A 72,089-nucleotide genomic window follows, 5' to 3' on the forward strand; every position below is an offset into this window, starting at 1 on the left:
CTAAATATGAAGGACTCATCGGGCGAATCGCTCTGGAACTGAAATTGGAATACTCACTGACATTTCCCCTATCTGAAAGTCTTCTAAACGCCGGAAAAATGGCTAAGTCCAACAAAAAATTTTTTTTCAACTTTTTTCAATTTAACCCCCGTGGGATATATCTTCTACCCACACACATTTGGAACTCTCCTGGGGTACCCTCACACATATTATTCCCTCATTTAGTGGATATTTTCACAAAAAAGTGAAATATTCAAAATTCTGAAAATTGGCTGAAAACGACTAAATATGAAGGACTCATCGGGCGAATCGCTCTGGAACTGAAATCGGAACGCTCACTGACATTTCCCCTATCTGAAAGTCTGATAAACGCTGAAAAAATGACTAAGTCCAACAAAAAAAAATTTTTCACCTTTTTTTAATTTTACCCCCGTGGCATATATATTCTACCCACACACATTTGGAACTCTCCTGGGGTACCCTCACGCATATTATTCCCTCATTTAGTGGATATTTTTACAAAAAAGTGAAATTTTCAAAATTCTGAAAATTGGCTGAAAACGACTAAATATGAAGGACTCATCGGGCGAATCGCTCTGGAACTGAAATCGGAACGCTCACTAACATTTACCCTATCTGAAAGTCTGATAAAAGCTGAAAAAATGACTAAGTCCAAAAAAAAATATTTTTCACCTATTTTCAATTTTACCCCCGTGGGATATATATTCTACCCACACACATTTGGAACTCTCCTGGGGTACCCTCACACATATTATTCCCTCATTTAGTGGATATTTTCACAAAAAAGTGAAATATTCAAAATTCTGAAAATTGGCTGAAAACGACTAAATATGAAGGACTCATCGGGCGAATCGCTCTGGAACTGAAATTGGAATACTCACTGACATTTCCCATATCTGAAAGTCTTCTAAACGCCAGAAAAATGACTAAGTCCAACAAAAAATTTTTTTCAACTTTTTTCAATTTTACTCCCGTGGGATATATATTCTACCCACACACATTTGGAACTCTCCTGGGGTACCCTCACACATATTATTCCCTCATTTAGTGGATATTTTCACAAAAAAGTGAAATTTTCAAAATTCTGAAAATTGGCTGAAAATGACTAAATATGAAGGACTCATCGGGTGAATCACTCTGGAACTGAAATTGGAATGCTCACTGACATTTCCCCTATCTGAAAGTCTGATAAACGCCGGAAAAATGACTAAGTCAAAAAAAAATTTTTTTCATCTTTTTTCAATTTTACCCCCGTGGGATATATATTCTACCCACACACATTTGGAACTCTCCTGGGGTACCCTCACACATATTATTCCCTCATTTAGTGGATATTTTCACAAAAAAGTGAAATTTTCAAAATTCTGAAAATTGGCTGAAAACGACTAAATATGAAGAACTCATCGGGCGAATCGCTCTGGAACTGAAATCGAAATGCTCTCTGACATTTCCCCTATCTGAAAGTCTGATAAACGCCGGAAAAATGACTAAGTCTAAAAAAAATTTTTTTTAAACTTTTTTCAATTTTACCCCCGTGGGATATATATTCTACCCACACACATTGGGAACTCTCCTGGGGTACCCTCACACATATTATTCCCTCATTTAGTGGATGTTTTCACAAAAAAGTGAAATTTTCAAAAATTCTGAAAATTGGCTGAAAACGACTAAATATGAAGGACTCAACGGGCGAATCGCTCTGGAACTGACATTTCCCCTATCTGAAAGTCTGATAAACGCCGGAAAAATGACTAAGTCCAAAAAAAAAAAATTTTCACCTTTATTCAATTTTACCAGCGTGGGATATATTTTCTACCCACACACATTTGGAACTCTCCTGGGGTACCCTCACACATATTATTCCCTCATTTAGTGGATATTTTCACAAAAAAGTGAAATTTTCAAAATTCTGAAAATTGGCTGAAAACGACTAAATATGAAGGACTCATCGGGCGAATAACTCTGGAACTGAAATTGGAATGCTCACTGACATTTCCCCTATCTGAAAGTCTGATAAACGCCGGAAAAATGACTAAGTCAAAAAAAAATTTTTTTCATCTTTTTTCAATTTTACCCCCGTGGGATATATTTTCTACCCACACACATTTGGAACTCTCCTGGGGTACCCTCACACATATTATTCCATCATTTAGTGGATATTTTCACAAAAAAGTGAAATTTTCAAAAATTCTGAAAATTGTCTGAAAACGACTAAATATGAAGAACTCATCGGGCGAATCGCTCTGGAACTGAAATCGAAATGCTCACTGACATTTCCCCTATCTGAAAGTCTGATAAACGCCGGAAAAATGACTAAGTCTAAAAAAAATTTTTTTCATCTTTTTTCAATTTTACCCCCGTGGGATATATATTCTACCCACACACATTTGGAACTCTCCTGGGGTACAATAAACACATATTATTCCCTCATTTAGTGGATATTTTCACAAAAAAGTGAAATTTTCAAAAATTCTGAAAATTGTCTGAAAACGACTAAATATGAAGGACTCATCGGGCGAATAGCTCTGGAACTGAAATCGGAACGCTCACTGACATTTCCCCTATCTGAAAGTCTGATAAACGCTGAAAAAATGACTAAGTCAAAAAAAAATTTTTTTTCACCTTTTTTCAATTTTACCCCCGTGGGATATATTTTCCACCCACACACATTTGGAACTCTCCTGGGGTACCCTCACACATATTATTCCATCATTTAGTGGATATTTTCACAAAAAAGTGAAATTTTCAAAAATTCTGAAAATTGGCTGAAAACGACTAAATATGAAGAACTCATCGGGCGAATCGCTCTGGAACTGAAATCGAAATGCTCACTGACATTTCCCCTATCTGAAAGTCTGATAAACGCCGGAAAAATGACTAAGTCTAAAAAAAATTTTTTTTAAACTTTTTTCAATTTTTCCCCCGTGGGATATATATTCTACCCACACACATTTGGAACTCTCCTGGGGTACCCTCACACATATTATTCCCTCATTTAGTGGATATTTTTACAAAAAAGTGAAATTTTCAAAATTCTGAAAATTGGCTGAAAACGACTAAATATGAAGGACTCATCGGGCGAATCGCTCTGGAACTGAAATTGGAATACTCACTGACATTTCCCATATCTGAAAGTCTTCTAAACGCCGGAAAAATGGCTAAGTCCAACAAAAATTTTTTTTAAACTTTTTTCAATTTTACCCCCGTGGGATATATATTCTACCCACACACATTTGGAACTCTCCTGGGGTACCCTCACACATATTATTCCCTCATTTAGTGGATGTTTTCACAAAAAAGTGAAATTTTTGAAAAATTCTGAAAATTGGCTGAAAACGACTAAATATGAAGGACTCAACGGGCGAATCGCTCTGGAACTGACATTTCCCCTATCTGAAAGTCTGATAAACGCCGGAAAAATGACTAAGTCCAAAAAAAAAAAATTTTCACCTTTATTCAATTTTACCAGCGTGGGATATATTTTCTACCCACACACATTTGGAACTCTCCTGGGGTACCCTCACACATATTATTCCCTCATTTAGTGGATATTTTCACAAAAAAGTGATATTTTCAAAATTCTGAAAATTGGCTGAAAACGACTAAATATGAAGGACTCATCGGGCGAATAACTCTGGAACTGAAATTGGAATGCTCACTGACATTTCCCCTATCTGAAAGTCTGATAAACGCCGGAAAAATGACTAAGTCAAAAAAAAATTTTTTTCATCTTTTTTCAATTTTACCCCCGTGGGATATATTTTCTACCCACACACATTTGGAACTCTCCTGGGGTACCCTCACACATATTATTCCATCATTTAGTGGATATTTTCACAAAAAAGTGAAATTTTCAAAAATTCTGAAAATTGTCTGAAAACGACTAAATATGAAGAACTCATCGGGCGAATCGCTCTGGAACTGAAATCGAAATGCTCACTGACATTTCCCCTATCTGAAAGTCTGATAAACGCCGGAAAAATGACTAAGTCTAAAAAAAATTTTTTTCATCTTTTTTCAATTTTACCCCCGTGGGATATATATTCTACCCACACACATTTGGAACTCTCCTGGGGTACCCTCACACATATTATTCCCTCATTTAGTGGATATTTTCACAAAAAAGTGAAATTTTCAAAATTCTGAAAATTGGCTGAAAACGACTTAATATGAAGGACTCATCGGGCGAATAACTCTGGAACTGAAATTGGAATGCTCACTGACATTTCCCCTATCTGAAAGTCTGATAAACGCCGGAAAAATGACTAAGTCAAAAAAAAATTTTTTTCATCTTTTTTCAATTTTACCCCCGTGGGATATATTTTCTACCCACACACATTTGGAACTCTCCTGGGGTACCCTCACACATATTATTCCATCATTTAGTGGATATTTTCACAAAAAAGTGAAATTTTCAAAAATTCTGAAAATTGTCTGAAAACGACTAAATATAAAGAACTCATCGGGCGAATCGCTCTGGAACTGAAATCGAAATGCTCACTGACATTTCCCCTATCTGAAAGTCTGATAAACGCCGGAAAAATGACTAAGTCTAAAAAAAATTTTTTTTAAACTTTTTTCAATTTTACCCCAGTGGGATATATATTCTACCCACACACATTTGGAACTCTCCTGGGGTACCCTCACACATATTATTCCCTCATTTAGTGGATATTTTTACAAAAAAGTGAAATTTTCAAAATTCTGAAAATTGGCTGAAAACGACTAAATATGAAGGACTCATCGGGCGAATCGCTCTGGAACTGAAATTGCAATACTCACTGACATTTCCCATATCTGAAAGTCTTCTAAACGCCGGAAAAATGGCTAAGTCCAACAAAAAATTTTTTTAACCTTTTTTCAATTTTACCCCCGTGGGATATATATTCTACCCACACACATTTGGAACTCTCCTGGGGTACCCTCACACATATTATTCCCTCATTTAGTGGATGTTTTCACAAAAAAGTGAAATTTTCAAAAATTCTGAAAATTGACTGAAAACGACTAAATATGAAGGACTCAACGGGCGAATCGCTCTGGAACTGACATTTCCCCTATCTGAAAGTCTGATAAACGCCGGAAAAATGACTAAGTCCAAAAAAAATAAATTTTCACCTTTATTCAATTTTACCAGCGTGGGATATATTTTCTACCCACACACATTTGGAACTCTCCTGGGGTACCCTCACACATATTATTCCCTCATTTAGTGGATATTTTTACAAAAAAGTGAAATTTTCAAAAATTCTGAAAATTGGCTGAAAACGACTAAATATGAAGGACTCAACGGGCGAATCGCTCTGGAACTGACATTTCCCCTATCTGAAAGTCTGATAAACGCCGGAAAAATGACTAAGTCAAAAAAAAATTTTTTTCATCTTTGTTCAATTTTACCCCCGTGGGATATATATTCTACCCACACACATTTGGAACTTTCCTGGGGTACCCTCACACATATTATTCCCTCATTTAGTGGATATTTTCACAAAAAAGTGAAATTTTCAAAATTCTGAAAATTGGCTGAAAACGACTAAATATGAAGGACTCATCGGGCGAATCACTCTGGAACTGAAATTGGAATGCTCACTGACATTTCCCCTATCTGAAAGTCTGATAAACGCCGGAAAAATGACTAAGTCAAAAAAAAATTTTTTTCATCTTTTTTCAATTTTACCCCCGTGGGATATATATTCTACCCACACACATTTGGAACTCTCCTGGGGTACCCTCACACATATTATTCCATCATTTAGTGGATATTTTCACAAAAAAGTGAAATTTTCAAAAATTCTGAAAATTGGCTGAAAACGACTAAATATGAAGAACTCATCGGGCGAATCGCTCTGGAACTGAAATCGAAATGCTCACTGACATTTCCCCTATCTGAAAGTCTGATAAACGCCGGAAAAATGACTAAGTCTAAAAAAAATTTTTTTAAAACTTTTTTCAATTTTACCCCCGTGGGATATATATTCTACCCACACACATTTGGAACTCTCCTGGGGTACCCTCACACATATTATTCCCTCATTTAGTGGATATTTTTACAAAAAAGTCAAATTTTCAAAAATTCAGAAAATTGGCTGAAAACGACGAAATATGAAGGACTCATCGGGCGAATCGCTCTGGAACTGAAATTGGAATACTCACTGACATTTCCCCTATCTGAAAGTCTGATAAAAGCTGAAAAATTGACTAAGTCCAAAAAAAAAAAATTTTCACCTTTTTTCAATTTTACCCCCGTGGGATATATTTTCTACCCACACACATTTGGAACTCTCATGGGGTACCCTCACACATATTATTCCCTCATTTAGTGGATATTTTCACAAAAAAGTGAAATTTTCAAAAATTCAGAAAATTGGCTGAAAACGACTAAATGTGAAGGACTCATCGGGCGAATCGCTCTGGAACTGAAATTTGAACGCTCACTGACATTTCCCCTATCTGAAAGTCTGATAAACGCCGGAAAAATGACTAAGTCTAAAAAAAATTTTTTAAACTTTTTTCAATTTTACCCCCGTGGGATATATTCTACCCACACACATTTGGAACTCTCCTGGGGTACCCTCACACATATTATTCCCTCATTTAGTGGATATTTTCACAAAAAAGTAAAATTTTCAAAAATTCAGAAAATTGGCTGAAAACGACTAAATATGAAGGACTCATCGGGCGAATCGCTCTGGAACTGAAATCGGAATGCTCACTGACATTTCCCCTATCTGAAAGTCTTCTAAACGCCGGAAAAATGGCTAAGTCCAACAAAAAATTTTTTTAAACTTTTTTCAATTTTACCCCCGTGGGATATATATTCTACCCACACACATTTGGAACTCTCCTGGGGTACCCTCACACATATTATTCCCTCATTTAGTGGATGTTTTCACAAAAAAGTGAAATTTTCAAAATTCTGAAAATTGGCTGAAAACGACTAAATATGAAGGACTCAACGGGCGAATCGCTCTGGAACTGAAATTGGAATACTCACTGACATTTCCCCTATCTGAAAGTCTTCTAAACGCCGGAAAAATGGCTAAGTCCAACAAAAAATTTTTTTCAACTTTTTTCAATTTTACCCCCGTGGGATATATATTCTACCCACACACATTTGGAACTCTCCTGGGGTACCCTCACACATATTATTCCCTCATTTAGTGGATATTTTTACAAAAAAGTGAAATTTTCAAAAATTCAGAAAATTGGCTGAAAACGACGAAATATGAAGGACTCATCGGGCGAATCGCTCTGGAACTGAAATTGGAATACTCACTGACATTTCCCCTATCTGAAAGTCTTCTAAACGCCGGAAAAATGGCTAAGTCCAACAAAAAATTTTTTTCAACTTTTTTCAATTTTACCCCCGTGGGATATATATTCTACCCACACACATTTGGAACTCTCCTGGGGTACCCTCACACATATTATTCCCTCATTTAGTGGATGTTTACACAAAAAAGTGAAATTTTCAAAAATTCTGAAAATTGGCTGAAAACGACTAAATATGAAGGACTCATCGGGCGAATCGCTCTGGAACTGAAATTGGAATACTCACTGACATTTCCCCTATCTGAAAGTCTGATAAACGCTGAAAAAATGACTAAGTCCAAAAAAAAAAATTTTTCACCTTTTTTCAATTTTACCCCCGTGGGATATATATTCTACCCACACACATTTGGAACTCTCCTGGGGTACCCTCACACATATTATTCCCTCATTTAGTGGATATTTTCACAAAAAAGTGAAATTTTCAAAAATTCAGAAAATTGGCTGAAAACGACTAAATATGAAGGACTCATCGCGCGAATCGCTCTGGAACTGAAATCGGAATGCTCACTGACATTTCCCCTATCTGAAAGTCTGATAAACGCTGAAAAATTGACTAAGTCCAAAAAAAAAAAATTTTCACCTTTTTTCAATTTTACCCCCGTGGGATATATTTTCTACCCACACACATTTGGAACTCTCCTGGGGTACCCTCACACATATTATTCCCTCATTTAGTGGATATTTTCACAAAAAAGTGAAATTTTCAAAAATTCAGAAAATTGGCTGAAAACGACTAAATGTGAAGGACTCATCGGGCGAATCGCTCTGGAACTGAAATTTGAACGCTCACTGACATTTCCCCTATCTGAAAGTCTGATAAACGCCGGAAAAATGACTAAGTCTAAAAAAAATTTTTTAAACTTTTTTCAATTTTACCCCCGTGGGATATATTCTACCCACACACATTTGGAACTCTCCTGGGGTACCCTCACACATATTATTCCCTCATTTAGTGGATATTTTCACAAAAAAGTAAAATTTTCAAAAATTCAGAAAATTGGCTGAAAACGACTAAATATGAAGGACTCATCGGGCGAATCGCTCTGGAACTGAAATCGGAATGCTCACTGACATTTCCCCTATCTGAAAGTCTTCTAAACGCCGGAAAAATGGCTAAGTCCAACAAAAAAATTTTTTAAACTTTTTTCAATTTTACCCCCGTGGGATATATATTCTACCCACACACATTTGGAACTCTCCTGGGGTACCCTCACACATATTATTCCCTCATTTAGTGGATGTTTTCACAAAAAAGTGAAATTTTCAAAATTCTGAAAATTGGCTGAAAACGACTAAATATGAAGGACTCAACGGGCGAATCGCTCTGGAACTTACATTTCCCCTATCTGAAAGTCTGATAAACGCCGGAAAAATGACTAAGTCCAAAAAAAAAAAATTTTCACCTTTATTCAATTTTACCAGCGTGGGATATATTTTCTACCCACACACATTTGGAACTCTCCTGGGGTACCCTCACACATATTATTCCCTCATTTAGTGGATATTTTTACAAAAAAGTGAAATTTTCAAAAATTCAGAAAATTGGCTGAAAACTACTAAATATGAAGGACTCATCGGGCGAATCACTCTGGAACTGAAATTGAAATGCTCACTGACATTTCCCCTATCTGAAAGTCTGATAAACGCTGAAAAAATGACTAAGTCCAAAAAAAAAAATTTTTTTTCACCTTTTTTCAATTTTACCCCCGTAGGATATATATTCTACCCACACACATTTGGAACTCTCCTGGGGTACAATAAACACATATTATTCCCTCATTTAGTGGATATTTTCACAAAAAAGTGAAATTTTCAAAAATTCTGAAAATTGGCTGTAAACGACTAAATATGAAGGACTCATCGGGCGAATCGCTCTGGACCTGAAATTGGAATACTCACTGACATTTCCCCTATCTGAAAGTCTTCTAAACGCCGGAAAAATGGCTAAGTCCAACATAAAAATTTTTTCAACTTTTTTCAATTTAACCCCCGTGGGATATATCTTCTACTCACACACATTTGGAACTCTCCTGGGGTACCCTCACACATATTATTCCCTCATTTAGTGGATATTTTCACAAAAAAGTGAAATTTTCAAAATTCTGAAAATTGGCTGAAAACGACTAAATATGAAGGACTCATCGGGCGAATCGCTCTGGAACTGAAATTGGAATACTCACTGACATTTCCCATATCTGAAAGTCTTCTAAACGCCAGAAAAATGACTAAGTCCAACAAAAAATTTTTTTCAACTTTTTTCAATTTTACCCCCGTGGGATATATATTCTACCCACACACATTTGGAACTCTCCTGGGGTACCCTCACACATATTATTCCCTCATTTAGTGGATATTTTCACAAAAAAGTGAAATTTTCAAAATTCTGAAAATTGGCTGAAAACGACTAAATATGAAGGACTCATCGGGCGAATCACTCTGGAACTGAAATTGGAATGCTCACTGACATTGCCCCTATCTGAAAGTCTGATAAACACTGAAAAAATGACTAAGTAAAAAAAAAATTTTTTTTCACCTTTTTTCAATTTTACCCCCGTGGGATATATTCTACCCACACACATTTGGAACTCTCCTGGGGTACCCTCACACATATTATTCCATCATTTAGTGGATATTTTCACAAAAAAGCGAAATTTTCAAAAATTCAGAAAATTGGCTGAAAACGACTAAATATGAAGGACTCATCGGGCGAATCACTCTGGAACTGAAATTGAAATGCTCACTGACATTTCCCCTATCTGAAAGTCTGATAAACGCTGAAAAAATGACTAGGTCCAAAAAAAATTTTTTTTCACCTTTTTTCAATTTTACCCCCGTAGGATATATATTCTACCCAAACACATTTGGAACTCTCCTGGGGTACAATAAACACATATCATTCCCTCATTTAGTGGATATTTTCACAAAAAAGTGAAATTTTCAAAAATTCTGAAAATTGGCTGAAAACGACTAAATATGAAGGACTCATCGGGCGAATCGCTCTGGAACTGAAATTGGAATACTCACTGACATTTCCCCTATCTGAAAGTCTTCTAAACGCCAGAAAAATGACTAAGTACAGCAAAAAAATTTTTTCAACTTTTTTCAATTTTACCCCCGTGGGATATATCTTCTACCCACACACATTTGGAACTCTCCTGGGGTACCCTCACACATATTATTCCCTCATTTAGTGGATATTTTCACAAAAAAGTGAAATTTTCAAAATTCTGAAAATTGGCTGAAAACGACTAAGTATGAAGGACACATCAGCAAATCGCTCTGGAACTGAAATCGGAACGCTCACTGACATTTCTCCTATCTGAAAGTCTGATAAACGCCGGAAAAATGACTAAGTCGAAAAAAAACAATTTTTTCAACTTTTTTCAATTTTACCCCCGTGGGATATATATTCTACCCACACACATTTGGAACTCTCCTGGGGTACCCTCACACATATTATTCCCTCATTTAGTGGATATTTTCACAAAAAAGTGAAATTTTCAAAAATTCAGAAAATTGGCTGAAAACGACTAAATATGAAGGACTCATCGGGCGAATCGCTCTGGAACTGAAATCGGAATGCTCACTGACATTTCCCCTATCTGAAAGTCTTCTAAACGCCGGAAAAATGGCTAAGTCCAACAAAAAATTTTTTTCAACTTTTTTCAATTTTACCCCCGTGGGAAATATATTCTACCCACACACATTTGGAACTCTCCTGGGGTACCCTCACACATATTATTCCCTCATTTAGTGGATGTTTTCACAAAAAAGTGAATTTTTCAAAAATTCTGAAAATTGGCTGAAAACGACTAAATATGAAGGACTCATCAGGCGAATCGCTCTGGAACTGAAATTGGAATACTCACTGACATTTCCCCTATCTGAAAGTCTTCTAAACGCCGGAAAAATGGCTAAGTCCAACAAAAAATTTTTTTCAACTTTTTTCAATTTTACCCCCGTGGGAAATATATTCTACCCACACACATTTGGTACTCTCCTGGGGTACCCTCACACATATTATTCCCTCATTTAGTGGATGTTTTCACAAAAAAGTGAATTTTTCAAAAATTCTGAAAATTGGCTGAAAACGACTAAATATGAAGGACTCATCAGGCGAATCGCTCTGGAACTGAAATTGGAATACTCACTGACATTTCCCCTATCTGAAAGTCTTCTAAACGCCGGAAAAATGGCTAAGTCCAACAAAAAATTTTTTTCAACTTTTTTCAATTTTACCCCCGTGGGATATATTCTACCCACACACATTTGGAACTCTCCTGGGGTACCCTCACACATATTATTCCCTCATTTAGTGGATGTTTTCACAAAAAAGTGAAATTTTCAAAAATTCCGAAAATTGGCTGAAAACGACTAAATATGAAGGACTCATCGGGCGAATCGCTCTGGAACTGAAATCGGAACGCTCACTGACATTTCCCCTATCTGAAAGTCTGATAAACGCTGAAAAAATGACTAAGTCCAAAAAAAAAAAATTTTCACCTTTTTTCAATTTTACCCCCGTGGGATATATTTTCTACCCAACCACATTTGGAACTCTCCTGGGGTACCCTCACACATATTATTCCCTCATTTAGTGGATATTTTTACAAAAAAGTGAAATTTTCAAAAATTCAGAAAATTGGCTGAAAACGACGAAATATGAAGGACTCATCGGGCGAATCGCTCTGGAACTGAAATTGGAATACTCACTGACATTTCCCCTATCTGAAAGTCTTCTAAACGCCGGAAAAATGGCTAAGTCCAACAAAAAATTTTTTTCAACTTTTTTCAATTTTACCCCCGTGGGATATATATTCTACCCACACACATTTGGAACTCTCCTGGGGTACCCTCACACATATTATTCCCTCATTTAGTGGATGTTTACACAAAAAAGTGAAATTTTCAAAAATTCTGAAAATTGGCTGAAAACGACTAAATATGAAGGACTCATCGCGCGAATCGCTCTGGAACTGAAATCGGAATGCTCACTGACATTTCCCCTATCTGAAAGTCTGATAAACGCTGAAAAATTGACTAAGTCCAAAAAAAAAAAATTTTCACCTTTTTTCAATTTTACCCCCGTGGGATATATTTTCTACCCACACACATTTGGAACTCTCCTGGGGTACCCTCACACATATTATTCCCTCATTTAGTGGATATTTTCACAAAAAAGTGAAATTTTCAAAAATTCAGAAAATTGGCTGAAAACGACTAAATGTGAAGGACTCATCGGGCGAATCGCTCTGGAACTGAAATTTGTACGCTCACTGACATTTCCCCTATCTGAAAGTCTGATAAACGCCGGAAAAATGACTAAGTCTAAAAAAAATTTTTTAAACTTTTTTCAATTTTACCCCCGTGGGATATATTCTACCCACACACATTTGGAACTCTCCTGGGGTACCCTCACACATATTATTCCCTCATTTAGTGGATATTTTCACAAAAAAGTAAAATTTTCAAAAATTCAGAAAATTGGCTGAAAACGACTAAATATGAAGGACTCATCGGGCGAATCGCTCTGGAACTGAAATCGGAATGCTCACTGACATTTCCCCTATCTGAAAGTCTTCTAAACGCCGGAAAAATGGCTAAGTCCAACAAAAAATTTTTTTCAACTTTTTTCAATTTTACCCCCGTGGGAAATATATTCTACCCACACACATTTGGAACTCTCCTGGGGTACCCTCACACATATTATTCCCTCATTTAGTGGATGTTTTCACAAAAAAGTGAATTTTTCAAAAATTCTGAAAATTGGCTGAAAACGACTAAATATGAAGGACTCATCGGGCGAATCGCTCTGGAACTGAATTTGGAATACTCACTGACATTTCCCCTATCTGAAAGTCTGATAAACGCTGAAAAAATGACTAAGTCCAAAAAAAAAAATTTTTCACCTTTTTTCAATTTTACCCCCGTGGGATATATATTCTACCCACACACATTTGGAACTCTCCTGGGGTACCCTCACACATATTATTCCCTCATTTAGTGGATATTTTCACAAAAAAGTGAAATTTTCAAAAATTCAGAAAATTGGCTGAAAACGACTAAATATGAAGGACTCATCGGGCGAATCGCTCTGGAACTGAAATCGGAATGCTCACTGACATTTCCCCTATCTGAAAGTCTGATAAACGCTGAAAAATTGACTAAGTCCAAAAAAAAAAATTTTCACCTTTTTTCAATTTTACCCCCGTGGGATATATTTTCTACCCACACACATTTGGAACTCTCCTGGGGTACCCTCACACATATTATTCCCTCATTTAGTGGATATTTTCACAAAAAAGTGAAATTTTCAAAAATTCAGAAAATTGGCTGAAAACGACTATATGTGAAGGACTCATCGGGCGAATCGCTCTGGAACTGAAATTTGAACGCTCACTGACATTTCCCCTATCTGAAAGTCTGATAAACGCTGAAAAATTGACTAAGTCCAAAAAAAAATAATTTTCACCTTTTTTCATTTTTACCCCCGTGGGATATATTTTCTACCCACACACATTTGGAACTCTCCTGGGGTACCCTCACACATATTATTCCCTCATTTAGTGGATATTTTTACAAAAAAGTGAAATTTTCAAAATTCTGAAAATTGGCTGAAAACGACTAAATATGAAGGACTCATCGGGCGAATCGCTCTGGAACTGAAATTGGAATACTCATTGACATTTCCCCTATCTGAAAGTCTTCTAAACGCCAGAAAAATGACTAAGTCCAACAAAAAATTTTTTTCAACTTTTTTTAATTTTACCCCGTGGGATATATATTCTATCCACACACATTTGGAACTCTCCTGGGGTACCCTCACACATATTATTCCCTCATTTAGTGGATATTTTCACAAAAAAGTGAAATTTTCAAAAATTCTGGAAATTGGCTGAAAACGACTAAATATGAAGGACTCATCGGGCGAATCACTCTGGAACTGAAATTGGAATGCTCACTGACATTTCCCCTATCTGAAAGTCTGATAAACGCTGAAAAAATGACTAAGTCCAAAAAAAAAAATTTTTCACCTTTTTTCAATTTTACCCCCGTGGGATATATCTTCTACCCACACACACTTGGAACTCTCCTGGGGTACCCTCACACATATTATTCCCTCATTTAGTGGATATTTTCACAAAAAAAGTGAAATTTTCAAAAATTCTGAAAATTGGCTGAAAACGACTAAATATGAAGGACTCATCGGGCGAATCGCTCTGGAACTTAAATTGGAACGCTCGCTGACATTTCCCCTATCTGAAAGTCTGATAAACGCCGGAAAAATGACTAAGTCTAAAAAAAAAAATTTTTTCAACTTTTTTCAATTTTACCCCCGTGGGATATATATTCTACCCACACACATTTGGAACTCTCCTGGGGTACCCTCACACATATTATTCCCTCATTTAGTGGATGTTTTCACAAAAAAGTGAAATTTTCAAAAATTCTGAAAATTGGCTGAAAACGACTAAATATGAAGGACTCATCGGGCGAATCGCTCTGGAACTGAAATCGGAACGCTCACTGACATTCCCCCTATCTGAAAGTCTGATAAACGCTGAAAAAATGACTAAGTCCAAAAAAGAAAAATTTTCACCTTTTTTCAATTTTACCCCCGTGGGATATATTTTCTACCCACACACATTTGGAACTCTCCTGGGGTACCCTCACACATATTATTCCCTCATTTAGTGGATATTTTTACAAAAAAGTGAAATTTTCAAAAATTCAGAAAATTGGCTGAAAACGACTAAATATGAAGGACTCATCGGGCGAATCGCTCTGGAACTGAAATTGGAATACTCATTGACATTTCCCCTATCTGAAAGTCTTCTAAACGCCAGAAAAATGACTAAGTCCAACAAAAAAATTTTTTCAACTTTTTTCAATTTTACCCCCGTGGGATATATATTCTACCCACACACATTTGGAACTCTCCTGGGGTACCCTCACACATATTATACCCTCATTTAGTGGATATTTTCACAAAAAAGTGAAATTTTCAAAAATTCTGAAAATTGGCTGAAAACGACTAAATATGAAGGACTCATCGGGCGAATCGCTCTGGAACTGAAATTGGAATACTCACTGACATTTCCCCTATCTGAAAGTTTTCTAAACGCCGGAAAAATGGCTAAGTCCAACAAAAAATTTTTTTCAACTTTTTTCAATTTTACCCCCGTGGGATATATATTCTACCCACACACATTTGGAACTCTCCTGGGGTACCCTCACACATATTATTCCCTCATTTAGTGGACATTTTCACAAAAAAGTGAAATTTTCAAAAATTCAGAAAATTGGCTGAAAATGACTAAATATGAAGGACTCTTCGGGCGAATCGCTCTGGAACTGAAATTGGAATGCTCACTGACATTTCCCCTATCTGAAAGTCTGATAAACGCTGAAAAAATGACTAAGTCCAAAAAAAAAAAATTTTTCACCTTTTTTCAATTTTACCCCCGTGGGATATATATTCTACCCACACACATTTGTAACTCTGCTGGGGTACCCTCACACATATTATTCCCTCATTTAGTGGATATTTTCACAAAAAAGTGAAATTTTCAAAAATTCAGAAAATTGGCTGAAAACGACTAAATATGAAGGACTCATCTGGCGAATCGTTCTGGAACTGAAATCGGAACGCTCACTGACATTTCCCCTATCTGAAAGTCTGATAAACGCCGGAAAAATGACTAAGTCTAAAAAAATTTTTTTAAACTTTTTTCAATTTTACCCCCGTGGGATATATTCTACCCACACACATTTGGAACTCTCCTGGGGTACCCTCACACATATTATTCCCTCATTTAGTGGATATTTTCACAAAAAAAGTGAAATTTTCAAAAATTCTGAAAATTGGCTTAAAACGACTAAATATGAAGGACTCATCGGGCGAATCGCTCTGGAACTGAAATCGGAACGCTCACTGACACTTCCCCTATCTGAAAGTCTGATAAACACCGGAAAAATGACTTAGTCCAACAAAAAAATTTTTTCAACTTTTTTCAATTTTACCCCCGTGGGATATATCTTCTACCCACACACATTTGGAACTCTCCTGGGGTACCCTCACACATATTATTCCCTCATTTAGTGGATATTTTCACAAAAAAGTGAAATTTTCAAAAATTCAGAAAATTGGCTGAAAACGACTAAATATGAAGGACTCATCGAGCGAATCGCTCTGGAACTGAAATTGGAATGCTCACTGACATTTCCCCTATCTGAAAGTCTGATAAACGCTGAAAAAATGACTAAGTCCAAAAAAAAAAATTTTTCACCTTTTTTCAATTTTACCCCCGTGGGATATATTCTACCCACACACATTTGGAACTCTCCTGGGGTACCCTCACACATATTATTCCCTCATTTAGTGGATATTTTCACAAAAAAAGTGAAATTTTCAAAAATTCTGAAAATTGGCTTAAAACGACTAAATATGAAGGACTCATCGGGCGAATCGCTCTGGAACTGAAATCAGAACGCTCACTGACACTTCCCCTATCTGAAAGTCTGATAAATGCCGGAAAAATGACTAAGTGAAAAAAAATTTTTTTCATCTTTTTTCAATTTTACCCCCGTGGGATATATATTCTACCCACACACATTTGGAACTCTCCTGGGGTACCCTCACACATATTATTCCCTCATTTAGTGGATATTTTCACAAAAAAGTGAAATTTTCAAAATTCTGAAAATTGGCTGAAAACCATTAAATATGAAGGACTCATCGGCGAATCGCTCTGGAACTGAAATCGGAATGCTCACTGACATTTCTCCTATCTGAAAGTCTGATAAACGCCGGAAAAATGACTAAGTCGAAAAAAAACAATTTTTTCAACTTTTTTGAATTTTACCCCCGTGGGATATATCTTCTACCCACACACATTTGGAACTCTCCTCGGGTACCCTCACACATATTATTCCCTCATTTAGTGGATATTTTCACAAAAAAGTGAAATTTTCAAAAATTCTGAAAATTGGCTGAAAACGACTAAATATGAAGGACTCATCGGGCGAATCGCTCTGGAACTGAAATCGGAATGCTCACTGACATTTCCCCTATTTGAAAGTCTGATAAACGCTGGAAAAATGACTAAGTCTAAAAAAAAAATTTTTTTCAACTTTTTTCAATTTTACCCCCGTGGGATATATATTCTACCCACACACATTTGGAACTCTCCTGGGGTACACTCACACATATTATTCCCTCATTTAGTAGATATTTTCACAAAAAAGTGAAATTTTCAAAAATTCTGAAAATTGGCTGAAAACGACTAAATATGAAGGACTCATCGGGCGAATCACTCTGGAACTGAAATCAGAACGCTCACTGACATTTCCCCTATCTGAAAGTCTGATAAACGCTGAAAAAATGACTAAGTCCAAAAAAAAAAAATTTTCACCTTTTTTCAATTTTACCCCCGTGGGATATATTTTCTACCCAACCACATTTGGAACTCTCCTGGGGTACCCTCACACATATTATTCCCTCATTTAGTGGATATTTTTACAAAAAAGTGAAATTTTCAAAAATTCAGAAAATTGGCTGAAAACGACGAAATATGAAGGACTCATCGGGCGAATCGCTCTGGAACTGAAATTGGAATACTCACTGACATTTCCCCTATCTGAAAGTCTTCTAAACGCCGGAAAAATGGCTAAGTCCAACAAAAAATTTTTTTCAACTTTTTTCAATTTTACCCCCGTGGGATATATATTCTACCCACACACTTTTGGAACTCTCCTAGGGTACCCTCACACATATTATTCCCTCATTTAGTGGATATTTTCACAAAAAAGTGAAATTTTCAAAAATTCAGAAAATTGGCTGAAAATGACTAAATATGAAGGACTCATCGGGCGAATCGCTCTGGAACTCTAATCGGAATGCTCACTGACAATTCCCCTATCTGAAAGTCTTCTAAACGCCGGAAAAATGGCTAAGTCCAACAAAAAATTTTTTTCAACTTTTTTCAATTTTACCCCCGTGGGAAATATATTCTACCCACACACATTTGGAACTCTCCTGGGGTACCCTCACACATATTATTCCCTCATTTAGTGGATGTTTTCACAAAAAAGTGAATTTTTCAAAAATTCTGAAAATTGGCTGAAAACGACTAAATATGAAGGACTCATCAGGCGAATCGCTCTGGAACTGAAATTGGAATACTCACTGACATTTCCCCTATCTGAAAGTCTGATAAACGCTGAAAAAATGACTAAGTCCAAAAAAAAAAAATTTTCACCTTATTTCAATTTTACCCCCGTGGGATATATATTCTACCCACACACATTTGGAACTCTCCTGGGGTACCCTCACACATATTATTCCCTCATTTAGTGGATGTTTACACAAAAAAGTGAAATTTTGAAAAATTCTGAAAATTGGCTGAAAACGACTAAATATGAAGGACTCACCGGGCGAATCGCTCTGGAACTGAAATTGGAATACTCACTGACATTTCCCCTATCTGAAAGTCTGATAAACGCTGAAAAAATGACTAAGTCCAAAAAAAAAAATTTTTCACCTTTTTTCAATTTTACCCCCGTGGGATATATATTCTACCCACACACATTTGGAACTCTCCTGGGGTACCCTCACACATATTATTCCCTCATTTAGTGGATATTTTCACAAAAAAGTGAAATTTTCAAAAATTCAGAAAATTGGCTGAAAACGGCTAAATATGAAAGACTCAGGCAAATCGCTCTGGAACTGAAATTGGAATGCTCACTGACATTTCCCCTATCTGAAAGTCTGATAAACGCTGAAAAAATGACTAAGTCCAAAAAAAAAAATTTTTCACCTTTTTTCAATTTTACCCCCGTGGGATATATTCTACCCACACACATTTGGAACTCTCCTGGGGTACCCTCACACATATTATTCCCTCATTTAGTGGATATTTTCACAAAAAAAGTGAAATTTTCAAAAATTCTGAAAATTGGCTTAAAACGACTAAATATGAAGGACTCATCGGGCGAATCGCTCTGGAACTGAAATCAGAACCCTCACTGACACTTCCCCTATCTGAAAGTCTGATAAATGCCGGAAAAATGACTAAGTGAAAAAAAATTTTTTTCATCTTTTTTCAATTTTACCCCCGTGGGATATATATTCTACCCACACACATTTGGAACTCTCCTGGGGTACCCTCACACATATTATTCCCTCATTTAGTGGATATTTTCACAAAAAAGTGAAATTTTCAAAATTCTGAAAATTGGCTGAAAACCATTAAATATGAAGGACTCATCGGCGAATCGCTCTGGAACTGAAATCGGAATGCTCACTGACATTTCTCCTATCTGAAAGTCTGATAAACGCCGGAAAAATGACTAAGTCGAAAAAAAACAATTTTTTCAACTTTTTTGAATTTTACCCCCGTGGGATATATCTTCTACCCACACACATTTGGAACTCTCCTCGGGTACCCTCACACATATTATTCCCTCATTTAGTGGATATTTTCACAAAAAAGTGAAATTTTCAAAAATTCTGAAAATTGGCTGAAAACGACTAAATATGAAGGACTCATCGGGCAAATCACTCTGGAACTGAAATCAGAACGCTCACTGACATTTCCCCTATCTGAAAGTCTGATAAACGCTGAAAAAATGACTAAGTAAAAAAAAAAAAAATTTTCACCTTTTTTCAATTTTACCCCCGTGGGATATATTTTCTACCCAACCACATTTGGAACTCTCCTGGGGTACCCTCACACATATTATTCCCTCATTTAGTGGATACTTTTACAAAAAAGTGAAATTTTCAAAAATTCAGAAAATTGGCTGAAAACGACGAAATATGAAGGACTCATCGGGCGAATCGCTCTGGAACTGAAATTGGAATCCTCACTGACATTTCCCCTATCTGAAAGTCTTCTAAACGCCGGAAAAATGGCTAAGTCCAACAAAAAATTTTTTTCAACTTTTTTCATTTTTACCCCCGTGGGATATATATTCTACCCACACACTTTTGGAACTCTCCTGGGGTACCCTCACACATATTATTCCCTCTTTTAGTGGATGTTTACACAAAAAAGTGAAATTTTCAAAAATTCTGAAAATTGGCTGAAAACGACTAAATATGAAGGACTCATCGGGCGAATCGCTCTGGAACTGAAATTGGAATACTCACTGACATTTCCCCTATCTGAAAGTCTGATAAACGCTGAAAAAATGACTAAGTCCAAAAAAAAAAAATTTTCACCTTTTTTCAATTTTACCCCCGTGGGATATATATTCTACCCACACACATTTGGAACTCTCCTGGGGTACCCTCACACATATTATTCCCTCATTTAGTGGATGTTTACACAAAAAAGTGAAATTTTGAAAAATTCTGAAAATTGGCTGAAAACGACTAAATATGAAGGACTCATCGGGCGAATCGCTCTGGAACTGAAATTGGAATACTCACTGACATTTCCCCTATCTGAAAGTCTGATAAACGCTGAAAAAATGACTAAGTCCAAAAAAAAAAATTTTTCACCTTTTTTCAATTTTACCCCCGTGGGATATATATTCTACCCACACACATTTGGAACTCTCCTGGGGTACCCTCACACATATTATTCCCTCATTTAGTGGATATTTTCACAAAAAAGTGAAATTTTTAAAAATTCAGAAAATTGGCTGAAAACGACTAAATGTGAAGGACTCATCGGGCGAATCGCTCTGGAACTGAAATTTGAACGCTCACTGACATTTCCCCTATCTGAAAGTCTGATAAACGCCGGAAAAATGACTAAGTCTAAAAAAAATTTTTTAAACTTTTTTCAATTTTACCCCCGTGGGATATATTCTACCCACACACATTTGGAACTCTCCTGGGGTACCCTCACACATATTATTCCCTCATTTAGTGGATATTTTCACAAAAAAGTGAAATTTTCAAAAATTCAGAAAATTGGCTGAAAACGACTAAATATGAAGGACTCATCGGGCGAATCGCTCTGGAACTCTAATCGGAATGCTCACTGACATTTCCCCTATCTGAAAGTCTTCTAAACGCCGGAAAAATGGCTAAGTCCAACAAAAAATTTTTTTCAACTTTTTTCAATTTTACCCCCGTGGGAAATATATTCTACCCACACACATTTGGAACTCTCCTGGGGTACCCTCACACATATTATTCCCTCATTTAGTGGATGTTTACACAAAAAAGTGAAATTTTGAAAAATTCTGAAAATTGGCTGAAAACGACTAAATATGAAGGACTCATCGGGCGAATCGCTCTGGAACTGAAATTGGAATACTCACTGACATTTCCCCTATCTGAAAGGCTGATAAACGCTGAAAAAATGACTAAGTCCAAAAAAAAATAATTTTCACCTTTTTTCATTTTTACCCCCGTGGGATATATTTTCTACCCACACACATTTGGAACTCTCCTGGGGTACCCTCACACATATTATTCCCTCATTTAGTGGATATTTTTACAAAAAAGTGAAATTTTCAAAATTCTGAAAATTGGCTGAAAACGACTAAATATGAAGGACTCATCGGGCGAATCGCTCTGGAACTCTAATCGGAATGCTCACTGACATTTCCCCTATCTGAAAGTCTTCTAAACGCCAGAAAAATGACTAAGTCCAACAAAAAATTTTTTTCAACTTTTTTCAATTTTACCCCCGTGGGATATATATTCTATCCACACACATTTGGAACTCTCCTGGGGTACCCTCACACATATTATTCCCTCATTTAGTGGATATTTTCACAAAAAAGTGAAATTTTCAAAAATTCTGGAAATTGGCTGAAAACGACTAAATATGAAGGACTCATCGGGCGAATCACTCTGGAACTGAAATTGGAATACTCACTGACATTTCCCCTATCTGAAAGTCTGATAAACGCTGAAAAATTGACTAAGTCCAAAAAAAAATAATTTTCACCTTTTTTCATTTTTACCCCCGTGGGATATATTTTCTACCCACACACATTTGGAACTCTCCTGGGGTACCCTCACACATATTATTCCCTCATTTAGTGGATATTTTTACAAAAAAGTGAAATTTTCAAAATTCTGAAAATTGTCTGAAAACGACTAAATATGAAGGACTCATCGGGCGAATCGCTCTGGAACTCTAATCGGAATGCTCACTGACATTTCCCCTATCTGAAAGTCTTCTAAACGCCAGAAAAATGACTAAGTCCAACAAAAAATTTTTTTCAACTTTTTTCAATTTTACCCCCGTGGGATATATATTCTATCCACACACATTTGGAACTCTCCTGGGGTACCGTCACACATATTATTCCCTCATTTAGTGGATATTTTCACAAAAAAGTGAAATTTTCAAAAATTCTGGAAATTGGCTGAAAACGACTAAATATGAAGGACTCATCGGGCGAATCACTCTGGAACTGAAATTGGAATGCTCACTGACATTTCCCCTATCTGAAAGTCTGATAAACGCTGAAAAAATGACTAAGTCCAAAAAAAAAAATTTTTCACCTTTTTTCAATTTTACCCCCGTGGGATATATCTTCTACCCACACACACTTGGAACTCTCCTGGGGTACCCTCACACATATTATTCCCTCATTTAGTGGATATTTTCACAAAAAAAGTGAAATTTTCAAAAATTCTGAAAATTGGCTGAAAACGACTAAATATGAAGGACTCATCGGGCGAATCGCTCTGGAACTTAAATTGGAACGCTCGCTGACATTTCCCCTATCTGAAAGTCTGATAAACGCCGGAAAAATGACTAAGTCTAAAAAAAAAATTTTTTTCAACTTTTTTCAATTTTACCCCCGTGGGATATATATTCTACCCACACACATTTGGAACTCTCCTGGGGTACCCTCACACATATTATTCCCTCATTTAGTGGATGTTTTCACAAAAAAGTGAAATTTTCAAAAATTCTGAAAATTGGCTGAAAACGACTAAATATGAAGGACTCATCGGGCGAATCGCTCTGGAACTGAAATCGGAACGCTCACTGACATTTCCCCTATCTGAAAGTCTGATAAACGCTGAAAAAATGACTAAGTCCAAAAAAGAAAAATTTTCACCTTTTTTCAATTTTACCCCCGTGGGATATATTTTCTACCCACACACATTTGGAACTCTCCTGGGGTACCCTCACACATATTATTCCCTCATTTAGTGGATATTTTTACAAAAAAGTGAAATTTTCAAAAATTCAGAAAATTGGCTGAAAACGACTAAATATGAAGGACTCATCGGGCGAATCGCTCTGGAACTGAAATTGGAATACTCATTGACATTTCCCCTATCTGAAAGTCTTCTAAACGCCAGAAAAATGACTAAGTCCAACAAAAAAATTTTTTCAACTTTTTTCAATTTTACCCCCCTGGGATATATATTCTACCCACACACATTTGGAACTCTCCTGGGGTACCCTCACACATATTATACCCTCATTTAGTGGATATTTTCACAAAAAAGTGAAATTTTCAAAAATTCAGAAAATTGGCTGAAAACGACTAAATATGAAGGACTCATCGGGCGAATCGCTCTGGAACTGAAATTGGAATACTCACTGACATTTCCCCTATCTGAAAGTTTTCTAAACGCCGGAAAAATGGCTAAGTCCAACAAAAAAATTTTTTCAACTTTTTTCAATTTTACCCCCGTGGGATATATATTCTACCCACACACATTTGGAACTCTCCTGGGGTACCCTCACACATATTATTCCCTCATTTAGTGGATATTTTCACAAAAAAGTGAAATTTTCAAAAATTCAGAAAATTGGCTGAAAATGACTAAATATGAAGGACTCTTCGGGCGAATCGCTCTGGAACTGAAATTGGAATGCTCACTGACATTTCCCCTATCTGAAAGTCTGATAAACGCTGAAAAAATGACTAAGTCCAAAAAAAAATAATTTTTCACCTTTTTTCAATTTTACCCCCGTGGGATATATATTCTACCCACACACATTTGTAACTCTGCTGGGGTACCCTCACACATATTATTCCCTCATTTAGTGGATATTTTCACAAAAAAGTGAAATTTTCAAAAATTCAGAAAATTGGCTGAAAACGACTAAATATGAAGGACTCATCTGGCGAATCGTTCTGGAACTGAAATCGGAACGCTCACTGACATTTCCCCTATCTGAAAGTCTGATAAACGCCGGAAAAATGACTAAGTCTAAATAAATTTTTTTAAACTTTTTTCAATTTTACCCCCGTGGGATATATTCTACCCACACACATTTGGAACTCTCCTGGGGTACCCTCACACATATTATTCCCTCATTTAGTGGATATTTTCACAAAAAAGTGAAATTTTCAAAAATTCAGAAAATTGGCTGAAAACGACTAAATATGAAGGACTCATCGAGCGAATCGCTCTGGAACTGAAATTGGAATGCTCACTGACATTTCCACTATCTGAAAGTCTGATAAACGCTGAAAAAATGACTAAGTCCAAAAAAAAAAATTTTTCACCTTTTTTCAATTTTACCCCCGTGGGATATATATTCTACCCACACACATTTGGAACTCTCCTGGGGTAGCCTCACACATATTATTCCATCATTTAGTGGATATTTTCACAAAAAAGTGAAATTTTCAAAAATTCAGAAAATTGGCTGAAAACGACTAAATATGAAGGACTCATCGGGCGAATCGCTCTGGAACTGAAATCGGAATGCTCACTGACATTTCCCCTATTTGAAAGTCTGATAAACGCCGGAAAAATGACTAAGTCTAAAAAAAAAATTTTTTTCAACTTTTTTCAATTTTACCCCCGTGGGATATATATTCTACCCACACACATTTGGAACTCTCCTGGGGTACACTCACACATATTATTCCCTCATTTAGTGGATATTTTCACAAAAAAGTGAAATTTTCAAAAATTCTGAAAATTGGCTGAAAACGACTAAATATGAAGGACTCATCGGGCGAATCGCTCTGGAACTGAAATCAGAACGCTCACTGACATTTCCCCTATCTGAAAGTCTGATAAACGCTGAAAAAATGACTAAGTCAAAAAAAATTTTTTCACCTTTTTTCAATTTTACCCCCGTGGGATATATATTCTACCCACACACATTTGGAACTCTCCTGGGGTACCCTCACACATATTATTCCCTCATTTAGTGGATATTTTCACAACAAAGTGAAATTTTCAAAATTCTGAAAATTGGCTGAAAACGACTAAATATGAAGGACTCATCGGGCGAATCGCTCTGGAACTGAAATCGGAATGCTCACTGACATTTCTCCTATCTGAAAGTCTGATAAACGCCGGAAAAATGACTAAGTCGAAAAAAAACAATTTTTTCAACTTTTTTCAATTTTACCCCCGTGGGATATATTCTACCCACACACATTTGGAACTCTCCTGGGGTACCCTCACACATATTATTCCCTCATTTAGTGGATATTTTCACAAAAAAAGTGAAATTTTCAAAAATTCTGAAAATTGGCTTAAAACGACTAAATATGAAGGACTCATCGGGCGAATCGCTCTGGAACTGAAATCGGAACGCTCACTGACACTTCCCCTATCTGAAAGTCTGATAAATGCCGGAAAAATTACTAAGTCAAAAAAAATTTTTTTTCATCTTTTTTCAATTTTACCCCCGTGGGATATATATTCTACCCACACACATTTGGAACTCTCCTCGGGTACCTTCACACATATTATTCCCTCATTTAGTGGATATTTTCACAAAAAAGTGAAATTTTCAAAAATTCAGAAAATTGGCTGAAAACGACTAAATATGAAGGACTCATCGGGCGAATCGCTCTGGAACTGAAATTGGAACGCTCACTGACATTTCCCCTATCTGAAAATCTGATAAACGCCGGAAAAATGACTAACTCTAAAAAAATTTTTTTAAACTTTTTTCAATTTTACCCCCGTGGGATATATTCTACCCACACACATTTGGAACTCTCCTGGGGTACCCTCACACATATTATTCCCTCATTTAGTGGATATTTTCACAAAAAAAGTGAAATTTTCAAACATTCTGAAAATTGGCTTAAAACGACTAAATATGAAGGACTCATCGGGCGAATCGCTCTGGAACTGAAATCGGAACGCTCGCTGACACTTCACCTATCTGAAAGTCTGATAAATGCCGGAAAAATGACTAAGTCAAAAAAAAAAATTTTCCATCTTTTTTCAATTTTACCCCCGTGGGATATATTCTACCCACACACATTTGGAACTCTCCTGGGGTACCCTCACACATATTATTCCCTCATTTAGTGGATATTTTCACAAAAAAGTGAAATTTTCAAAATTCTAAAAATTGGCTGAAAACGACTAAATATGAAGGACTCATCGGGCGAATCGCTCTGAAACTGAAATCGGAACGCTCACTGACACTTCCCCTATCTGAAAGTCTGATAAATGCCGGAAAAATGACTAAGTCAAAAAAAAAATTTTTTCATCTTTTTTCAATTTTACCCCCGTGGGATATATATTCTACCCACACACATTTGGAACTCTCCTGGGGTACCCTCACACATATTATTCCCTCATTTAGTGGATATTTTCACAAAAAAGTGAAATTTTCAAACATTCTGAAAATTGGCTTAAAACGACTAAATATGAAGGACTCATCGGGCGAATCGCTCTGGAACTGAAATCGGAACGCTCGCTGACACTTCACCTATCTGAAAGTCTGATAAATGCCGGAAAAATGACTAAGTCAAAAAAAAAATGTTTTCATCTTTTTTCAATTTTACCCCCGTGGGATATATATTCTACCCACACACATTTGGAACTCTCCTGGGGTACCCTCACACATATTATTCCCTCATTTAGTGGATATTTTCACAAAAAAGTGAAATTTTCAAAATTCTGAAAATTGGCCGAAAACGACTAAATATGAAGGACTCATCGGGCGAATCGCTCTGGAACTGAAATCGGAACGCTCACTGACACTTCCCCTATCTGAAAGTCTGATAAATGCCGGAAAAACGACTAAGTCAAAAAAAAAATTTTTTCATCTTTTTTCAATTTTACCCCCGTGGGATATATATTCTACCCACACACATTTGGAACTCTCCTGGGGTACCCTCACACATATTATTCCCTCATTTAGTGGATATTTTCACAAAAAAGTGAAACTTTCAAAATTCTGAAAATTGGCTGAAAACGACTAAATATGAAGGACTCATCGGGCGAATCGCTCTGGAACTGAAATCGGAATGCTCACTGACATTTCCCCTATCTGAAAGTCTGATAAACGCCGGAAAAATGACTTAGTCGAAAATAAAAATTTTTTTCAACTTTTTTCAATTTTACCCCCGTGGGATATATCTTCTACCCACACACATTTGGAACTCTCCTGGGGTACCCTCACACATATTATTCCCTCATTTAGTGGATATTTTCACAAAAAAGTGAAATTTTCAAAAATTCAGAAAATTGGCTGAAAACGACTAAATATGAAGGACTCATCGGGCGAATCGCTCTGGAACTGAAATTGGAATGCTCACTGACATTTCCCCTATCTGAAAGTCTGATAAACGCTGAAAAAATGACTAAGTCCAAAAAAAAAAATTTTTCACCTTTTTTCAATTTTACCCCCGTGGGGTATATATTCTACCCACACACATTTGGAACTCTCCTGGGGTACCCTCACACATATTATTCCCTCATTTAGTGGATATTTTCACAAAAAAGTGAAATTTTAAAAAATTCAGAAAATTGGCTGAAAACGGCTAAATATGAAGGACTCATCGGGCGAATTGCTCTGGAACTGAAATTGGAATGCTCACTGACATTTCCCCTATCTGAAAGTCTGATAAACGCTGAAAAAATGAGTAAGTCAAAAAAAAAATTTTTTCATCTTTTTTCAATTTTACCCCCGTGGGATATATCTTCTACCCACACACATTTGGAACTCTACTCGGGTACCCTCACACATATTATTCCCTCATTTAGTGGATATTTTCACAAAAAAGTGAAATTTTAAAAAATTCAGAAAATTGGCTGAAAACGACTAAATATGAAGGACTCATCGGGCGAATCGCTCTGGAACTGAAATTGGAACGCTCACTGACATTTCCCCTATCTGAAAGTCTGATAAACGCCGGAAAAATGATTAAGTCTAAAAAAATTTTTTTAAACTTTTTTCAATTTTACCCCCGTGGGATATATTCTACCCACACACATTTAGAACTCTCCTGGGGTACCCTCACACATATTATTCCCTCATTTAGTGGATATTTTCACAAAAAAAGTGAAATTTTCAAACATTCTGAAAATTGGCTTAAAACGACTAAATATGAAGGACTCATCGGGCGAATTGCTCTGGAACTGAAATCGGAACGCTCACTGACATTTCCCCTATCTGAAAGTCTGATAAACGCTGAAAAAATGACTAAGTCAAAAAAATTTTTTTCACCTTTTTTCAATTTTACCCCCGTGGGATATATATTCTACCCACACACATTTGGAACACTCCTGGGGTACCCTCACACATATTATTCCCTCATTTAGTGGATATTTTCACAAAAAAGTGAAATTTTCAAAATTCAGAAAATTGGCTGAAAACGACTAAATATGAAGGACTCATCGGGCGAATCGCTCTGGAACTGAAATTGGAACGCTCACTGACATTTCCCCTATCTGAAAGTCTGATAAACGCCGGAAAAATGACTAAGTCTAAAAAAATTTTTTTAAACTTTTTTCAATTTTACCCCCGTGGGATATATTCTACCCACACACATTTGGAACTCTCCTGGGGTACCCTCACACATATTATTCCCTCATTTAGTGGATATTTTCACAAAAAAAGTGAAATTTTCAAACATTCTGAAAATAGGCTTAAAACGACTAAATATGAAGGACTCATCGGGCGAATCGCTCTGGAACTGAAATCGGAACGCTCGCTGACACTTCCCCTATCTGAAAGTCTGATAAATGCCGGAAAAATGACTAAGTAAAAAAAAAAATTTTTTTAGCTTTTTTCAATTTTACCCCCGTGGGATATATATTCTACCCACACACATTTGGAACTCTCCTGGGGTACCCTCACACATATTATTCCCTCATTTAGTGGATATTTTCACAAAAAAGTGAAATTTTCAAAAATTCAGAAAATTGGCTGAAAACGACTAAATATGAAGGACTCATCGGGCGAATCGCTCTGGAACTGAAATCGGAACGCTCACTGACATTTCCCCTATCTGAAAGTCTGATAAACGCTGAAAAAATGACAAAGTCCAAAAAAAAAAATTTTTCACCTTTTTCAATTTTACCCACGTGGGATATATATTCTACCCACACACATTTGGAACTCTCCTGGGGTACCCTCACACATATTATTCCCTCATTTAGTGGATATTTTCACAAAAAAGTGAAATTTTCAAAACTTCAGAAAATTGGCTGAAAACGACTAAATATGAAGGACTCATCGGGCGAATCGCTCTGGAACTGAAATCGAAATGCTCACTGACATTTCCCCTATTTGAAAGTCTGATAAACGCCGGAAAAATGACTAAGTCTAAAAAAAAAATTTTTTTCAACTTTTTTCAATTTTACCCCCGTGGGATATATATTCTACCCACATACATTTGGAACTCTCCTGGGGTACACTCACACATATTATTCCCTCATTTAGTGGATATTTTCACAAAAAAGTGAAATTTTCAAAAATTCTGAAAATTGGCTGAAAACGACTAAATATGAAGGACTCATCGGGCGAATCGCTGTGGAACTGAAATCGGAACGCTCACTGACATTTCCCCTATCTGAAAGTCTGATAAACTCTGAAAAAATGACTAAGTCAAAAAATTTTTTTTCACCTTTTTTCAATTTTACCCCCGTGGGATATATATTCTACCCACACACATTTGGAACTCTCCTGGGGTACCCTCACACATATTATTCCCTCATTTAGTGGATATTTTCACTAAAAAGTGAAATTTTCAAAATTCTGAAAATTGGCTGAAAGCGACTAAATATGAAGGACTCATCGGCGAATCGCTCTGGAACTGAAATCGGAATGCTCACTGACATTTCTCCTATCTGAAAGTCTGATAAACGCCGGAAAAATGACTAAGTCGAAAAAAAACAATTTTTTCATCTTTTTTCAATTTTACCCCCGTGGGATATATATTCTACCCACACACATTTGGAACTCTCCTGGGGTACCCTCACACATATTATTCCCTCATTTAGTGGATATTTTCACAAAAAAGTGAAATTTTCAAACATTCTGAAAATTGGCTTAAAACGACTAAACATGAAGGACTCATCGGGCGAATCGCTCTGGAACTGAAATCGGAACGCTCGCTGACACTTCACCTATCTGAAAGTCTGATAAATGCCGGAAAAATGACTAAGTCAAAAAAAAAATTTTTCATTCTTTTTTCAATTTTACCCCCGTGGGATATATATTCTACCCACACACATTTGGAACTCTCCTGGGGTACCCTCACACATATTATTCCCTCATTTAGTGGATATTTTCACAAAAAAGTGAAATTTTCAAAATTCTGAAAATTGGCTGAAAATGACTAAATATGAAAGGACTCATCGGGCGAATCGCTCTGGAACTGAAATCGGAACGCTCACTGACACTTCCCCTATCTGAAAGTCTGATAAATGCCGGAAAAATGACTAAGTCAAAAAAAAAATTTTTTCATCTTTTTTCAATTTTACCCCCGTGGGATATATATTCTACCCACACACATTTGGAACTCTCCTGGGGTACCCTCACACATATTATTCCCTCATTTAGTGGATATTTTCACAAAAAAGTGAAATTTTCAAAATTCTGAAAATTGGCTGAAAACGACTAAATATGAAGGACTCATCGGGCGAATCGCTCTGGAACTGAAATCGGAATGCTCACTGACATTTCCCCTATCTGAAAGTCTGATAAACGCCGGAAAAATGACTTAGTCGAAAATAAAAAATTTTTTCAACTTTTTTCAATTTTACCCCCGTGGGATATATCTTCTACCCACACACATTTGGAACTCTCCTGGGGTACCCTCACACATATTATTCCCTCATTTAGTGGATATTTTCACAAAAAAGTGAAATTTTCAAAAATTCAGAAAATTGGCTGAAAACGACTAAATATGAAGGACTCATCGGGCGAATCGCTCTGGAACTGAAATTGGAACGCTCACTGACATTTCCCCTACCTGAAAGTCTGATAAACGCCGGAAAAATGATTAAGTCTAAAAAAATTTTTTTAAACTTTTTTCAATTTTACCCCCGTGGGATATATTCTACCCACACACATTTAGAACTCTCCTGGGGTACCCTCACACATATTATTCCCTCATTTAGTGGATATTTTCACAAAAAAAGTGAAATTTTCAAACATTCTGAAAATTGGCTTAAAACGACTAAATATGAAGGACTCATCGGGCGAATCGCTCTGGAACTGAAATCGGAACGCTCACTGACATTTCCCCTATCTGAAAGTCTGATAAACGCCGGAAAAATGACTAAGTCGAAAAAAAACAATTTTTTCATCTTTTTTCAATTTTACCCCCGTGGGATATACATTCTACCCACACACATTTGGAACTCTCCTGGGGTACCCTCACACATATTATTCCCTCATTTAGTGGATATTTTCACTAAAAAGTGAAATTTTCAAAATTCTGAAAATTGGCTGAAAGCGACTAAATATGAAGGACTCATCGGCGAATCGCTCTGGAACTGAAATCGGAATGCTCACTGACATTTCTCCTATCTGAAAGTCTGATAAACGCCGGAAAAATGACTAAGTCGAAAAAAAACAATTTTTTCATCTTTTTTCAATTTTACCCCCGTGGGATATATATTCTACCCACACACATTTGGAACTCTCCTGGGGTACCCTCACACATATTATTCCCTCATTTAGTGGATATTTTCACAAAAAAGTGAAATTTTCAAACATTCTGAAAATTGGCTTAAAACGACTAAACATGAAGGACTCATCGGGCGAATCGCTCTGGAACTGAAATCGGAACGCTCGCTGACACTTCACCTATCTGAAAGTCTGATAAATGCCGGAAAAATGACTAAGTCAAAAAAAAAATTTTTTCATCTTTTTTCAATTTTACCCCCGTGGGATATATATTCTACCCACACACATTTGGAACTCTCCTGGGGTACCCTCACACATATTATTCCCTCATTTAGTGGATATTTTCACAAAAAAGTGAAATTTTCAAAATTCTGAAAATTGGCTGAAAATGACTAAATATGAAAGGACTCACCGGGCGAATCGCTCTGGAACTGAAATCGGAACGCTCACTGACACTTCCCCTATCTGAAAGTCTGATAAATGCCGGAAAAATGACTAAGTCAAAAAAAAAATTTTTTCATCTTTTTTCAATTTTACCCCCGTGGGATATATATTCTACCCACACACATTTGGAACTCTCCTGGGGTACCCTCACACATATTATTCCCTCATTTAGTGGATATTTTCACAAAAAAGTGAAATTTTCAAAATTCTGAAAATTGGCTGAAAACGACTAAATATGAAGGACTCATCGGGCGAATCGCTCTGGAACTGAAATCGGAATGCTCACTGACATTTCCCCTATCTGAAAGTCTGATAAACGCCGGAAAAATGACTTAGTCGAAAATAAAAATTTTTTTCAACTTTTTTCAATTTTACCCCCGTGGGATATATCTTCTACCCACACACATTTGGAACTCTCCTGGGGTACCCTCACACATATTATTCCCTCATTTAGTGGATATTTTCACAAAAAAGTGAAATTTTCAAAAATTCAGAAAATTGGCTGAAAACGACTAAATATGAAGGACTCATCGGGCGAATCGCTCTGGAACTGAAATTGGAACGCTCACTGACATTTCCCCTATCTGAAAGTCTGATAAACGCCGGAAAAATGATTAAGTCTAAAAAAATTTTTTTAAACTTTTTTCAATTTTACCCCCGTGGGATATATTCTACCCACACACATTTAGAACTCTCCTGCGGTACCCTCACACATATTATTCCCTCATTTAGTGGATATTTTCACAAAAAAAGTGAAATTTTCAAACATTCTGAAAATTGGCTTAAAACGACTAAATATGAAGGACTCATCGGGCGAATCGCTCTGGAACTGAAATCGGAACGCTCACTGACATTTCCCCTATCTGAAAGTCTGATAAACGCTGAAAAAATGACTAAGTCAAAAAAATTTTTTTCACCTTTTTTCAATTTTACCCCCGTGGGATATATATTCTACCCACACACATTTGGAACACTCCTGGGGTACCCTCACACATATTATTCCCTCATTTAGTGGATATTTTCACAAAAAAGTGAAATTTTCAAAATTCAGAAAATTGGCTGAAAACGACTAAATATGAAGGACTCATCGGGCGAATCGCTCTGGAACTGAAATTGGAACGCTCATTGACATTTCCCCTATCTGAAAGTCTGATAAACGCCGGAAAAATGACTAAGTCTAAAAAAATTTTTTTAAACTTTTTTCAATTTTACCCCCGTGGGATATATTCTACCCACACACATTTGGAACTCTCCTGGGGTACCCTCACACATATTATTCCCTCATTTAGTGGATATTTTCACAAAAAAAGTGAAATTTTCAAACATTCTGAAAATAGGCTTAAAACGACTAAATATGAAGGACTCATCGGGCGAATCGCTCTGGAACTGAAATCGGAACGCTCACTGACACTTCCCCTATCTGAAAGTCTGATAAATGCCGGAAAAATGACTAAGTAAAAAAAAAATTTTTTTAGCTTTTTTCAATTTTACCCCCGTGGGATATATATTCTACCCACACACATTTGGAACTCTCCTGGGGTACCCTCACACATATTATTCCCTCATTTAGTGGATATTTTCACAAAAAAGTGAAATTTTCAAAAATTCAGAAAATTGGCTGAAAACGACTAAATATGAAGGACTCATCGGGCGAATCGCTCTGGAACTGAAATCGGAACGCTCACTGACATTTCCCCTATCTGAAAGTCTGATAAACGCTGAAAAAATGACAAAGTCCAAAAAAAAAAATTTTTCACCTTTTTCAATTTTACCCACGTGGGATATATATTCTACCCACACACATTTGGAACTCTCCTGGGGTACCCTCACACATATTATTCCCTCATTTAGTGGATATTTTCACAAAAAAGTGAAATTTTCAAAACTTCAGAAAATTGGCTGAAAACGACTAAATATGAAGGACTCATCGGGCGAATCGCTCTGGAACTGAAATCGAAATGCTCACTGACATTTCCCCTATTTGAAAGTCTGATAAACGCCGGAAAAATGACTAAGTCTAAAAAAAAAATTTTTTTCAACTTTTTTCAATTTTACCCCCGTGGGATATATATTCTATCCACATACATTTGGAACTCTCCTGGGGTACACTCACACATATTATTCCCTCATTTAGTGGATATTTTCACAAAAAAGTGAAATTTTCAAAAATTCTGAAAATTGGCTGAAAACGACTAAATATGAAGGACTCATCGGGCGAATCGCTGTGGAACTGAAATCGGAACGCTCACTGACATTTCCCCTATCTGAAAGTCTGATAAACTCTGAAAAAATGACTAAGTCAAAAAATTTTTTTTCACCTTTTTTCAATTTTACCCCCGTGGGATATATATTCTACCCACACACATTTGGAACTCTCCTGGGGTACCCTCACACATATTATTCCCTCATTTAGTGGATATTTTCACTAAAAAGTGAAATTTTCAAAATTCTGAAAATTGGCTGAAAGCGACTAAATATGAAGGACTCATCGGCGAATCGCTCTGGAACTGAAATCGGAATGCTCACTGACATTTCTCCTATCTGAAAGTCTGATAAACGCCGGAAAAATGACTAAGTCGAAAAAAAACAATTTTTTCAACTTTTTTCAATTTTACCCCCGTGGGATATATCTTCTACCCACACACATTTGGAAATCTCCTCGGGTACCCTCACACATATTATTCCCTCATTTAGTGGATATTTTCACAAAAAAGTGAAATTTTCAAAAATTCAGAAAATTGGCTGAAAACGACTAAATATGAAGGACTCATCGGGCGAATCGCTCTGGAACTGAAATCGGAACGCTCACTGACATTTCCCCTATTTGAAAGTCTGATAAACGCCGGAAAAATGACTAAGTCGAAAAAAAAAATTTTTTTCAACTTTTTTCAATTTTACCCCCGTGGGATATATATTCTACCCACACACATTTGGAACTCTCCTGGGGTACCCTCACTCATATTATTCCCTCATTTAGTGGATATTTTCACAAAAAAGTTAAATTTTCAAAAATTCTGAAAATTGGCTGAAAACGACTAAATATGAAGGACTCATCGGGCGAATCGCTCTGGAACTGAAATTGGAATGCTCACTGACATTTCCCCTATCTGAAAGTCTGATAAACGCTGAAAAAATGACTAAGTCCAAAAAAAAAAATTTTTCACCTTTTTTCAATTTTATCCCCGTGGGATATATTCTACCCACACACATTTGGAACTCTCCTGGGGTACCCTCACACATATTATTCCCTCATTTAGTGGATATTTTCACAAAAAAAGTGAAATTTTCAAAAATTCTGAAAATTGGCTTAAAACGACTAAATATGAAGGACTCATCGGGCGAATCGCTCTAGAACTGAAATCGGAACGCTCACTGACACTTCCCCTCTCTGAAAGTCTGAGAAATGCCGGAAAAATGACTAAGTCAAAAAAAAAATTTTTTCATCTTTTTTCAATTTTACCCCCGTGGGATATATATTCTACCCACACACATTTGGAACTCTCCTGGGGTACCCTCACACATATTATTCCCTCATTTAGTGGATATTTTCACAAAAAAGTGAAATTTTCAAAATTCTGAAAATTGGCTGAAAACCACTAAATATGAAGGACTCATCGGCGAATCGCTCTGGAACTGAAATCGGAATGCTCACTGACATTTCTCCTATCTGAAAGTCTGATAAACGCCGGAAAAATGACTAAGTCGACAAAAAACAATTTTTTCATCTTTTTTCAATTTTACCCCCGTGGGATATATCTTCTACCCACACACATTTGGTACTCTCCTCGGGTACCCTCACACATATTATTCCCTCATTTAGTGGATATTTTCACAAAAAAGTGAAATTTTCAAAATTCTGAAAATTGGCTGAAAACGACTAAATATGAAGGACTCATCGGGCGAATCGCTCTGGAACTGAAATCGGAACGCTCACTGACACTTCCCCTATCTGAAAGTCTGATAAATGCCGGAAAAATGACTAAGTAAAAAAAAAAATTGTTTTATCTTTTTTCAATTTTACCCCCGTGGGATATATATTCTACCCACACACATTTGGAACTCTCCTGGGGTACCCTCACACATATTATTCCCTCATTTAGTGGATATTTTCACAAAAAAGTGAAATTTTCAAAATTCTGAAAATTGGCTGAAAACGACTAAATATGAAGGACTCATCGGGCGAATCGCTCTGGAACTGAAATCGGAACGCTCACTGACATTTCCCCTATCTGAAAGTCTGATAAACGCTGAAAAAATGACTTAGTCCAAAAAAAAAAATTTTTCACCTTTTTCAATTTTACCCCCGTGGGATATATATTCTACCCACACACATTTGGAACTCTCCTGGGGTACCCTCACACATATTATTCCCTCATTTAGTGGATATTTTCACAAAAAAGTGAAATTTTCAAAAATTCAGAAAATTGGCTGAAAACGACTAAATATGAAGGACTCATCGGGCGAATCGCTCTGGAACTGAAATCGGAATGCTCACTGACATTTCCCCTATTTGAAAGTCTGATAAACGCCGGAAAAATGACTAAGTCGAAAAAAAAAAATTTTTTCAACTTTTTTCAATTTTACCCCCGTGGGATATATATTCTACCCACACACATTTGGAACTCTCCTGGGGTACCCTCACACATATTATTCCCTCATTTAGTAGATATTTTCACAAAAAAGTGAAATTTAAAAAAATTCTGAAAATTGGCTGAAAACGACAAAATATGAAGGACTCATCGGGCGAATCGCTCTGGCACTGAAATTGGAACACTCACTAACATTTCCCCTATCTGAAAGTCTGATAAACGCTGAAAAAATGACTAAGTCCAAAAAAAATATTTTTTAAACTTTTTTCAATTTTACCCCCGTGGGATATATATTCTACCCACACACATTTGGAACTCTTCTCGGGTACCCTCACACATATTACTCCCTCATTTAGTGGATATTTTTTTACAAAAAAGTGAAATTTTCAAAAATTCAGAAAATTGGCTGAAAACGACTAAATATGAAGGACTCATCAGGCGAATTGCTCTGGAACTGAAATCGGAATGCTCACTGACATTTCCCCTATCTGAAAGTCTGATAAACGCCGGAAAAATGACTAAGTCCAAAAAAAATTTTTTTAAAACTTTTTTCAATTTTACCCCCGTGGGATATATATTCTACCCACACACATTTGGAACTCTCCTGGGGTACCCTCACACATATTATTCCCTCATTTAGTGGATATTTTCACAAAAAAGTGAAATTTTCAAAAATTCTGAAAATTGGCTGAAAACGACTAAATATGAAGGACTCATCGGGCAAATCGCTCTGGAACTGAAATCGGAATGCTCACTGACATTTCCCCTATGTGAAAGTCTGATAAACACCGGAAAAATGACTAAGTCTAAAAAAAATTTTTTTTAAACTTTTTTCAATTTTACCCCGTGGGATATATATTCTACCCACACACATTTGGAACTCTCCTGGGGTACCCTCACACATATTATTCCCTCATTTAGTGGATATTTTCACAAAAAAGTGAAATTTTCAAAAATTCTGAAAATTGGCTGAAAACGACTAAATATGAAGGATTCATCGGGCGAATCGCTCTGGAACTGAAATCGGAATGCTCACTGACATTTCACCTATCTGAAAGTCTGCTAAACGCCGGAAAAATGACTAAGTCTAAAAAAAATTTTTTTTAAACTTTTTTCAATTTTACCCCCGTGGGATATATATTCTACCCACACACATTTGGAACTCTCCTGGGGTACCCTCACACATATTATTCCCTCATTTAGTGGATATTTTCACAAAAAAGTGAAATTGAAATTTTCAAATATTCAGAAAATTGGCTGAAAACGACTAAATATGAAGGACTCATCGGGCGAATCGCTCTGGAACTGAAATCGGAACGCTCACTGACATTTCCCCATCTGAAAGTCTGATAAACGCTGAAAAAATGACTAAGTGCAAAAAAAAATTTTTTTCATCTTTTTTCAATTTTACCCCCGTGGGATATATATTCTACCCACACACATTTGGTACTCTCCTGGGGTACCCTCACACATATTATTCCCTCATTTAGTGGATATTTTCACAAAAAAGTGAAATTTTCAAAAATTCAGAAAATTGGCTGAAAACGACTAAATATGAAGGACTCATCGGGCGAATCGCTCTGGAACTGAAATTGGAATGCTCACTGACATTTCCCCTATCTGAAAGTCTGATAAACGCTGAAAAAATGACTAAGTCCAAAAAAAAAAATTTTTCACCTTTTTTCAATTTTACCCCCGTGGGATATATATTCTACCCACACACATTTGGAACTCTCCTGGGGTACCCTCACACATATTATTCCCTCATTTAGTGGATATTTTCACAAAAAAGTGAAATTTTCAAAAATTCAGAAAATTGGCTGAAAACGGCTAAATATGAAGGACTCATCGGGCGAATTGCTCTGGAACTGAAATTGGAATGCTCACTGACATTTCCCCTATCTGAAAGTCTGATAAACGCTGAAAAAATGACTAAGTCCAAAAAAAAAAATTTTTCACCTTTTTTCAATTTTACCCCCGTGGGATATATTCTACCCACACACATTTGGAACTCTCCTGGGGTACCCTCACACATATTATTCCCTCATTTAGTGGATATTTTCACAAAAAAAGTGAAATTTTCAAAAATTCTGAAAATTGGCTTAAAACGACTAAATATGAAGGACTCATCGGGCGAATCGCTTTGGAACTGAAATCGGAACGCTCACTGACACTTCCCCTATCTGAAAGTCTGATAAATGCCGGAAAAATGAGTAAGTCAAAAAAAAAATTTTTTCATCTTTTTTCAATTTTACCCCCGTGGGATATATCTTCTACCCACACACATTTGGAACTCTACTCGGGTACCCTCACACATATTATTCCCTCATTTAGTGGATATTTTCACAAAAAAGTGAAATTTTCAAAAATTCAGAAAATTGGCTGAAAACGACTAAATATGAAGGACTCATCGGGCGAATCGCTCTGGAACTGAAATCGGAATGCTCACTGACATTTCCCCTATTTGAAAGTGTGATAAACGCCGGAAAAATGACTAAGTCTAAAAAAAAAATTTTTTTCAACTTTTTTCAATTTTACCCCCGTGGGATATATATTCTACCCACACACATTTGGAACTCTCCTGGGGTACACTCACACATATTATTCCCTCATTTAATGGATATTTTCACAAAAAAGTGAAATTTTAAAAAATTCTGAAAATTGGCTGAAAACGACTAAATATGAAGGACTCATCGGGCGAATCGCTCTGGAACTGAAATCGGAACGCTCACTGACATTTCCCCTATCTGAAAGTCTGATAAACGCTGAAAAAATGACTAAGTCAAAAAAAATTTTTTCACCTTTTTTCAATTTTACCCCCGTGGGATATATATTCTACCCACACACATTTGGAACTCTCCTGGGGTACCCTCACACATATTTTTCCCTCATTTAGTGGATATTTTCACAAAAAAGTGAAATTTTCAAAATTCTGAAAATTGGCTGAAAACGACTAAATATGAAGGACTCATCGGCGAATCGCTCTGGAACTGAAATCGGAATGCTCACTGACATTTCTCCTATCTGAAAGTCTGATAAACGCCGGAAAAATGACTAAGTCGAAAAAAAAAAATTTTTTCAACTTTTTTCAATTTTACCCCCGTGGGATATATTCTACCCACACACATTTGGAACTCTCCTGGGGTACCCTCACACATATTATTCCCTCATTTAGTGGATATTTTCACAAAAAAGTGAAATTTTCAAAAATTCTGAAAATTGGCTTAAAACGACTAAATATGAAGGACTCATCGGGCGAATCGCTCTCGAACTGAAATCGGAACGCTCACTGACACTTCCCCTATCTGAAAGTCTGATAAATGCCGGAAAAATGACTAAGTCAAAAAAAAAATTTTTTCATCATTTTTCAATTTTACCCCCGTGGGATATATATTCTACCCACACACATTTGGAACTCTCCTCGGGTACCCTCACACATATTATTCCCTCATTTAGTGGATATTTTCACAAAAAAGTGAAATTTTCAAAAATTCAGAAAATTGGCTGAAAACGACTAAATATGAAGGACTCATCGGGCGAATCGCTCTGGAACTGAAATTGGAACGCTCACTGACATTTCCCCTATCTGAAAGTCTGATAAACGCCGGAAAAATGATTAAGTCTAAAAAAATTTTTTTTAACTTTTTTCAATTTTACCCCCGTGGGATATATTCTACCCACACACATTTAGAACTCTCCTGGGGTACCCTCACACATATTATTCCCTCATTTAGTGGATATTTTCACAAAAAAAGTGAAATTTTCAAACATTCTGAAAATTGGCTTAAAACGACTAAATATGAAGGACTCATCGGGCGAATCGCTCTGGAACTGAAATCGGAACGCTCACTGACATTTCCCCTATCTGAAAGTCTGATAAACGCTGAAAAAATGACTAAGTCAAAAAAATTTTTTTCACCTTTTTTCAATTTTACCCCCGTGGGATATATATTCTACCCACACACATTTGGAACACTCCTGGGGTACCCTCACACATATTATTCCCTCATTTAGTGGATATTTTCACAAAAAAGTGAAATTTTCAAAATTCAGAAAATTGGCTGAAAACGACTAAATATGAAGGACTCATCGGGCGAATCGCTCTGGAACTGAAATTGGAACGCTCACTGACATTTCCCCTATCTGAAAGTATGATAAACGTCGGAAAAATGACTAAGTCTAAAAAAATTTTTTTAAACTTTTTTCAATTTTACCCCCGTGGGATATATTCTACCCACACACATTTGGAACTCTCCTGGGGTACCCTCACACATATTATTCCCTCATTTAGTGGATATTTTCACAAAAAAAGTGAAATTTTCAAACATTCTGAAAATAGGCTTAAAACGACTAAATATGAAGGACTCATCGGGCGAATCGCTCTGGAACTGAAATCGGAACGCTCGCTGACACTTCCCCTATCTGAAAGTCTGATAAATGCCGGAAAAATGACTAAGTAAAAAAAAAAATTTTTTTATCTTTTTTCAATTTTACCCCCGTGGGATATATATTCTACCCACACACATTTGGAACTCTCCTGGGGTACCCTCACACATATTATTCCCTCATTTAGTGGATATTTTCACAAAAAAGTGAAATTTTCAAAAATTCAGAAAATTGGCTGAAAACGACTAAATATGAAGGACTCATCGGGCGAATCGCTCTGGAACTGAAATCGGAACGCTCACTGACATTTCCCCTATCTGAAAGTCTGATAAACGCTGAAAAAATGACAAAGTCCAAAAAAAAAAATTTTTCACCTTTTTCAATTTTACCCACGTGGGATATATATTCTACCCACACACATTTGGAACTCTCCTGGGGTACCCTCACACATATTATTCCCTCATTTAGTGGATATTTTCACAAAAAAGTGAAATCTTCAAAACTTTAGAAAATTGGCTGAAAACGACTAAATATGAAGGACTCATCGGGCGAATCGCTCTGGAACTGAAATCGAAATGCTCACTGACATTTCCCCTATTTGAAAGTCTGATAAACGCCGGAAAAATGACTAAGTCTAAAAAAAAAATTTTTTTCAACTTTTTTCAATTTTACCCCCGTGGGATATATATTCTACCCACACACATTTGGAACTCTCCTGGGGTACACTCACACATATTATTCCCTCATTTAGTGGATATTTTCACAAAAAAGTGAAATTTTCAAAAATTCTGAAAATTGGCTGAAAACGACTAAATATGAAGGACTCATCGGGCGAATCGCTCTGGAACTGAAATCGGAACGCTCACTGACATTTCCCCTATCTGAAAGTCTGATAAACGCTGAAAAAATGACTAAGTCAAAAAAATTTTTTTCACCTTTTTTCAATTTTACCCCCGTGGGATATATATTCTACCCACACACATTTGGAACTCTCCTGGGGTACCCTCACACATATTATTCCCTCATTTAGTGGATATTTTCACAAAAAAGTGAAATTTTCAAAATTCTGAAAATTGGCTGAAAACGACTAAATATGAAGGACTCATCGGGCGAATCGCTCTGGAACTGAAATCGGAACACTCACTGACATTTCCCCTATCTGAAAGTCTGATCAACGCTGAAAAAATGACTTAGTCCAAAAAAAAAAATTTTTCACCTTTTTCAATTTTACCCACGTGGGATATATATTCTACCGACACACATTTGGAACTCTCCTGGAGTACCCTCACACATATTATTCCCTCATTTAGTGGATATTTTCACAAAAAAGTGAAATTTTCAAAAATTCAGAAAATTGGCTGAAAACGACTAAATATGAAGGACTCATCGGGCGAATCGCTCTGGAAATGAAATCGGAATGCTCACTGACATTTCCCCTATTTGAAAGTCTGATAAACGCCGGAAAAATGACTAAGTCGAAAAAAAAAATTTTTTTCAACTTTTTTCAATTTTACCCCCGTGGGATATATATTCTACCCACACACATTTGGAACTCTCCTGGGGTACCCTCACACATATTATTCCCTCATTTAGTAGATATTTTCACAAAAAAGTGAAATTTAAAAAAATTCTGAAAATTGGCTGAAAACGACAAAATATGAAGGACTCATCGGGCAAATCACTCTGGCACTGAAATTGGAACACTCACTAACATTTCCCCTATCTGAAAGTCTGATAAACGCTGAAAAAATGACTAAGTCCAAAAAAAATATTTTTTCACCTTTTTTCAATTTTACCCCCGTGGGATATATATTCTACCCACACACATTTGGAACTCTCCTGGGGTACCCTCACACATATTATTCCCTCATTTAGTGGATATTTTCACAAAAAAGTGAAATTTTCAAAATTCTGAAAATTGGCTGAAAACGACTAAATATGAAGGACTCATCGACGAATCGCTCTGGAACTGAAATCGGAATGCTCACTGACATTTCTCCTATCTGAAAGTCTGATAAACGCCGGAAAAATGACTAAGTCGAAAAAAAACAATTTTTTCAACTTTTTTCAATGTTACCCCCGTGGGATATATTCTACCCACACACATTTGGAACTCTCCTGGGGTACCCTCACACATATTATTCCCTCATTTAGTGGATATTTTCACAAAAAAAGTGAAATTTTCAAAAATTCTGAAAATTGGCTTAAAACGACTAAATATGAAGGACTCATCGGGCGAATCGCTCTGGAACTGAAATCGGAACGCTCACTGACACTTCCCCTATCTGAAAGTCTGATAAATGCCGGAAAAATGACTAAGTCAAAAAAAAAAATTTTTCATCTTTTTTCAATTTTACCCCCGTGGGATATATATTCTACCCACACACATTTGGAACTCTCCTCGGGTACCCTCACACATATTATTCCCTCATTTAGTGGATATTTTCACAAAAAAGTGAAATTTTCAAAAATTCAGAAAATTGGCTGAAAACGACTAAATATGAAGGACTCATCGGGCGAATCGCTCTGGAACTGAAATTGGAACGCTCACTGACATTTCCCCTATCTGAAAGTCTGATAAACGCCGGAAAAATGACTAAGTCTAAAAAAAATTTTTTAAACTTTTTTCAATTTTACCCCCGTGGGATATATTCTACCCACACACATTTGGAACTCTCCTGGGGTACCCTCAGACATATTCTTCCCTCATTTAGTGGATATTTTCACAAAAAAAGTGAAATTTTCAAACATTCTGAAAATTGGCTTAAAACGACTAAATATGAAGGACTCATCGGGCGAATCGCTCTGGAACTGAAATTGGAACACTCGCTGACACTTCCCCTATCTGAAAGTCTGATAAATGCCGGAAAAATGACTAAGTCAAAAAAAAATTTTTTTTATCTTCTTTTAATTTTACCCCCGTGGGATATATATTCTACCCACAAACATTTGGAACTCTCCTGGGGTACCCTCACACATATTATTCCCTCATTTAGTGGATATTTTCACAAAAAAGTGAAATTTTCAAACATTCTGAAAATTGGCTTAAAACGACTAAATATGAAGGACTCATCGGGCGAATTGCTCTGGAACTGAAATGGGAATGCTCACTGACATTTCCCCTATCTGAAAGTCTGATAAACGCCGGAAAAATGACTAAGTCTAAAAAAAATTTTTTTTAAACTTTTTTCAATTTTACCCCCGTGGGATATATATTCTACCCACACACATTTGGAACTCTCCTGGGGTACCCTCACACATATTATTCCCTCATTTAGTGGATATTTTCACAAAAAAGTGAAATTTTCAAAAATTCTGAAAATTGGCTGAAAGCGACTAAATATGAAGGACTCATCGGGCGAATTGCTCTGGAACTGAAATCGGAATGCTCACTGACATTTCCCCTATCTGAAAGTCTGATTAAAGCCGGAAAAATGACTAAGTCTAAAAAAAATTTTTTTTAAACTTTTTTCAATTTTACCCCTGTGGGATATATATTCTACCCACACACATTTGGAACTCTCCTGGGGTACCCTCACACATATTATTCCCTCATTTAGTGGATATTTTCACAAAAAAGTGAAATTTTCAAAAATTCTGAAAATTGGCTGAAAACGACTAAATATGTAGGATTCATCGGGCGAATCGCTCTGGAACTGAAATCGGAATGCTCACTGACATTTCCCCTATCTGAAAGTCTGATAAACGCCGGAAAAATGACTAAGTCTAAAAAAAATTTTTTTTCAACTTTTTTCAATTTTACCCCTGTGGGATATATATTCTACACACACACATTTGGAACTCTCCTGGGGTACCCTCACACATATTATTCCCTCATTTAGTGGATATTTTCACAAAAAAGTGAAATTTTCAAAAATTCTGAAAATTGGCTGAAAACGACTAAATATGAAGGATTCATCGGACGAATTGCTCTGGAACTGAAATCGGAATGCTCACTGACATTTTCCCTCTCTGAAAGTCTGATAAACGCCGGAAAAATGACTAAGTCTAAAAAAAATTTTTTTAAACTTTTTTCAATTTTACCCCCGTGGGATATATATTCTACCAACACACATTTGGAACTCTCCTCGGGTACCCTCACACATATTACTCCCTCATTTAGTGGATATTTTTTTACAAAAAAGTGAAATTTTCAAAAATTCAGAAAATTGGCTGAAACGACTAAATATGAAGGACTCATCAGGCGAATTGCTCTGGAACTGAAATCGGAATGCTCACTGACATTTCCCCTATCTGAAAGTCTGATAAACGCCGGAAAAATGACTAAGTCCAAAAAAAATTTTTTTAAAACTTTTTTCAATTTTACCCCCGTGGGATATATATTCTACCCACACACATTTGGAACTCTCCTGGGGTACCCTCACACATATTATTCCCTCATTTAGTGGATATTTTCACAAAAAAGTGAAATTTTCAAAAATTCTGAAAATTGGCTGAAAACGACTAAATATGAAGGACTCATCGGGCAAATCGCTCTGGAACTGAAATCGGAACGCTCACTGACATTTGCCCTAATTGAAAGTCTGATTAACGCCGGAAAAATGACATAAGTCTAAAAAAAATTTTTTTTAAACTTTTTTCAATTTTACCCCCGTGGGATATATATTCTACCCACACACATTTGGAACTCTCCTGGGGTACCCTCACACATATTATTCCCTCATTTAGTGGATATTTTCACAAAAAAGTGAAATTTTCAAATATTCAGAAAATTGGCTGAAAACGACTAAATATGAAGGACTCATCGGGCAAATCGTTCTGGAACTGAAATCGGAACGCTCACTGACATTTCCCCTATCTGAAAGTCTGATAAACGCCGGAAAAATGACATAAGTCTAAAAAAAAATTTTTTTCAACTTTTTTCAATTTTACCCCCGTGGGATATATATTCTACCCACACACATTTGGAACTCTCCTGGGGTACCCTCACACATATTATTCCCTCATTTAGTGGATATTTTCACAAAAAAGTGAAATTTTCAAAAATTCTGAAAATTGGCTGAAAACGACTAAATATGAAGGACTCATCGGGCGAATTGCTCTGGAACTGAAATCGGAATGCTCACTGACATTTCCCCTATGTGAAAGTCTGATAAACGCCGGAAAAATGACTAAGTCTAAAAAAAATTTTTTTAAAACTTTTTTCAATTTTACCCCCGTGGGAAATATATTCTACCCACACACATTTGGAACTCTCCTGGGGTACCCTCACACATATTATTCCCTCATTTAGTGGATATTTTCACAAAAAAGTGAAATTTTCAAAAATTCTGAAAATTGGCTGAAAACGACTAAATATGAAGGACTCATCGGGCGAATTGCTCTGGAACTGAAATCGGAATGCTCACTGACATTTCCCCTATGTGAAAGTCTGATAAACGCCGGAAAAATGACTAAGTCTAAAAAAAATTTTTTTTAAACTTGTTTCAATTTTACCCCCGTGGGATATATCTTCTACCCACACACATTTGGAACTCTCCTGGGGTACCCTCACACATATTATTCCCTCATTTAGTGGATATTTTCACAAAAAAGTGAAATTTTCAAAAATTCTGAAAATTGGCTGAAAACGACTAAATATGAAGGATTCATCGGGCGAATCGCTCTGGAACTGAAATCGGAATGCTCACTGACATTTCACCTATCTGAAAGTCTGATAAACGCCGGAAAAATGACTAAGTCTAAAAAAAATTTTTTTTAAACTTTTTTCAATTTTACCCCCGTGGGATATATATTCTACCCACACACATTTGGAACTCTCCTGGGGTACCCTCACACATATTATTCCCTCATTTAGTGGATATTTTCACAAAAAAGTGAAATTTTCAAAAATTCTGAAAATTGGCTGAAAACGACTAAATATGAAGGACTCATCGGGCGAATTGCTCTGGAACTGAAATCGGAATGCTCACTGACATTTCCCCTATGTGAAAGTCTGATAAACGCCGGAAAAATGACTAAGTCTAAAAAAAATTTTTTTAAAACTTTTTTCAATTTTACCCCCGTGGGAAATATATTCTACCCACACACATTTGGAACTCTCCTGGGGTACCCTCACACATATTATTCCCTCATTTAGTGGATATTTTCACAAAAAAGTGAAATTTTCAAAAATTCTGAAAATTGGCTGAAAACGACTAAATATGAAGGACTCATCGGGCGAATTGCTCTGGAACTGAAATCGGAATGCTCACTGACATTTCCCCTATGTGAAAGTCTGATAAACGCCGGAAAAATGACTAAGTCTAAAAAAAATTTTTTTTAAACTTGTTTCAATTTTACCCCCGTGGGATATATATTCTACCCACACACATTTGGAACTCTCCTGGGGTACCCTCACACATATTATTCCCTCATTTAGTGGATATTTTCACAAAAAAGTGAAATTTTCAAAAATTCTGAAAATTGGCTGAAAACGACTAAATATGAAGGATTCATCGGGCGAATCGCTCTGGAACTGAAATCGGAATGCTCACTGACATTTCACCTATCTGAAAGTCTGATAAACGCCGGAAAAATGACTAAGTCTAAAAAAAATTTTTTTTAAACTTTTTTCAATTTTACCCCCGTGGGATATATATTCTACCCACACACATTTGGAACTCTCCTGGGGTACCCTCACACATATTATTCCCTCATTTAGTGGATATTTTCACAAAAAAGTGAAATTGAAATTTTCAAATATTCAGAAAATTGGCTGAAAACGACTAAATATGAAGGACTCATCGGGCGAATCGCTCTGGAACTGAAATCGGAACGCTCACTGACATTTCCCCATCTGAAAGTCTGATAAACGCTGAAAAAATGACTAAGTGCAAAAAAAAATTTTTTTCATCTTTTTTCAATTTTACCCCCGTGGGATATATATTCTACCCACACACATTTGGAACTCTCCTGGGGTACCCTCACACATATTATTCCCTCATTTAGTGGATATTTTTTTACAAAAAAGTGAAATTTTCAAAAATTCAGAAAATTGGCTGAAAACGACTAAATATGAAGGACTCATCAGGCGAATTGCTCTGGAACTGAAATCGGAATGCTCACTGACATTTCCCCTATCTGAAAGTCTGATAAACGCCGGAAAAATGACTAAGTCCAAAAAAAATTTTTTTAAAACTTTTTTCAATTTTACCCCCGTGGGATATATATTCTACCCACACACATTTGGAACTCTCCTGGGGTACCCTCACACATATTATTCCCTCATTTAGTGGATATTTTCACAAAAAAGTGAAATTTTCAAAAATTCTGAAAATTGGCTGAAAACGACTAAATATGAAGGACTCATCGGGCAAATCGCTCTGGAACTGAAATCGGAACGCTCACTGACATTTGCCCTAATTGAAAGTCTGATTAACGCCGGAAAAATGACTAAGTCTAAAAAAAATTTTTTTTAAACTTTTTTCAATTTTACCCCCGTGGGATATATATTCTACCCACACACATTTGGAACTCTCCTGGGGTACCCTCACACATATTATTCCCTCATTTAGTGGATATTTTCACAAAAAAGTGAAATTTTCAAATATTCAGAAAATTGGCTGAAAACGACTAAATATGAAGGACTCATCGGGCAAATCGTTCTGGAACTGAAATCGGAACGCTCACTGACATTTCCCCAATCTGAAAGTCTGATAAACGCCGGAAAAATGACATAAGTCTAAAAAAAATTTTTTTTCAACTTTTTTCAATTTTACCCCCGTGGGATATATATTCTACCCACACACATTTGGAACTCTCCTGGGGTACCCTCACACATATTATTCCCTCATTTAGTGGATATTTTCACAAAAAAGTGAAATTTTCAAAAATTCTGAAAATTGGCTGAAAACGACTAAATATGAAGGATTCATCGGGCGAATCGCTCTGGAACTGAAATCGGAATGCTCACTGACATTTCACCTATCTGAAAGTCTGATAAACGCCGGAAAAATGACTAAGTCTAAAAAAAATTTTTTTTAAACTTTTTTCAATTTTACCCCCGTGGGATATATATTCTACCCACACACATTTGGAACTCTCCTGGGGTACCCTCACACATATTATTCCCTCATTTAGTGGATATTTTCACAAAAAAGTGAAATTGAAATTTTCAAATATTCAGAAAATTGGCTGAAAACGACTAAATATGAAGGACTCATCGGGCGAATCGCTCTGGAACTGAAATCGGAACGCTCACTGACATTTCCCCATCTGAAAGTCTGATAAACGCTGAAAAAATGACTAAGTGCAAAAAAAAATTTTTTTCATCTTTTTTCAATTTTACCCCCGTGGGATATATATTCTACCCACACACATTTGGAACTCTCCTGGGGTACCCTCACACATATTATTCCCTCATTTAGTGGATATTTTCACAAAAAAAGTGAAATTTTCAAACATTCTGAAAATAGGCTTAAAACGACTAAATATGAAGGACTCATCGGGCGAATCGCTCTGGAACTGAAATCGGAACGCTCGCTGACACTTCCCCTATCTGAAAGTCTGATAAATGCCGGAAAAATGACTAAGTAAAAAAAAAAATTTTTTTATCTTTTTTCAATTTTACCCCCGTGGGATATATATTCTACCCACACACATTTGGAACTCTCCTGGGGTACCCTCACACATATTATTCCCTCATTTAGTGGATATTTTCACAAAAAAGTGAAATTTTCAAAAATTCAGAAAATTGGCTGAAAACGACTAAATATGAAGGACTCATCGGGCGAATCGCTCTGGAACTGAAATCGGAACGCTCACTGACATTTCCCCTATCTGAAAGTCTGATAAACGCTGAAAAAATGACAAAGTCCAAAAAAAAAAATTTTTCACCTTTTTCAATTTTACCCACGTGGGATATATATTCTACCCACACACATTTGGAACTCTCCTGGGGTACCCTCACACATATTATTCCCTCATTTAGTGGATATTTTCACAAAAAAGTGAAATCTTCAAAACTTTAGAAAATTGGCTGAAAACGACTAAATATGAAGGACTCATCGGGCGAATCGCTCTGGAACTGAAATCGAAATGCTCACTGACATTTCCCCTATTTGAAAGTCTGATAAACGCCGGAAAAATGACTAAGTCTAAAAAAAAAATTTTTTTCAACTTTTTTCAATTTTACCCCCGTGGGATATATATTCTACCCACACACATTTGGAACTCTCCTGGGGTACACTCACACATATTATTCCCTCATTTAGTGGATATTTTCACAAAAAAGTGAAATTTTCAAAAATTCTGAAAATTGGCTGAAAACGACTAAATATGAAGGACTCATCGGGCGAATCGCTCTGGAACTGAAATCGGAACGCTCACTGACATTTCCCCTATCTGAAAGTCTGATAAACGCTGAAAAAATGACTAAGTCAAAAAAATTTTTTTCACCTTTTTTCAATTTTACCCCCGTGGGATATATATTCTACCCACACACATTTGGAACTCTCCTGGGGTACCCTCACACATATTATTCCCTCATTTAGTGGATATTTTCACAAAAAAGTGAAATTTTCAAAATTCTGAAAATTGGCTGAAAACGACTAAATATGAAGGACTCATCGGGCGAATCGCTCTGGAACTGAAATCGGAACACTCACTGACATTTCCCCTATCTGAAAGTCTGATCAACGCTGAAAAAATGACTTAGTCCAAAAAAAAAAATTTTTCACCTTTTTCAATTTTACCCACGTGGGATATATATTCTACCGACACACATTTGGAACTCTCCTGGAGTACCCTCACACATATTATTCCCTCATTTAGTGGATATTTTCACAAAAAAGTGAAATTTTCAAAAATTCAGAAAATTGGCTGAAAACGACTAAATATGAAGGACTCATCGGGCGAATCGCTCTGGAAATGAAATCGGAATGCTCACTGACATTTCCCCTATTTGAAAGTCTGATAAACGCCGGAAAAATGACTAAGTCGAAAAAAAAAATTTTTTTCAACTTTTTTCAATTTTACCCCCGTGGGATATATATTCTACCCACACACATTTGGAACTCTCCTGGGGTACCCTCACACATATTATTCCCTCATTTAGTAGATATTTTCACAAAAAAGTGAAATTTAAAAAAATTCTGAAAATTGGCTGAAAACGACAAAATATGAAGGACTCATCGGGCAAATCACTCTGGCACTGAAATTGGAACACTCACTAACATTTCCCCTATCTGAAAGTCTGATAAACGCTGAAAAAATGACTAAGTCCAAAAAAAATATTTTTTCACCTTTTTTCAATTTTACCCCCGTGGGATATATATTCTACCCACACACATTTGGAACTCTCCTGGGGTACCCTCACACATATTATTCCCTCATTTAGTGGATATTTTCACAAAAAAGTGAAATTTTCAAAATTCTGAAAATTGGCTGAAAACGACTAAATATGAAGGACTCATCGACGAATCGCTCTGGAACTGAAATCGGAATGCTCACTGACATTTCTCCTATCTGAAAGTCTGATAAACGCCGGAAAAATGACTAAGTCGAAAAAAAACAATTTTTTCAACTTTTTTCAATGTTACCCCCGTGGGATATATTCTACCCACACACATTTGGAACTCTCCTGGGGTACCCTCACACATATTATTCCCTCATTTAGTGGATATTTTCACAAAAAAAGTGAAATTTTCAAAAATTCTGAAAATTGGCTTAAAACGACTAAATATGAAGGACTCATCGGGCGAATCGCTCTGGAACTGAAATCGGAACGCTCACTGACACTTCCCCTATCTGAAAGTCTGATAAATGCCGGAAAAATGACTAAGTCAAAAAAAAAAATTTTTCATCTTTTTTCAATTTTACCCCCGTGGGATATATATTCTACCCACACACATTTGGAACTCTCCTCGGGTACCCTCACACATATTATTCCCTCATTTAGTGGATATTTTCACAAAAAAGTGAAATTTTCAAAAATTCAGAAAATTGGCTGAAAACGACTAAATATGAAGGACTCATCGGGCGAATCGCTCTGGAACTGAAATTGGAACGCTCACTGACATTTCCCCTATCTGAAAGTCTGATAAACGCCGGAAAAATGACTAAGTCTAAAAAAAATTTTTTAAACTTTTTTCAATTTTACCCCCGTGGGATATATTCTACCCACACACATTTGGAACTCTCCTGGGGTACCCTCAGACATATTCTTCCCTCATTTAGTGGATATTTTCACAAAAAAAGTGAAATTTTCAAACATTCTGAAAATTGGCTTAAAACGACTAAATATGAAGGACTCATCGGGCGAATCGCTCTGGAACTGAAATTGGAACACTCGCTGACACTTCCCCTATCTGAAAGTCTGATAAATGCCGGAAAAATGACTAAGTCAAAAAAAAATTTTTTTTATCTTCTTTTAATTTTACCCCCGTGGGATATATATTCTACCCACAAACATTTGGAACTCTCCTGGGGTACCCTCACACATATTATTCCCTCATTTAGTGGATATTTTCACAAAAAAGTGAAATTTTCAAACATTCTGAAAATTGGCTTAAAACGACTAAATATGAAGGACTCATCGGGCGAATTGCTCTGGAACTGAAATGGGAATGCTCACTGACATTTCCCCTATCTGAAAGTCTGATAAACGCCGGAAAAATGACTAAGTCTAAAAAAAATTTTTTTTAAACTTTTTTCAATTTTACCCCCGTGGGATATATATTCTACCCACACACATTTGGAACTCTCCTGGGGTACCCTCACACATATTATTCCCTCATTTAGTGGATATTTTCACAAAAAAGTGAAATTTTCAAAAATTCTGAAAATTGGCTGAAAGCGACTAAATATGAAGGACTCATCGGGCGAATTGCTCTGGAACTGAAATCGGAATGCTCACTGACATTTCCCCTATCTGAAAGTCTGATTAAAGCCGGAAAAATGACTAAGTCTAAAAAAAATTTTTTTTAAACTTTTTTCAATTTTACCCCTGTGGGATATATATTCTACCCACACACATTTGGAACTCTCCTGGGGTACCCTCACACAAATTATTCCCTCATTTAGTGGATATTTTCACAAAAAAGTGAAATTTTCAAAAATTCTGAAAATTGGCTGAAAACGACTAAATATGTAGGATTCATCGGGCGAATCGCTCTGGAACTGAAATCGGAATGCTCACTGACATTTCCCCTATCTGAAAGTCTGATAAACGCCGGAAAAATGACTAAGTCTAAAAAAAATTTTTTTTCAACTTTTTTCAATTTTACCCCTGTGGGATATATATTCTACACACACACATTTGGAACTCTCCTGGGGTACCCTCACACATATTATTCCCTCATTTAGTGGATATTTTCACAAAAAAGTGAAATTTTCAAAAATTCTGAAAATTGGCTGAAAACGACTAAATATGAAGGATTCATCGGACGAATTGCTCTGGAACTGAAATCGGAATGCTCACTGACATTTTCCCTCTCTGAAAGTCTGATAAACGCCGGAAAAATGACTAAGTCTAAAAAAAATTTTTTTAAACTTTTTTCAATTTTACCCCCGTGGGATATATATTCTACCAACACACATTTGGAACTCTCCTCGGGTACCCTCACACATATTACTCCCTCATTTAGTGGATATTTTTTTACAAAAAAGTGAAATTTTCAAAAATTCAGAAAATTGGCTGAAACGACTAAATATGAAGGACTCATCAGGCGAATTGCTCTGGAACTGAAATCGGAATGCTCACTGACATTTCCCCTATCTGAAAGTCTGATAAACGCCGGAAAAATGACTAAGTCCAAAAAAAATTTTTTTAAAACTTTTTTCAATTTTACCCCCGTGGGATATATATTCTACCCACACACATTTGGAACTCTCCTGGGGTACCCTCACACATATTATTCCCTCATTTAGTGGATATTTTCACAAAAAAGTGAAATTTTCAAAAATTCTGAAAATTGGCTGAAAACGACTAAATATGAAGGACTCATCGGGCAAATCGCTCTGGAACTGAAATCGGAACGCTCACTGACATTTGCCCTAATTGAAAGTCTGATTAACGCCGGAAAAATGACATAAGTCTAAAAAAAATTTTTTTTAAACTTTTTTCAATTTTACCCCCGTGGGATATATATTCTACCCACACACATTTGGAACTCTCCTGGGGTACCCTCACACATATTATTCCCTCATTTAGTGGATATTTTCACAAAAAAGTGAAATTTTCAAATATTCAGAAAATTGGCTGAAAACGACTAAATATGAAGGACTCATCGGGCAAATCGTTCTGGAACTGAAATCGGAACGCTCACTGACATTTCCCCTATCTGAAAGTCTGATAAACGCCGGAAAAATGACATAAGTCTAAAAAAAAATTTTTTTCAACTTTTTTCAATTTTACCCCCGTGGGATATATATTCTACCCACACACATTTGGAACTCTCCTGGGGTACCCTCACACATATTATTCCCTCATTTAGTGGATATTTTCACAAAAAAGTGAAATTTTCAAAAATTCTGAAAATTGGCTGAAAACGACTAAATATGAAGGACTCATCGGGCGAATTGCTCTGGAACTGAAATCGGAATGCTCACTGACATTTCCCCTATGTGAAAGTCTGATAAACGCCGGAAAAATGACTAAGTCTAAAAAAAATTTTTTTAAAACTTTTTTCAATTTTACCCCCGTGGGAAATATATTCTACCCACACACATTTGGAACTCTCCTGGGGTACCCTCACACATATTATTCCCTCATTTAGTGGATATTTTCACAAAAAAGTGAAATTTTCAAAAATTCTGAAAATTGGCTGAAAACGACTAAATATGAAGGACTCATCGGGCGAATTGCTCTGGAACTGAAATCGGAATGCTCACTGACATTTCCCCTATGTGAAAGTCTGATAAACGCCGGAAAAATGACTAAGTCTAAAAAAAATTTTTTTTAAACTTGTTTCAATTTTACCCCCGTGGGATATATCTTCTACCCACACACATTTGGAACTCTCCTGGGGTACCCTCACACATATTATTCCCTCATTTAGTGGATATTTTCACAAAAAAGTGAAATTTTCAAAAATTCTGAAAATTGGCTGAAAACGACTAAATATGAAGGATTCATCGGGCGAATCGCTCTGGAACTGAAATCGGAATGCTCACTGACATTTCACCTATCTGAAAGTCTGATAAACGCCGGAAAAATGACTAAGTCTAAAAAAAATTTTTTTTAAACTTTTTTCAATTTTACCCCCGTGGGATATATATTCTACCCACACACATTTGGAACTCTCCTGGGGTACCCTCACACATATTATTCCCTCATTTAGTGGATATTTTCACAAAAAAGTGAAATTTTCAAAAATTCTGAAAATTGGCTGAAAACGACTAAATATGAAGGACTCATCGGGCGAATTGCTCTGGAACTGAAATCGGAATGCTCACTGACATTTCCCCTATGTGAAAGTCTGATAAACGCCGGAAAAATGACTAAGTCTAAAAAAAATTTTTTTAAAACTTTTTTCAATTTTACCCCCGTGGGAAATATATTCTACCCACACACATTTGGAACTCTCCTGGGGTACCCTCACACATATTATTCCCTCATTTAGTGGATATTTTCACAAAAAAGTGAAATTTTCAAAAATTCTGAAAATTGGCTGAAAACGACTAAATATGAAGGACTCATCGGGCGAATTGCTCTGGAACTGAAATCGGAATGCTCACTGACATTTCCCCTATGTGAAAGTCTGATAAACGCCGGAAAAATGACTAAGTCTAAAAAAAATTTTTTTTAAACTTGTTTCAATTTTACCCCCGTGGGATATATATTCTACCCACACACATTTGGAACTCTCCTGGGGTACCCTCACACATATTATTCCCTCATTTAGTGGATATTTTCACAAAAAAGTGAAATTTTCAAAAATTCTGAAAATTGGCTGAAAACGACTAAATATGAAGGATTCATCGGGCGAATCGCTCTGGAACTGAAATCGGAATGCTCACTGACATTTCACCTATCTGAAAGTCTGATAAACGCCGGAAAAATGACTAAGTCTAAAAAAAATTTTTTTTAAACTTTTTTCAATTTTACCCCCGTGGGATATATATTCTACCCACACACATTTGGAACTCTCCTGGGGTACCCTCACACATATTATTCCCTCATTTAGTGGATATTTTCACAAAAAAGTGAAATTGAAATTTTCAAATATTCAGAAAATTGGCTGAAAACGACTAAATATGAAGGACTCATCGGGCGAATCGCTCTGGAACTGAAATCGGAACGCTCACTGACATTTCCCCATCTGAAAGTCTGATAAACGCTGAAAAAATGACTAAGTGCAAAAAAAAATTTTTTTCATCTTTTTTCAATTTTACCCCCGTGGGATATATATTCTACCCACACACATTTGGAACTCTCCTGGGGTACCCTCACACATATTATTCCCTCATTTAGTGGATATTTTTTTACAAAAAAGTGAAATTTTCAAAAATTCAGAAAATTGGCTGAAAACGACTAAATATGAAGGACTCATCAGGCGAATTGCTCTGGAACTGAAATCGGAATGCTCACTGACATTTCCCCTATCTGAAAGTCTGATAAACGCCGGAAAAATGACTAAGTCCAAAAAAAATTTTTTTAAAACTTTTTTCAATTTTACCCCCGTGGGATATATATTCTACCCACACACATTTGGAACTCTCCTGGGGTACCCTCACACATATTATTCCCTCATTTAGTGGATATTTTCACAAAAAAGTGAAATTTTCAAAAATTCTGAAAATTGGCTGAAAACGACTAAATATGAAGGACTCATCGGGCAAATCGCTCTGGAACTGAAATCGGAACGCTCACTGACATTTGCCCTAATTGAAAGTCTGATTAACGCCGGAAAAATGACTAAGTCTAAAAAAAATTTTTTTTAAACTTTTTTCAATTTTACCCCCGTGGGATATATATTCTACCCACACACATTTGGAACTCTCCTGGGGTACCCTCACACATATTATTCCCTCATTTAGTGGATATTTTCACAAAAAAGTGAAATTTTCAAATATTCAGAAAATTGGCTGAAAACGACTAAATATGAAGGACTCATCGGGCAAATCGTTCTGGAACTGAAATCGGAACGCTCACTGACATTTCCCCAATCTGAAAGTCTGATAAACGCCGGAAAAATGACATAAGTCTAAAAAAAATTTTTTTTCAACTTTTTTCAATTTTACCCCCGTGGGATATATATTCTACCCACACACATTTGGAACTCTCCTGGGGTACCCTCACACATATTATTCCCTCATTTAGTGGATATTTTCACAAAAAAGTGAAATTTTCAAAAATTCTGAAAATTGGCTGAAAACGACTAAATATGAAGGATTCATCGGGCGAATCGCTCTGGAACTGAAATCGGAATGCTCACTGACATTTCACCTATCTGAAAGTCTGATAAACGCCGGAAAAATGACTAAGTCTAAAAAAAATTTTTTTTAAACTTTTTTCAATTTTACCCCCGTGGGATATATATTCTACCCACACACATTTGGAACTCTCCTGGGGTACCCTCACACATATTATTCCCTCATTTAGTGGATATTTTCACAAAAAAGTGAAATTGAAATTTTCAAATATTCAGAAAATTGGCTGAAAACGACTAAATATGAAGGACTCATCGGGCGAATCGCTCTGGAACTGAAATCGGAACGCTCACTGACATTTCCCCATCTGAAAGTCTGATAAACGCTGAAAAAATGACTAAGTGCAAAAAAAAATTTTTTTCATCTTTTTTCAATTTTACCCCCGTGGGATATATATTCTACCCACACACATTTGGAACTCTCCTGGGGTACCCTCACACATATTATTCCCTCATTTAGTGGATATTTTCACAAAAAAGTGAAATTTTTAAAAATTCTGAAAATTGGCTGAAAACGACTAAATATGAAGGACTCATCGGGCGAATCGCTCTGGAACTGAAATCGGAACGCTCACTGACATTTCCCCTATCTGAAAGTCTGATAAACGCCGGAAAAATGACTAAGTCTAAAAAAAATTTTTTTTCAACTTTTTTCAATTTTACCCCCGTGGTATATATATTCTACCCACACACTTTTGGAACTCTCCTGGGGTACCCTCACACATATTACTCCCTCATTTAGTAGATATTTTTTTACAAAAAAGTGAAATTTTCAAAAATTCAGAAAATTGGCTGAAAACGACTAAATATGAAGGACTCATCAGGCGAATTGCTCTGGAACTGAAATCGGAATGCTCACTGACATTTCCCCTATCTGAAAGTCTGATAAACGCCGGAATAATGGCTAAGTCCAAAAAAAATTTTTTTTAAACTTTTTTCAATTTTACCCCCGTGGGATATATATTCTACCCACACACATTTGGAACTCTCCTGGGGTACCCTCACACATATTATTCCCTCATTTAGTGGATATTTTCACAAAAAAGTGAAATTTTCAAAAATTCTGAAAATTGGCTGAAAACGACTAAATATGAAGGACTCATCGGGCGAATCGCTCTGGAACTGAAATCGGAACGCTCACTGACATTTCCCCTATCTGAAAGTCTGATAAACGCCGGAAAAATGACTAAGTCTAAAAAAAATTTTTTTTCAACTTTTTTCAATTTTACCCCCGTGGTATATATATTCTACCCACACACTTTTGGAACTCTCCTGGGGTACCCTCACACATATTACTCCCTCATTTAGTAGATATTTTTTTACAAAAAAGTGAAATTTTCAAAAATTCAGAAAATTGGCTGAAAACGACTAAATATGAAGGACTCATCAGGCGAATTGCTCTGGAACTGAAATCGGAATGCTCACTGACATTTCCCCTATCTGAAAGTCTGATAAACGCCGGAATAATGGCTAAGTCCAAAAAAAATTTTTTTTAAACTTTTTTCAATTTTACCCCCGTGGGATATATATTCTACCCACACACATTTGGAACTCTCCTGGGGTACCCTCACACATATTATTCCCTCATTTAGTGGATATTTTCACAAAAAAGTGAAATTTTCAAAAATTCTGAAAATTGGCTGAAAACGACTAAATATGAAGGACTCATCGGGCGAATCGCTCTGGAACTGAAATCGGAACGCTCACTGACATTTCCCCTATCTGAAAGTCTGATAAACGCCGGAAAAATGACTAAGTCTAAAAAAAATTTTTTTTCAACTTTTTTCAATTTTACCCCCGTGGGATATATATTCTACCCACACACATTTGGAACTCTCCTGGGGTACCCTCACACATATTACTCCCTCATTTAGTGGATATTTTTTTACAAAAAAGTGAAATTTTCAAAAATTCAGAAAATTGGCTGAAAACAACTAAATATGAAGGACTGATCAGGCGAATTGCTCTGGAACTGAAATCGGAATGCTCACTGACATTTCCCCTATCTGAAAGTCTGATAAACGCCGGAAAAATGACTAAGTCTAAAAAAAATGTTTTTTCATCTTTTTTCAATTTTACCCCCGTGGGATATATATTCTACACACACACATTTGGAACTCTCCTGGGGTACCCTCACACATATTATTCCCTCACTTAGTGGATATTTTCACAAAAAAGTGAAATTTTCAAAAATTCTGAAAATTGGCTGAAAACGACTAAATATGAAGGATTCATCGGGCGAATTGCTCTGGAACTGAAATCGGAATGCTCACTGACATTTCCCCTATCTGAAAGTCTGATAAACGCCGGAAAAATGACTAAGTCTAAAAAAAATTTTTTTTCATCTTTTTTCAATTTTACCCCCGTGGGAAATATATTCTACCCACACACATTTGGAACTCTCCTGGGGTACCCTCACACATATTATTCCCTCATTTAGTGGATATTTTCACAAAAAAGTGAAATTTTCAAAAATTCTGAAAATTGGCTGAAAACGACTAAATATGAAGGACTCATCGGGCGAATCGCTCTGGAACTGAAATCGGAACGCTCACTGACATTTCCCCTATCTGAAAGTCTGATAAACGCCGGAAAAATGACTAAGTCTAAAAAAAATTTTTTTTCAACTTTTTTCAATTTTACCCCCGTGGTATATATATTCTACCCACACACTTTTGGAACTCTCCTGGGGTACCCTCACACATATTACTCCCTCATTTAGTAGATATTTTTTTACAAAAAAGTGAAATTTTCAAAAATTCAGAAAATTGGCTGAAAACGACTAAATATGAAGGACTCATCAGGCGAATTGCTCTGGAACTGAAATCGGAATGCTCACTGACATTTCCCCTATCTGAAAGTCTGATAAACGCCGGAATAATGGCTAAGTCCAAAAAAAATTTTTTTTAAACTTTTTTCAATTTTACCCCCGTGGGATATATATTCTACCCACACACATTTGGAACTCTCCTGGGGTACCCTCACACATATTATTCCCTCATTTAGTGGATATTTTCACAAAAAAGTGAAATTTTCAAAAATTCTGAAAATTGGCTGAAAACGACTAAATATGAAGAATTCATCGGGCGAATCGCTCTGGAACTGAAATCGGAATGCTCACTGACATTTCCCCTATCTGAAAGTCTGATAAACGCCGGAAAAATGACTAAGTCTAAAAAAAATTTTTTTTCAACTTTTTTCAATTTTACCCCCGTGGTATATATATTCTACCCACACACATTTGGAACTCTCCTGGGGTACCCTCACACATATTACTCCCTCATTTAGTGGATATTTTTTTACAAAAAAGTGAAATTTTCAAAAATTCAGAAAATTGGCTGAAAACGACTAAATATGAAGGACTCATCAGGCGAATTGCTCTGGAACTGAAATCGGAATGCTCACTGACATTTCCCCTATCTGAAAGTCTGATAAACGCCGGAATAATGGCTAAGTCCAAAAAAAATTTTTTTTAAACTTTTTTCAATTTTACCCCCGTGGGATATATATTCTACCCACACACATTTGGAACTCTCCTGGGGTACCCTCACACATATTATTCCCTCATTTAGTGGATATTTTCACAAAAAAGTGAAATTTTCAAAAATTCTGAAAATTGGCTGAAAACGACTAAATATGAAGGATTCATCGGGCGAATCGCTCTGGAACTGAAATCGGAATGCTCACTGACATTTCCCCTATCTGAAAGTCTGATAAACGCCGGAAAAATGACTAAGTCTAAAAAAAATTTTTTTTCATCTTTTTTCAATTTTACCCCCGTGGGAAATATATTGGAATATATATTGGAACTCTCCTGGGGTACCCTCACACATATTATTCCCTCATTTAGTGGATATTTTCACAAAAAGTGAAATTTTCAAATATTCAGAAAATTGGCTGAAAACTACTAAATATGAAGGACTCATCGGGCGAATCGCTCTGGAACTGAAATCGGAATGCTCACTGACATTTCCCCTATCTGAAAGTCTGATAAACGCTGAAAAAATGACTAAGTCCAAAAAAAAATTTTTTTCATCTTTTTTCAATTTTACCCCCGTGGGATATATATTCTACCCACACACATTTGGAACTCTCCTGGGGTACCCTCACACATATTATTCCCTCATTTAGTGTATATTTTCACAAAAAAGTGAAATTTTCAAAAATTCTGAAAATTGGCTGAAAACGACTAAATATGAAGGACTCATCGGGCGAATCGCTCTGGAACTGAAATCGGAACGCTCACTGACATTTCCCCTATCTGAAAGTCTGATAAACGCCGGAAAAATGACTAAGTCTAAAAAAAATTTTTTTTCAACTTTTTTCAATTTTACCCCCGTGGTATATATATTCTACCCACACACATTTGGAACTCTCCTGGGGTACCCTCACACATATTACTCCCTCATGTAGTGGATATTTTTTTACAAAAAAGTGAAATTTTCAAAAATTCTGAAAATTGGCTGAAAACGACTAAATATGAAGGACTCATCAGGCGAATTGCTCTGGAACTGAAATCGGAATGCTCACTGACATTTCCCCTATCTGAAAGTCTGATAAACGCCGGAAAAATGACTAAGTCCAAAAAAAATTTTTTTTAAACTTTTTTCAATTTTACCCCCGTGGGATATATATTCTACCCATACACATTTGGAACTCTCCTGGGGTACCCTCACACATATTATTCCCTCATTTAGTGGATATTTTTTTACAAAAAAGTAAAATTTTCAAAAATTCTGAAAATTGGCTGAAAACGACTAAATATGAAGGATTCATCGGGCGAATTGCTCTGGAACTGAAATCGGAATGCTCACTGACATTTCCCCTATCTGAAAGTCTGATAAACGCCAAAAAAATGACTAAGTCTAAAAAAAATTTTTTTTAAACTTTTTTCAATTTTACCCCCGTGGGATATATATTCTACCCACACACATTTGGAACTCTCCTGGGGTACCCTCACACATATTATTCCCTCATTTAGTGGATATTTTCACAAAAAAGTGAAATTTTCAAATATTCAGAAAATTGGCTGAAAACGACTAAATATGAAGGACTCATCGGGCAAATCGCTCTGGAACTGAAATCGGAACGCTCACTGACATTTCCCCTATCTGAAAGTCTGATAAACGCCGGAAAAATGACTAAGTCTAAAAAAAATTTTTTTTCAACTTTTTTCAATTTTACCCCCGTGGGATATATATTCTACCCACACACATTTGGAACTCTCCTGGGGTACCCTCACACATATTATTCCCTCATTTAGTGGATATTTTCACAAAAAAGTGAAATTTTCAAAAATTCTGAAAATTGGCTGAAAACGACTAAATATGAAGGACTCATCGGGCGAATTGCTCTGGAACTGAAATCGGAATGCTCACTGACATTTCCCCTATCTGAAAGTCTGATAAACGCCAGAAAAATGACTAAGTCTAAAAAAAATTTTTTTTAAACTTTTTTCAATTTTACCCCCGTGGGATATATATTCTACCCACACACATTTGGAACTCTCCTGGGGTACCCTCACACATATTATTCCCTCATTTAGTGGATATTTTCACAAAAAAGTGAAATTTTCAAAAATTCTGAAAATTGGCTGAAAACGACTAAATATGAATGATTCATCGGGCGAATCGCTCTGGAACTGAAATCGGAATGCTCACTGACATTTCCCCTATCTGAAAGTCTGATAAACGCCGGAAAAATGACTAAGTCTAAAAAAAATTTTTTTTAAACTTTTTTCAATTTTACCCCCGTGGGATATATATTCTACCAACACACATTTGGAACTCTCCTGGGGTACCCTCACACATATTATTCCCTCATTTAGTGGATATTTTCACAAAAAAGTGAAATTTTCAAAAATTCTGAAAATTGGCTGAAAACGACTAAATATGAAGGAATCATCGGGCGAATTGCTTTGGAACTGAAATCGGAATGCTCACTGACATTTCCCCTATCTGAAAGTCTGATAAACGCCGGAAAAATGACTAAGTCTAAAAAAAATTTTTTTTAAACTATTTTCAATTTTACCCCCGTGGGATATATATTCTACCCACACACATTTGGAACTCTCCTGGGGTACCCTCACACATATTATTCCCTCATTTAGTGGATATTTTCACAAAAAAGTGAAATTGAAATTTTCAAATATTCAGAAAATTGGCTGAAAACGACTAAATATGAAGGACTCATCGGGCGAATCACTCTGGAACTGAAATCGGAACGCTCACTGACATTTCCCCATCTGAAAGTCTGATAAACGCTGAAAAAATGGCTAAGTCCAAAAAAAAATTTTTTTCATCTTTTTTCAATTTTACCCCCGTGGGATATATATTCTACCCACACACATTTGGAACTCTCCTGGGGTACCCTCACACATATTATTCCCTCATTTAGTGGATATTTTCACAAAAAAGTGAAATTTTCAAATATTCAGAAAATTGGCTTAAAACGACTAAATATGAAGGACTCATCGGGCGAATCGCTCTGGAACTGAAATCGGAACGCTCACTGACATTTGCCCGAATTGAAAGTCTGATTAACGCCGGAAAAATGACTAAGTCCAAAAAAAATTTTTTTTAAACTTTTTTCAATTTTACCCCCGTGGGATATATATTCTACCCACACACATTTGGAACTCTCCTGGGGTACCCTCACACATATTATTCCCTCATTTAGTGGATATTTTCACAAATAAGTGAAATTTTCAAAAATTCTGAAAATTGGCTGAAAACGACGAAATATGAAGGACTCATCGGGCGAATCGCTCTGGAACTGAAATCGGAATGGTCACTGACATTTCCCCTATCTGAAAGTCTGATAAACGCCAGAAAAATGACTAAGTCTAAAAAAAATTTTTTTTCAACTTTTTTCAATTTTACCCCCGTGGGATATATATTCTACCCACACACATTTGGAACTCTCCTGGGGTACCCTCACACATATTACTCCCTCATTTAGTGGATATTTTTTTACAAAAAAGTGAAATTTTCAAAAATTCAGAAAATTGGCTGAAAACGACTAAATATGAAGGATTCATCGGGCGAATTGCTCTGGAACTGAAATCGGAATGCTCACTGACATTTCCCCTATCTGAAAGTCTGATAAACGCCGGAAAAATGACTCAGTCTAAAAAAAATTTTTTTTCAACTTTTTTCAATTTTTCCCCCATGGGAAATATATTCTACCCACACACATTTGGAACTCTCCTGGGGTACCCTCACACATATTATTCCCTCATTTAGTGGATATTTTTCACAAAAAAGTGAAATTTTCAAAAATTCTGAAAATTGGCTGAAAACGACTAAATATGAAGGACTCATCGGGCGAATCGCTCTGGAACTGAAATCGGAACGCTCACTGACATTTCCCCTATCTGAAAGTCTGATAAACGCCGGAAAAATGACTAAGTCTAAAAAAAATTTTTTTTCAACTTTTTTCAATTTTTCCCCCGTGGGATATATATTCTACCCACACACATTTGGAACTCTCCTGGGGTACCCTCACACATATTATTCCCTCATTTAGTGGATATTTTTTTACAAAAAAGTGAAATTTTCAAAAATTCAGAAAATTGGCTGAAAACGACTAAATATGAAGGACTCATCAGGCGAATTGCTCTGGAACTGAAATCGGAATGCTCACTGACATTTCCCCTATCTGAAAGTCTGATAAACGCCGTAAAAATGACTAAGTCTAAAAAAATTTTTTTTTCATCTTTTTTCAATTTTACCCCCGTGGGATATATATTCTACGCACACACATTTGGAACTCTCCTGGGGTACCCTCACACATATTATTCCCTCATTTAGTGGATATTTTCACAAAAAAGTGAAATTTTCAAAAATTCAGAAAATTGGCTTAAAACGACTAAATATGAAGGACTCATCGGGCGAATCGCTCTGGAACTGAAATCGGAACGCTCACTGACATTTGCCCGAATTGAAAGTCTGATTAACTCCGGAAAAATGACTAAGTCCAAAAAAAATTTTTTTTAAACTTTTTTCAATTTTACCCCCGTGGGATATATATTCTACCCACACACATTTGGAACTCTCCTGGGGTACCCTCACACATATTATTCCCTCATTTAGTGGATATTTTCACAAAAAAGTGAAATTTTCAAAAATTCTGAAAATTGGCTGAAAACGACGAAATATGAAGGACTCATCGGGCGAATCGCTCTGGAACTGAAATCGGAACGGTCACTGACATTTCCCCTATCTGAAAGTCTGATAAACGCCAGAAAAATGACTAAGTCTAAAAAAAATTTTTTTTCAACTTTTTTCAATTTTACCCCCGTGGGATATATATTCTACCCACACACATTTGGAACTCTCCTGGGGTACCCTCACAAATATTACTCCCTCATTTAGTGGATATTTTTTTACAAAAAAGTGAAATTTTCAAAAATTCAGAAAATTGGCTGAAAACGACTAAATATGAAGGACTCATCAGGCGAATTGCTCTGGAACTGAAATCGGAATGCTCACGGACATTTCCCCTATCTGAAAGTCTGATAAACGCCGGAAAAATGACTAAGTCTAAAAAAAATTTTTTTTCATCTTTTTTCAATTTTACCCCCGTGGGATATATATTCTACGCACACACATTTGGAACTCTCCTGGGGTACCCTCACACATATTATTCCCTCATTTAGTGGATATTTTCACAAAAAAGTGAAATTTTCAAAAATTCTGAAAATTGGCTAAAAACGGCTAAATATGAAGGATTCATCGGGCGAATCGCTCTGGAACTGAAATCGGAACGCTCACTGACATTTCCCCTATCTGAAAGTCTGATAAACGCCGGAAAAATGACTAAGTCTAAAAAAAATTTTTTTTCAACTTTTTTCAATTTTTCCCCCGTGGGATATATATTCTACCCACACACATTTGGAACTCTCCTGGGGTACCCTCACACATATTATTCCCTCATTTAGTGGATATTTTTTTACAAAAAAGTGAAATTTTCAAAAATTCAGAAAATTGGCTGAAAACGACTAAATATGAAGGACTCATCAGGCGAATTGCTCTGGAACTGAAATCGGAATGCTCACTGACATTTCCCCTATCTGAAAGTCTGATAAACGCCGTAAAAATGACTAAGTCTAAAAAAATTTTTTTTTCATCTTTTTTCAATTTTACCCCCGTGGGATATATATTCTACGCACACACATTTGGAACTCTCCTGGGGTACCCTCACACATATTATTCCCTCATTTAGTGGATATTTTCACAAAAAAGTGAAATTTTCAAAAATTCAGAAAATTGGCTTAAAACGACTAAATATGAAGGACTCATCGGGCGAATCGCTCTGGAACTGAAATCGGAACGCTCACTGACATTTGCCCGAATTGAAAGTCTGATTAACTCCGGAAAAATGACTAAGTCCAAAAAAAATTTTTTTTAAACTTTTTTCAATTTTACCCCCGTGGGATATATATTCTACCCACACACATTTGGAACTCTCCTGGGGTACCCTCACACATATTATTCCCTCATTTAGTGGATATTTTCACAAAAAAGTGAAATTTTCAAAAATTCTGAAAATTGGCTGAAAACGACGAAATATGAAGGACTCATCGGGCGAATCGCTCTGGAACTGAAATCGGAACGGTCACTGACATTTCCCCTATCTGAAAGTCTGATAAACGCCAGAAAAATGACTAAGTCTAAAAAAAATTTTTTTTCAACTTTTTTCAATTTTACCCCCGTGGGATATATATTCTACCCACACACATTTGGAACTCTCCTGGGGTACCCTCACACATATTACTCCCTCATTTAGTGGATATTTTTTTACAAAAAAGTGAAATTTTCAAAAATTCAGAAAATTGGCTGAAAACGACTAAATATGAAGGACTCATCAGGCGAATTGCTCTGGAACTGAAATCGGAATGCTCACGGACATTTCCCCTATCTGAAAGTCTGATAAACGCCGGAAAAATGACTAAGTCTAAAAAAAATTTTTTTTCATCTTTTTTCAATTTTACCCCCGTGGGATATATATTCTACGCACACACATTTGGAACTCTCCTGGGGTACCCTCACACATATTATTCCCTCATTTAGTGGATATTTTCACAAAAAAGTGAAATTTTCAAAAATTCTGAAAATTGGCTAAAAACGGCTAAATATGAAGGATTCATCGGGCGAATCGCTCTGGAACTGAAATCGGAACGCTCACTGACATTTCCCCTATCTGAAAGTCTGATAAACGCCGGAAAAATGACTAAGTCTAAAAAAAATTTTTTTTCAACTTTTTTCAATTTTTCCCCCGTGGGATATATATTCTACCCACACACATTTGGAACTCTCCTGGGGTACCCTCACACATATTATTCCCTCATTTAGTGGATATTTTTTTACAAAAAAGTGAAATTTTCAAAAATTCAGAAAATTGGCTGAAAACGACTAAATATGAAGGACTCATCAGGCGAATTGCTCTGGAACTGAAATCGGAATGCTCACTGACATTTCCCCTATCTGAAAGTCTGATAAACGCCGTAAAAATGACTAAGTCTAAAAAAATTTTTTTTTCATCTTTTTTCAATTTTACCCCCGTGGGATATATATTCTACGCACACACATTTGGAACTCTCCTGGGGTACCCTCACACATATTATTCCCTCATTTAGTGGATATTTTCACAAAAAAGTGAAATTTTCAAAAATTCTGAAAATTGGCTGAAAACGACTAAATATGAAGGATTCATCGGGCGAATTGCTCTGGAACTGAAATCGGAATGCTCACTGACATTTCCCCTATCTGAAAGTCTGATAAACGCCGGAAAAATGACTAAGTCTAAAAAAAATTTTTTTTCATCTTTTTTCAATTTTACCCCCGTGGGATATATATTCTACGCACACACATTTGGAACTCTCCTGGGGTACCCTCACACATATTATTCCCTCATTTAGTGGATATTTTCACAAAAAAGTGAAATTTTCAAAAATTCTGAAAATTGGCTGAAAACGACTAAATATGAAGGATTCATCGGGCGAATTGCTCTGGAACTGAAATCGGAATGCTCACTGACATTTCCCCTATCTGAAAGTCTGATAAACGCCGGAAAAATGACTAAGTCTAAAAAAAAATTTTTTAAAACTTTTTTCAATTTTACCCCCGTGGGATATATATTCTACCGACACACATTTGGAACTCTCCTGGGGTACCCTCACACATATTATTCCCTCATTTAGTGGATATTTTCACAAAAAAGTGAAATTTTCAAATATTCAGAAAATTGGCTGAAAACGACTAAATATGAAGGACTCATCGGGCGAATCGCTCTGGAACTGAAATCGGAACGCTCACTGACATTTCCCCTATGTGAAAGTCTGATAAACGCTGAAAAAATGACTAAGTGCAAAAAAAAATTTTTTTCATCTTTTTTCAATTTTACCCCCGTGGGATATATATTCTACCCACACACATTTGGAACTCTCCTGGGGTAGCCTCGCACATATTATTCCCTCATTTAGTGGATATTTTTTTACAAAAAAGTGAAATTTTCAAAAATTCAAAAAATTGGCTGAAAACGACTAAATATGAAGGACTCATCGGTAGTGTTGAGCATTCCGATACTGTAATATCGGGTATCTGCCGATATTCGCGGTATCGGAATTCCGATACTAAATTCCGATACTTTTACAATATCGAATACCGGAATCGGAAGTTCCCATAATGCCTGCGCTCTGCAGTGTCTGTGAAGGATGACAAGTTGGATGGCAGCGCGATCCAGCCTGTCATCAGAATGCCATCCCAGCGGGGGAGAATTCTCCTGATTGTTTAAAAGCCGGCGCGCGGTAAAAAGCCGCCGGCTTTTAAACAATCACACAGCCCCATACTGCTTCCCCGCAGCCTCCCACCCCGATCCTCTGCTCCCCTCGCCACCTCCAATCCCAATCGTAAATTAGGACCGGGCGGGGAGCGCAGCACCAAGGAGCGAAGTACCCGGGCGGGGAAGCCAGCAGTGAAAAGACTTCACCGCCGGCTTTCCCGTTCTGTGCTGCGCTTTCCCGCCGGTTATTTCAAATGAACAGCTGAGGTATCAGCTGATGCCGATCAGCTGTTCATTTGAAGTCGCCGTGTTGCCCTCAGAGGGTTCATGTGAGTTCATGCTTGACTGCATAAACTCACATGAACTTTCCCATGGCCACACAGGTCAGCCTCACCTCCCAGACCCGTCATGATTAGTATGTGTGCGGGGTGTGTGTGCGGGGTGTGTGTGCGGGTGTGTGTGCGGGGTGTGTGTGCGGGGTGTGTGTGCGGGGTGTGTGTGCGGGGTGTGTGTGCGGGATGTGTGTGCGGGGTGTGTGTGCAGGTGTGTGTGCGGAGTGTGTGTGCGGGGTGTCTGTGCGATGTTTGTGCGGGTGTGCGCGGTGTCTGTGCGTGCAGGCAGACATAGACCGATGTGACACTACTACTCCCATTGGCCTATGTCTGTCCCCCGTCCACTCGTGCCAGCAGGATCAGCTCGATGGGAGCAGTAGTTCCCATCAGCCTGATCCTGCTATTTAAATTGCCCTACTGTGTCCCCAATAAATGTTAGATACATGTCATTGGTGGCCAGTGGTTACCTAAAAGAAATTAGTTCATACATTACCTGTCCCCGCCGATCGCCACCTAAAATAAAGTAAAAAATAAAAAACTACACCTATACTCACCTAGACACCTAATTCCCCGAAGCCATCGATCTCCTGTAATTAAATATAAAATAATAAACCACAACCTTATCCTTACCCCTCCGGAGTAGTCCACGAGTGTCCCACGAAGATCTCCAGTTCAGAGCAGCCACATAGAATGTGACCGCTCTGAACCGCTGCCGCCGCTAGAATGTCGGGGCCGTAAGGGTTCACCGGAGTTCAGGCAGCGCTGCTCCGGTAAGCTCCTTTACGGCCCTGCTGTATCTTGAGAAATTCCCACGGTACAGCAGTGCCGTAAAGGAGGTCTCTGGAGCTGCGCTGACTGAATGCACTCCGGTGACCTCAGTCAGTGGCTCCCGCTGCCGGGAGCGGACGTGTTCCCGGCAGCGTGAGCTTACAGCAGCCATGCACAGCTGTCACCTTCTCCAGATGTGACAGCTGTGCATGGGAGATCAGCGCAGGAACGTGGACAGGTAACTATTATTTTTAGTAAACTAAGAATTAAATAAAATGGTGTGTTTTATTTCAAATAAATTATTTTTTTCTGGGTGTAGTGTGTTTTTTCTTTTTAACACTTTGTAGGTTAGTAATGGGGGTGTCTTATAGACGGCCATCATTACTAACCTGGGCTTCATGGCAGCTGGCGCTGACATGAACCCCACCACTATTACCCCCTGCCACCGCACCAGGGCAGCGTGGAAGAGCGAGGCTAAGTGCCAGAATTGGCGCATCCTATGGATGCGCCATTTCTGGGGTGGCTGACGGCTGGTGTTTCTAGCCTGGGTGGGGGCCATTATTCATGGCACCCTTCCTGGGCTATTAATATCAGCCCCCAGCTGTCTGCCTAGCCTTTGCTAGCTATTAAAATAGGGGGGACCCCACGTCATTTTTTTGGGGGGGGTCCCCCATTTTAATAGCTAGTAAAGGCTAGGTATTCAGCTGGGGGCTGATATTAGTAGCCTGGGAAGCTCCATGGGTTTTACCCCCTTCCCAGGCTTCAAACATGTGCCCCAGCCGTCTGCTTAACCTCCGCTAGAGACTAAAATTATGGGGGATCCCATGCCATTTTTTTTTTAAATAAATCCTTTATTTTAACACTAAATGACATTTGAGGAGTTAATAAAGATGCAGTCCCTAAATTATTTATTTTTTAATTAATTTTTCCCAAAACTTTTGACGTGGGCTTCGCCATATTTTTGTATGCCAGCCAGGTACAGCATCCAGCTTCTATGAACGCGCCATTTTCCGGGGCGGCTGCAGACTGCAATTTTCAGCGGGGGGCAGAAAGCTTGGGCCTCCCTGCGCTGCAGATTCCATCCCCCAGCTGCCTAGTTGTACCTGGCTGGACACAAAAATAGGGAGAAGCTCCACGTTTTTTTTTTTTTTAATTATTTCATGAAATTCATGGAATAATTAAGAAAAAAAGGGCTTCCCTATATTGTTGTGTCCAACCAGGTACAAATAGGCAGCTGGTGGTTGGGGGCAGCCCGTTCCTGCCTGCTGTACC

The sequence above is a fragment of the Phyllobates terribilis genome, unplaced genomic scaffold (genome assembly GCF_046119375.1).
Source record: "Phyllobates terribilis strain yellow unplaced genomic scaffold, ASM4611937v1 Scaffold_13__5_contigs__length_258822181, whole genome shotgun sequence".
Taxonomy (NCBI): Eukaryota; Metazoa; Chordata; class Amphibia; order Anura; family Dendrobatidae; genus Phyllobates; species Phyllobates terribilis.